We start from the raw sequence: 60,457 nt of genomic DNA, 5'->3' as shown, positions 1-60,457 counted from the left end.
GTGTGTGTGTGTGTGTGTGTGTGTGTGTGTGTGTGTGTGTGTGTGTGTGTGTGCGTGTGTGTGTGTATTTGAGGTGTCTAAAAAAGATGAGAATTGGATCTCTACATATTTTATTATGTAAAGATGTGTTCCTAATCAATTTTTTCTATTGACATGTGTGCTTGCTTTTGTGTTCAGAAAACATTTATACCCAACACGTCGTCGTCCACTTCTTCTGATCTTGTCTGAATGTATTTTGAGAGCATGATAACGTTTCTATCTTGATAAGACTTGCCTAACTCTAGTTGTTAGCAGCTGTTTTCAAAGTAAGAATTCACTTATGTTGTTTTAAGCTGTCTGTAGCTGCGTTCCCATTGACCATAAGATGCAAAAACAGAAGTTCAGAAAAATAAATCTGCTTATTGGAAACATGCCAGTTTTAGTAGAGGTGTGTTATTTATTAATTTTTTTTGCCATATCGAAATAGATGTGTTTCATGAAACGGCAATGAAAACAAATTTTTTGGCATCGCGTGATCAACAGCAGGACGTTACTACAGGCAAAAACGGCGAAAAAGACGACAGGGAGCAGTAGGAGGATGACGTGGCTCCAGCAGAGCTCTAACAGCATCACAAGGCTCATAAAAAGTTGTCATTTGAACATGTTGAATCCGGAGCTCTTCCATAAAATCGCACAAAGTAATTCCCCCAAATCGGGGGATCTGCTCCCAAGTATAAGGGGCTCGTCGCATCAATGACTGAATAACAAAAATATCTCTTGTAAATGTTTACATCATTCGCAACCATAACTTCTAATGACTTATTGTGTCAACAAGCTTGTCCATGTGTGATTTTAATTTTATTTCTTATTTAATGGAGTCACTGCAATTGCAAAATTGTATTTTTTCAACATCAACAGAATGGCAGCAAAGATTAGTGCACATTCGTAACGGAAACACAGCTTGGGATGCAGAAGTGTAAAAGCTCCATGCTCAGTCGAGGTGAGGCAGCTATAAAGTGGCTCATTGACTCAACGTATCGATACACATAGCATAGTTTAATGTAAATAAGTCACAACTGGAATCTAACCTGGCATGACAAAAATAACATTTGATAGTGAGTAAGGTAATAAACCCATGACATTAACCAGCAGTGCCTCCAACAGACATGTTCAGATGAATAAGTGAATGAAATCTAATGAATATGCTAATGAATAAATGTTAGGGAATTTGATATTGTGGTCCTGACTGAAATGCATATCATCAGATTATCATATGAATAATTACAGTTATCCATTTTGGTTCATTACACAGTGCAGGCTAGTTCTGCAGAATATTAATCACAGTGAAATATGTAAAGATCCAATTCTCATCCTTTTTAGACACCTCAAATACACACACACACACGCCCACACACACACACACACACGCCCACACGCGCACACGCACACAAATATGCCACAACTCAATCTCTTTTCAAACAATCACAGACACTCACCGTAGAAACATTCCTCTCTCTCTCTCTCTCTCTCTCTCTCTCTCTCTCCCTCTCTCTCTCTCGCTCTTTTTTTGCTTAGATTGAGTTGAAATGAGTTGAAATCAAACCCTTGATGTAAACTTGTCTGAAGAAACTTCTTTTCCAAAGCATACATGGAGCCTAATATGGTGGTTAAATTGTTAATTGATTTTATCTCTGACATTTTGATAAGGAAATAGTTTTATTTTACCCTCATCAATAGTTTTTTTTCACCTGTCACCACTGAACCCTGTCCAGTGTCATATTATGAATACTCCCATGATCTCATTTATTGCACTTTCTACTTTTATTCTAAGAGGAACTTACCTCTTACTTACAGTTTTTTTAACAGTTGCTGAGATTGTGGTTTTGACTGAAGTACTCCATTTTGCAAATAAGCTAAAGTGTAGTGCTAATTGTTTAAAGTGAAACTGAAAACTATTTTCAAAATTTTGCTTGAGCAAAAACTGTAAAACTTCTAACCAGCAAGCAGTTGTACCACAAGAGAGGAAACTCAGAAAAGGAGTCAGATGTGTTGGAGTGTGAACCTCCTGCTGTAAATGGACTTCCCTTTGATTTTTAATAAAATATTCCAGTTTCAGAGCGAGCTTGATGCTCGCAAATCTGTGATTCAGAGAACTCCAGCGGGCCTCGGAGAAACCTAAAGTGCTTTTCAGATATGGGATACAGAACAGTGGGCGTATGCACAAGTCGTTACAGAAATAATTACATTAGTCTGACCAAAAAGAGAATTATTTTTGCCTGACTCCATTTCTACTAAATCAAATTTCCTCAAAATTGAAGCAATCACCCCCTATACTGAGACTGTGAGATCAATTTGTCCTACAAACTTGCCATCAAGTAACCAAAGCTACAAGGGGCATATTGTGGATCCTAAATCATAGCAGAAACAGAAATATTTATGTCAATCAATTGATTCTTCTGCCATATAGAAAAACATACTGGAAGAAAATGTAATCAATCTGCTAAAACAGTTGAGTCTTTCCAGTCCTCACTGTTTACTCTTTCGCATTAAGCTGTGAAGCATTATGGATCGTCCAGCTGCACTCCTAACCTACGCTTTGTGTGATTATCCCAAGACTAGGGAGCTTAAGCAATATTATGCTGCATAAATAAATTGAATAAACTTCAATTATACCAATATGATATTAGCTACTTAATAAATTAGCTACTTAAGTGAAACTGTAGTTTAAAAACCATGCTACATTGGTAAGAGTGGACGAGTGGCACTTCTTTAGCTTTAGAAATATTTCTAAGCAGCTGACTTTATGTCCCTTGTAGATGAGGGAACAGTGTAATGTCTTCCTAGATACAGCAACATGTGGGGGTGGGGTAGGGCTTTCCCTTCCATTTTATTTATGATTACTTTTGCCGTTTTTAAAAACCGTTTTAAAGTGTGACACCAATAAACAACTTGTGCCTCCCTTGCGCTAACCTGCTGACCAGTGTGACACGTGAAATTATGCTTCGTTTAACAAGATCCCACAAACCAAACGGCTGCTTGGGAAGTGGCTCCTGGCGGTTTCCCGTGCCAAAACCTTTAAATGTTAAGTTGTTATACTCGCCTGTAGTTGAATGTCTCTAATGATTGATGCCGTTCAAGCTGTTTTCCTCTGCCCTTTTAAAGTAATTAATAATTCTCCTTCTCTCATTGTGTCTTTCAGACCTGTTCACAATGACAGCCAGGAAGGGGTGTTCAGCCTAAAGGTCACGATGTGGACTTTCAAGGGCACTGCTGAGCAGAGTAAACATGAATCAAAAGAAAGCTAAAAGAATGTTTTTTATAAAGCCTTACTGCTGTAAAGATGTGGAGATTGGCGACATATTCCAAGTTCCTGTCCTGGTCTTCTGTATGAACATCACGCCCTACTTCCTGTGTATTTTCCAACACCCACACGGAGACAAGGGTGTTGCCTGGAAAAAAAATACTCTGATACACTGTGATGTCAAATGAATATTCAAGCTAAATTCACGCTAATTCATCATTTTGCAAGATATTCCTGAGAAACTGGTGTTAATCACATAAAATGTAACTTTGTACTAGCAAGCTAGCTTAGCTTGCTAGGTTGTTCTAGAATAAATTTATCTTAAGAATAAATTTATTTTTAAGATATTCCTGAGAAACTGGTGTTAATCACAAAATGTAGCTTTGTACCAATGCAACAGTGTAAGCTAGCTTAGCTTGCTAGCTACCCTTGTTAAGATGAAAGCCTGCCTTCCTTTTTCTGTTAAAAACAAATAATTCTGCCTGGACTATCTGTAGTTTTATAAATGTGTGTTTTGAAAACTATCTAATGGACTCCATTTAACTACATAACACTTCTCATGTTTTATTGACCACTCAGAGCTGCATTCATCCTTGGAAGCTGACATTTATACAACTCTCCTTTCAGTTTCTCACCCACCACCGTGTGCTTCTCCTCACTGCAAATTGAAAATCGATGAGAAAATCAGAAATGAAGATGTGCTCAGCGCTTTGCCCTGAAACCCTTTAAGAGTTGAGAGTTGAATTGTTATCCTCCTCTCCTCGGCTCCTCTCATGATTGAAGAAAGGGGTCAAACTTTCATAGTCACACTGAAAAGTTTGTGGCAGTGCTTTTAGAACTTGGTCTGGCAACACTCTTCGTACAACAAATAACAATTTATTGGGACAGACTTCAATCATACCCCCAATAAAACCCAGTGGTAGGAATATAAATGCATCCATTTCTCTGTAATGTATTATGATGTGTTAAATGTCCAAGTTTCAACTATCTGACTCAAGCTATTCCTCTAAAATTAATTATTATTTATTAGTCTCAAGCCTGACATAAACTTGAACATGCTGAAACACTTCCCTTTTTCCACAGACAAACTACGATACCCAGTCACTGAGAGGATGCTGACCCAAAGACTGACCCCTCCTGCAGCCTGGACACCTTCAAACCTGAGGCCAATTAGCAACTGTCCCCACGGAAAAGGCTAAGCGCTTTATGGAAAAAAGATTTCAGATGGAACAATTTAGCCAAAATGACGAGAAGTATGTTTAAAAAAGCAAAGATTACGTTGACAAACCAAATAACTCTGAACCAACTGTTGAGCACAGCATCACATTGTGGGCCTGCTCTGGTACCAGAAAAGTTGGTGTGCTGCAGAAGGTTGATGGGATGATGAAGAAGAAAGACTAGCTTCAAACTTTTGAAAGTTGGACCTCGTCGGGTGTGACAGGACAGTGATTCTATTTGTACGATGGTGTTTCAGGGCCATTGTAGATTGGGAAAAGAAAAAATGAGAAGTACATTTCAAACAAAAAAACGTAGATTTTTTTAGGGTAATCTCAGAAATGTGCTAGAAAAGTAAGTACAATTTCTGAGTTTGAAAAGTTGAAAATTTGCAAGAAAAAAACTCAGAAATATTGAGATTAGTATTAAAATTTATGAGTGAAAAACTTGTAAATCTCTGAGTTTAGGAAGTCGAAAATTTGGGACTATTGAAAATTCTCTGAGTTTCAAAAGTTGAAAATGTTCAACTTCTAAAGCTCGGAAATGTCCATGCTTTTTTTATTATAAAGTTTCTCAGGAGTTTTTGACAGAACAATTTTTTCTGAGAAGAGCGGCCAAATGCTCAGCCAGAGTTTTACCCGTATTAATGGCCACAACAACCTGATCGAACTGATCAAATGCGTCCTTAAATGGCCAGACGTTTTGCAGTTGAGTCACTTGTTTACCTTTCATTCTAATATCTGTAAAGTTTTAGTGTTTTTCGGGCTGCAGCAACTCGTTCTTTCAAGTAACAGATCCGTGACAACATGAGGTTTCTCTCTGCCTCACTTTCCCCAACATTCAGGCTTCATCAGGCAGCAGAAAACACAGAGCCATCAATAAATAAGCAGGAAAGCAGGTGGGTCTGAGGCGACGTCCATCTACTCTGCTGGGCGACTATTTTTGGATGCTAAGTACTTAGTATTCAAACTGCCCACTTGCACATGGCAAAAGGAGGGCTGGTGGAGTAACAACACAGCTGCAGATAAGAAAAATAATCCACTGGAATTAAAATCAACTGTGATTCATTTTAGAAGAACAGATATTTTTAGTAAAAAAGCAAATAACTACCTCTATGATGTCTGTACACAGGCCCCTGATGATGAAATGGCAGATTTTAGATTCACTGGATTAAACATAAACTTGATGCTTCAGAACTTTTTATGACATTTTTATTATTATTATTTTGAAGACGGTTTTAAATAGAAGCTTCAAAATCCAACCTGAGAAATGTTTTCATAGCATCGAAAGCCTTTCTGCTATGATTGAAGTGTATTATTTAATACACTTCAGTAATAAGTACTATGTTGTTCCACGTTACTTCATATAATTTATGAATCAATACATTTTTTTGTGCTTGTATTTTCGTTTTACTCAGGTTGCTGCCAACATCAGGTGTGAATTTCACATAAACATAAAAAGATCCAGTTAGAACTTTTTTTCCATGAGAAATTATGTTGATGTTTTCAAGACATATTCTATTCCAGTGGCACATATATCAGCTAAAAGTTCAAATGATTTGAGGTAGTCAAGAGAACCACCACTCATCAATCAGCACCACTGCTGGTTACCATGGAGACTGAACACAGCTGGTGGCTAGACATTGCTGATCATACCAATTTCTCTGGCAACATCTGCTGATGTTGCTGCTTTATACATTTTAATATAGTTGAAATGAGGAATACATAACACTCTGCTTACTGTTTTATATAGCCTAATACTCCACTATTTAAATTGAACATATATCTTTGTGTCTGTCTTTTTGCCAACATCTTTTATTTCTAAGAAAAGCATTGAAAGTCTTGAAGAAACAAAACATATGGCTTGTGGACTTTGAAGATTATTCGTGGATCACCTCCTCATATGTAACATTTAGGATTAAAAAGGGGGATTACCAGTGTTTTTGCACTAACTGTTCCATCCATATGCTTCCCATTTCTCTGAAAGGAAGGTTGAGCACTTCAGGAAAACGACTCCAGCTGCTGCGGAAAGCAATGTTAGAAACAAACAGCATCTAATCACATGAGAGGAGGCAATCAAAATCTGATTTAATTGCTGAGTTGATATAATTTCGTACCACGCAGCGCATTCAAGGTAATTATTAATCCACCCTTGTCATGTTGGCTCTCCACTTTGCTTGCAAAATCTGCACGATACCACATTTTGGCGGTGAAGTATCTGTTTGCAGGGGTGGAGGAGTAAAAACATCCTGTTTTTATTGAATAGAGAGGATGATGACGGCCGACACGTTCTTTTATAAGAACATAAATCATAAATTGTTTTTTGCGATTGAAGATACCAGGTGTTGTGAATCAAAAAGTGTTGTGTACTTGTGTGTTTACGTGCGCCATGGATGCCCCAGTGTGCATACGTTCCTGCTGGTCTACAGCATTTCTATCCCGCCCTGTTATTGTGGCGAGGTCAGCCGGGTAGGCAACAGAGAAAAAACTCATTTACAGCTTCTCAACTGACTCAGAACTGCAGGTCAGGGAAATATAAAGATCCACATTAGTTTGGATCCTGAATAGATTTCTCGCTTCCTTTCAGAGACTCTGACTTCTCAGATGCATTACCTTAGCAGAGTGAAGCTGTGTGTGATGAGCAACACGTTAGCTAAAGGCTATCACTAAAATACATCAGTGCATCTCAGGGGAAATAAAGCCATTAACCGGCGAACGGATTTCAGACTGCTATCATGTGTGGTTWKKKTGTGTGYGTGTGTGTGTGTGTGTGTGTGTGTGTGTGTGTGTGTGTGTGTGTGTGTGTGTGTGTGTGTGTGTGTGCGTGCGTGCGCGTRMRWRWGTGTGTGTGTGACKSWATARRWKGAKGMAAKGMKKKWKGAAGTCCCAGTCAAAGAGGATTGTGATGAATGAAGCAAGAAATCTAAACTTTGGCCAAGAAAAAAAAGGAAAGTTTCCTCAGGAGAAAGAACGCTGTCTGTGGATGAGTTTTTCAATAAAATGAGGAAAATATCTTCAGAAATATCTAAATCTTTCTGTAATCCTTAAGTTTTCTACACCTGTATTTTTATGTTTTGACATAAGTTGTTATATCATGACTGTGGTTTGTATGTTTAGGTTTATCAACTCGTTGGAAGGTCAACCTTCACTCAGCCTTCAGCCTTTAATTTTTTTTCAGTATTCAAGGTTGATCTGATATTTTGTTTTTTATCAACTGTAGCTAGTACCCTGTTCCTGCTAAAGGAAAGCATCCACACAGCATGATGCTGCCACTACCGTGTTTCACCATGAAAATGGTGTGTTTTCTAGGTCATTTCTACTGCTTGTTTTCAACAACACATAGGCCAAGTTTAATTTTGCTCTTATTTGATAAGCGTACTTTCGTACTTTCTTTTGTAGGCTATTTTGTAGCCTACAAAATATTTTTAGAAAACTACAAAACTAGATTTTTTTTTTTACTTTATTCCAATAGTGTTTTTCTCTGTCCATAAAGTACAGATTTATGGAGAGCACCACTAACAGTTGTCCTTTTGCCATATTCTTCCACCTCAGTGTTGATTTCTGCAGCTCCTCCAGAGCCTCTACCTTCTTGTTAAACTTTGAAACAGTCAAAGGTTAGGGTATAGTTCTGTTATCTGCTTAAAACATCTGTAATCATCAAGCACTCAACAATTAGAGTCTTGTTTGTGCAAATCTGTCACATAAAATACCCAAAAGTACATGTCACAATATGTGAAATAGGTTAGGAGGTAATAATAATACATTAGGGATACACTTTAAACATCACTGCAATTAAGTATGCTACAATTCAAATAATGGAGGAATTTTTTGTGTGTGTTTTTCAGTTTCAGTAAATTCTAAACATTTGACTGAACAGGAGACTGCAGCCGTTACAACCCAGAGAGCCGTTTTACGCTTAGCGCCTCTACATAAAAGTTCTTTGGAACTACAAATGTTCTTTTACTTTTTGAAAAAGGCAGCTTATTTTTTTTTGATAAATAGGGAATTTATAGTCAGTCTTTAAAGAATCATCATATTATTTCTATTTTCAAGTTTTAAAATAAAAGGAAAAGTATCTTGCAAAATTTTCTTCTATGTGAAGTTTGTAAACTTCTTGAAAAAACAACTGGTTTCCTACTCTGGCAGTAAAAGAAGATAAAATATAATACTTTTAGTGTCACTCAGTTGTGGAAATTCAGTACTATTATTCCACAGGAAAGAAAAATAACTACCCAAATTTTTACTTATTACATTAACTTATAAACATTATTTAGTTCATAATTTTTAGCTAAAGTTATTAAAGAGCCATTGTGGAAAGTAAAGAGACACTTGAGGCTCCAGAGCCACATGTTGTAAACCCTTTTACTTTTTTTTTAATTTTTTTTTACATATATTAAACAGTTGTTTACTATAATGTAGCTGTTGTTTGTAATAGAAACTTCCAGTTTCATTGCGCTGAAGAAAATACTATTGAAAGTGTGGACGAAAGAAAGCAGAAATCCCAGGACTCATGCTGATTAGCCTGTGAAGATATCCAAGCGGCGGGTTAATGTTACTTTTTCTGCAAACTATTGGTTGGCGTTTGGTTTGTGTCCCTCATTGGAGGAAAATAGTCTGGGTCGCAATGTTCTCTCGTCTAATTGGCCAAAGCAGCGAGCGGGAGCTGCTTGCTCAAAATTCAAATTTTTAAACAAGGTCCAATTTGCTTACGGTAGGGTTTAGTTCGGAGTTTCACTCATTTAAAAGTTGCTTCTCCAGGTTTAGACGTATTTTATTTAGATTGTTGGAAGCACAAAGCGCCAGAAGAATGGCTCAACCACTGAAGGTAACGTTAATGTCACATGTTCTACTTGTAACTTTTAGTTGCGAGCTTACTGCTACTGAGTGGTTAAAGTTAGCAACCTAGCAACGTGTGTAATTGTTAACGACCATAGCAAGACTTTAGCTCGCAAACTAAAAAGCTACAAATACAAATCATGGAGGGTAGAGGAAAAAAACAGGTAATTTTATTGTTCCTATAGTTTGTGTCCAAGCACATAACATGCACAAAATAACAAGATATCCTTTCTTTCCTATTGAAAATGTTGCAAACAAGTATTTATTTAGCTAACCGTGCTACTTTTATACCGGTTGTGTAAAATTTGTTAGCATGCATTCGTGTAACATTAATTTACTGTTATGAAAGTTGTTAAACTTTTAAATGTAAAGAGCAGATAAACATCAAGATAAATATGCTTGACTCGTTTTTATGAAATTAATGCTACCATTTTTGCAACTTTTTGATGCATCACAGCTTTTGAAAGAAATACACAACACAGAACAGGACAACAAAAGGGAAAACGAGAGTTTAACAAAACGAGTAAACCTGTATTTTCAGCACAAAACATTGAATTATGCAAATAATTCACAATAAACGGCGTTTAATTGCACTTTGCAAGACATATTTGGTGTACAGACACATGTAAACAGTCCAGTCACATTATATTACATTCTAGTTCATTTATACTTATATATATATATATATATATATATATATATATATATATATACACACATTAGCTATTCATTTTAAAGTTACAAAACACATAGGGTTGAAGCAAAATATCGTTTTCGGCCAGACAGAAAAGAAAAAAAATTGTCGAAGGAAGCCAATCAGATTGAATCAAGTCAGACTTGGAGTTGATTGAATAGTTATTAATTGTGTGGATATAATCAACTTAGTCAAACTTTATGGCGTGTCCTGCAGGCCTTTTTGGAAAATAAGCCGCTGGAAAAGACAAAGAAGGATCCGAAGCGACTGTCGGTGGAGAGGATCTACCAGAAGAAGACGCAGCTGGAGCACATTCTGCTCAGGCCAGACACCTACATAGGCTCTGTAGAGCCTGTCAGCCAAGTAAGAAATCACCTCACTGTTTTCCAAGATTTTGTGTGTTGTCACTTTTGGCGCTGCAGGAGGTTGATTGAGAGCGCCTAACGTAGTGCGCGTGCGCATCGCTGTAATCGCTAATTGGCATCTTTCCCCAGCAAATGTGGGTGTATGATGAGGGCGTAGGACTGAACTGCCGCGACGTGACGTTTGTTCCTGGGCTCTACAAGATTTTTGATGAGATACTCGGTGAGTGATTAATATTTACGACTTTAAAAAGAAGAGCAACGTCAATCATCCCGTGTTGTGTTCCCTTTTCTTTTATTAAAAGTTTTTTTTCTTCTTCTGATAGTAAATGCAGCCGACAATAAGCAAAGGGACAAGAGCATGTCCTGCATCCGAGTCAACATCGACGTGTGAGTCATCTCTGCTCATCAATTTACACTGCAGCTCATTGTTCCTCACAGAGAAATTGGACGGTAACGAGCATTTCTTTGTAGGGAGAACAACACCATCAGCGTGTGGAATAACGGGAAGGGGATCCCAGTAGTGGAGCACAAGGTGGAGAAGGTCTACGTGCCTGCGCTCATCTTTGGGCAGCTCCTCACGTCCAGTAACTATGACGACGAGGAGAAGAAGGTCACGGGTGAGGCTGATTGTGTTGTGTTTATTGTTTTTGATTAGGCCAGCAAACTTTGCTGGATGATAAGTTGTCCCAGAAAGTATTGCGATAAATAATATTATTGTTTTGAGACCATTTCCAAATTATATGATGGCCTAATACTGCAGCTACGCAACTTTAATTTCCAATGCACATGTAACCCTGGAACAGTAAGATATTTTAAATATCCAAAATAAATAAACCAAACACCCAAAATGACTAATAAAATAAATACTGAAATCTGCACATAAAAGTTTTCTTAAAATATTTAACTAGTTGAGACCAAATCACCAAACTGAAGACTTGTGTCATCCATGTTTTGGTAGAAAGAGAGAAATGTACACGGAGTTTATCCGACTCGTTTTAATTTATTGTGCGATTAATTGATTTATTTCCAACATCAAGTTTAAAAAAAAAAAAATAATGCTGGAAAATAATTTCCTCCTTGTTTTCATGTAGGTGGCCGTAACGGATACGGCGCCAAACTTTGCAATATCTTCAGTACAAAGTTCACCGTGGAGACGGCTTGTAAGGAGTCCAAGAAGGTTTTCAAGAAGGTGGGAGGAGCTATGAGTTATATTGATCTGTTTATTTGTTTTCTAAAAGGAGAAAATTCAGTTTAACATCAGTACTCTGTTACCACAGACCTGGTACGACAACATGGGCAGAGCGGGAGACGCCAGCATCAAACCTTTTGAAGGAGAGGAGTACACTTGCATCACCTTCATGCCGGACCTGGCCAAGTTTAAGATGAGCATCCTGGACAAAGACACGGTGGCTCTGATGACCAGGAGAGCGTACGACATCGCTGGCTCCTCCAAGGGAGTCAAAGTGTTCTTCAACAACAAGAGGCTGCCTGTAAGTCCCTGCTGGTTCAGGTTCCCCCCTGCAGGGTGTTTAATTTGACTAGTTTCAGGTCAGAATTTAGGAGGATTTTGACTTGAATTTAAAAACAACTAGCTTTTGTGCATCTTCCTGCGGACTGTCTCCTCAAAAGCCAACTTTAACTTAGGTTAACTGATGTTAAAATATATCAGGTTAAAACGAAATCAACATTTCTTGTTTTGTAGATTTCCTGCCTAATCTTTAATTCTGTATATAGCTACAGGCTTCCTACAGTCTTCACTCTAGAATTACTCTGCCTCATAATAACTTCGGTCAAAACTACTAGAGAATTTAACAGTATTTTAAAATGTAAAGGTAATCATGCTATGAATGCTATCTTTAACAATTTTTCTTGGGTGTTTTTGTGCAATATATTCATAAGATTTCCCCAAAGAATAACATTAATAGTGTAAGTATGACAAACTTTTCTTTCTTTTTTTTGCACTGAAGTTCAAAAGTTTACAAAAATTTAACACCTCATTGACAAAATTGTTTATTAAATTCCAGAACAAAATGTATTACACCACGGATTATTAGGATATTGCTAAGATGATAAAATAACAAAAATACAGTCAAAATATTAAGAGAATAAAGTTGGAATCCTACAAAAATAGTCTTGTTTTGATTTTATTCTTGTAGGATTTTGACTTTATTCTTCTTGAGATTTGATGTTTTTATCCTTGTAATTTACATTTTTCCTTAGTATAGTCCTAATATTCCATCATAGTAATAAACCCAAAAATGAAATGGTTTAAAAATCTGAACAAATATCCTATAGCAGGTCTTATAGAGACAAGCTTTTTCTCATTGATGAGTCATGTTGCTTTTGTGTCTCTAAACAAATGCTGTTGAGCTGGAAAGAAGGCAAACATGGCACTTAGTTATTGATGAAGTTTCTGACCCATGGTCTAGAATATTGGATTTGATTAGACCATTTTTAAAGTCTGAATAGGGAGGAAAAAAGGAAACCTAGAGTTGTAGAGTTGAATTTCTTCAAAACACGGTCCTTTGTATATTCCTTTAATATCAGACTGCGTCCATTATCTTTGATATGAGGCAATGTATCTTGAGTTTTTGTCAGTAGTTGCAGGATAAATACAAAATCATAAATAAATAAAAAATCTTTCTCTCTGCCATATTTGGCCTCTAGATGCCCTTGGATCAAAGCTTTTAAACTATCCTGCTGTTCCGCCCCAGGTGTCAGGTTTTCGCAGCTATGTGGACATGTATGTGAAGGACAAGGTGGACGAGCTGGGCAGTCCCCTCTCTGTGGTCCATGAGGTGGTCAATGAGCGCTGGGAGGTCTGTCTCACCATGAGCGAGAAAGGCTTCCAGCAAGTCAGCTTCGTCAACAGCATTGCTACCACAAAGGTATTACCTCATATTCATAACTTCATCATCAGCTGTAAGATTGTTGACGTTCTTTGTTTTTGTAAGAATGTACAGCTGAACTGACTGGCTGTGTTTTGGTAGCTAAGTTCAGATCTGGCTGCTCTCCAGAACTCTGTCATTTCTGACTGAAAACGTTTCTTATGTTAATGAGATGTGCTGATTGTTTCCTTTGGCTCTCAGGGAGGCAGACACACAGACTATGTGGCTGACCAGGTGGTTGGAAAGCTCATCGAAGTGGTGAAGAAGAAGAACAAAGCCGGCGTGACTGTCAAGCCTTTCCAGGTATTTCGATTTACATTTTCTGTTCTAATATTTTTCTTGTAAAAATGACAAGTTTTCCATGGACTCACGTTGTTTCAAATTTTAGCTTGTACTTTAAATCCAGTTCTTCCTGTTTCTCCTTCTTTTCTATATATAAAATCAAACATGTTGATGAAGGGCTGGACAATTAATCAGTAACAATATACATTGCTATGGACACGTGATCATATCAATAGATGATACTTTGTACATCTGATAGAATGTCCAATGTTTTTTTTGCTGAACTCCAATCAAGACCCACACAGCATTCTGGGGGATGTAGGCAGAGGAAAGGCGTTAGCAGCTCAACCTCTAGGCCCGCTATGCAAGGCTGGTGGCATCAACTCACTCACTCTTTGGTTACCTAGCAACAACCTGTTGAGTAACTTGCTGCAGCAGCAGTTTAAGGTTTTGCCATCCTGCCTGATAACTGCTTAAAAAAAAAAAAACCTGGATAAACCAGGAAGAGGACTGTCACCAGTTTGGCGGATATCTGATATCTGAAGTACCCTAACCCGTATTTCAGATATTTAAAATAAAAAAAAAACTAATCAATAATTATAAATATAAACTGATGTGAAACGCTTGTATCATGATACATGTTTTTTTTAGGCCTTTATTGTTAAAAATATTTTTTCTTTAGTTGCAAATGCATCCACTGCTACAAATAATCAAATTTACCATAAACAAATGCTGATTTATTTTAGGCAATAAAGTGCTTATTTAAAAAAAAAAAAGATAATTTTTTTTTTTGTATTTCTAACCTTGTATATAATAAGATCATGATTGAGATTTTTATTGTGCCAATTTTATTTGCTTAGAATAATTGATAGCCATCAGTTGCTAAAATAATCATTAGCTGCAGCCTCATTTCCTACATGTCTTTGTCTTTCTAGGTGAAAAACCACATGTGGCTGTTTGTCAACTGCCTGATCGAAAACCCCACTTTTGACTCTCAGACGAAAGAGAATATGACTCTACTGCAGAAGAAGTTTGGCTCCACTTGTCCACTGGGTGACAAATTCATAAAACAGGTGCTGGTTTAACAAAGCAGTTTGTGTAGAACTCTGATATCCATCCGTCTGTCTCTAAACGCTCCTTGTTCATTCGTCCTTGTAGGCCACAGGATGTGGGATCGTGGAAAGCATCATGAACTGGGTGAAGTTCAAAGCTCAGTCTCAGCTCAACAAGAAATGCTCAGCGGTGAAGCACACCAAGATCAAAGGAGTCCCGAAACTGGACGACGCCAACGATGCAGGTAATGTCTCTCACCTCTGTTATCATTTAAAAAGAAACAAAACTGAAACTGCAGCCATTCAGTGTTAACCGTTTTCTGACAGGTGGGAAAAACTCCATTGGCTGCACATTGATCCTCACTGAGGGAGACTCAGCCAAGACGCTGGCTGTGTCTGGGCTGGGAGTGGTTGGACGGGACCGCTTCGGTGTGTTCCCCCTCAGGGGAAAGATGCTCAACGTCCGGGAGGCTTCTCACAAACAGGTGGCGCTTCACAGCAGGAAGTTCAGACCAGAGGTGGTAGAGAGTCAAAGGGGGGCAGTGTTATATAAAATCCACTTTTCTTTTCAACTTTGCATCCCCAATCAAAAACATGCCTTTAATCTCCTGTGGCAACCACTCGGCTGTGAAAAACGGCTGGGTGGACCTAGTGCCTCCTTCAAGGCAAAGCTGCAGTTTCCAAGCTTTTGAGCTTCTCTCTCCTTCAACCCCCCCATTCTGCTCCTTCAGACTAGCTAGCAGCAATTAGCAAACACCTGGTGGAACTGTTCATTTGCTGAGATCATTATAGGAGCTGCTTCTCAGTGCAACGCTAGTAAAAACGTTGTTAAAGGGTTTATAGAGGAGTGCTGCTATGATGACTTCCTGTAGGTAGAGCATGGGTTTTTTTAAAGAAACAGATGCCCAATTTCAAGCCGTTTAAATTACAAAGTCATTTTTAATGTATAGCATTTTTATAACAACTGAAGGTGCCATTTTATAGCATAATCAATTAACTATGTGCCTTTAAAGCACATAATGCTGCCCCTTTAAAGGTTTTTGCTGAATTACGTTTGTGGCATTCAAAGCTTGAACACATTGACTGGTTTCATCAGAAAACCAAGTCTAGCATGGAGAACTGAGGATAACTTTTTTGTCGTTTTCTTTCTCAGATTATGGAAAATGCTGAAATCAACAATATCATCAAGATCCTCGGTCTTCAGTACAAGAAAAACTACAGTGACCCAGAATCCCTGAAGACGCTACGTTACGGGAAGATCATGATCATGACAGATCAGGTGACCTAGCATCTTATTCTTTTTTTTTTTATGTTCAGAATTGCCTGGCTCATGTCAGCATAATAAAAATCTTTTCATTCATTTACCTTTGTATTTGTCCATCTATTCTTTAATGAATCTGTCTGTCATTCCCTTTGTCCGTCCTGTATTTACTCCATCTGTCTGTGGTGTAAGCCATGAACTGCCAACTGATGCCCAATAGAAGCAACAATATGTAGACGCATTGTAAGCACAGAGAGCTTTGGTCCGATGACCCTTACTGTTTACACCAACATTAACAGGACTGTAAAATTTAAAAGCTATGAAAAGTTTTGCAGAACCATTGACATCAGTTTCCACATATCTTTACAATGAGACTGAATTGTGTTGTTTTGACAGGATCAAGATGGATCCCACATTAAGGGCTTGTTGATCAACTTCATCCATCACAACTGGCCGTCGCTGCTTCGCCACAACTTTCTAGAAGAGTTCATCACACCCATCATCAAGGTAAATGGACTCAAGATTAGGGCTGTAGCGATTAATCGTGATGAGTCGATTATCAAAAATAATCCTCAATGTATGTATCAATTAATTGTTTGCTGTAGTATACAGACTAAAAAAATGGCTGAAAATATGACAGTAAGCAAAAACTGTACAAAAATTTTTAATGTTTTGCATTTAACAGAAAAAACTGTCTGTAAATGCATTTTACCCAGAACTCATCAAATGGCAGTTTTAACTTCACCTGGTTCAAATTCTGTATTAAAAAAAAAAAAAATCTCCTATTAATCACTTTTTCTGTTCAGTTATTAATCTATCAACAGGTTAGCCCTGTGCTATGTTGATGTCAAGTCCAACAGAAAGGCCTGAGCTTTTCACATGTTGTTGAAAATATATTTTCTTTATCTGTACAAATGAGCCAGCACTCACTAAAGGAATGCTGTTGTTGAATTTTAGGGAATAAAAATATTTTATTGTTTAAAAACAGAGGGGCCTAAATGAAAAATCTGACTAATGTTCCTATTTTTGTATCCAGTTAGTTGTCAAAAATAATAAATGACTAAAATGATCATTACTTACAGACCCACACACGTAATTGTTACAGTTTTAGTTGTTTTAAGTTGAATAACTCAGCTGAAGCTCACAATTTTGAGTTTCAGTGGAGTTTATCAAACCACATGGAACAAGGATTTCATAAGGCCCACCATGTTTATAACAGCACTGCCCCCTAGTGTCAAAAACGGTATAGAATACATTTTTTGGTAACATTTGTTTTTCCATTTTCTACTTTTGTCCAGTTTTCCTGTACAGAATCATTTTTTCCATTCCTTTAGGTATCTTTCAAGAAAAGCCAGCTGTCCTTCTACAGCATCCCTGAATTCAACGCATGGAAGGAGGGCCAGCCTAACCACAGATCCTGGAAAATCAAATACTACAAAGGTTTGTTCCAAACCCCTGTGTGGTAGTAGAACACAGACAAGTAAGCAGCGCAGTTATTGTCAAGAATACAGTTTCTGGCTGTTGATTCTGTTTTATTTCTATAACTTCTTTTATTGTGCTGCACAATCCCTCCAGGTTTGGGAACCAGCACATCACAGGAAGCCAAGGAGTACTTCTTGGATATGCAGAGACATCGTATCCCCTTTAAGTATTCTGGCCCTGCAGATGACGAAGCTATCACCCTTGTAAGATCTTCCTAATCTGTCTCTGACATGCTGATGGATATAACTAATAGTTTGTCTCACATTTGATGGATTGACATTGTTTGATAGGCCTTTAGCAAGAAGAAGGTGGATGAGAGGAAAGAATGGCTCACCAACTTCATGAACAACAGGCGCCAGCGCAGGGAGCACAACCTTCCAGAGGTAAAGGCCCAATGGTTTAATAAACTTACTGCTTTATAGTATTTTAAATGAAACATCACACGTCTACCTGGTTTCCAGGACTACCTGTATGGTCAGTCAACAAAGTCCTTGTCTTACAATGACTTCGTCAACAAGGAGCTCGTTCTTTTCTCCAACTCTGACAATGAGAGGTCCATTCCTTGCTTGGTGGATGGTAAGTGGAATTATTTCTGTGCTTTAAAAACAAACCTGACTTCAGTCCAGTAGGTTGGTGTAACATGCTGGTGTTCTGCGTGTTAAAGGGTTGAAACCAGGACAGAGGAAGGTGCTGTACTGCTGTTTTAAGAGGAATGATAAACGGGAGGTGAAGGTGGCCCAGCTGGCCGGCTCAGTGGCTGAGATGTCAGCCTACCACCATGGGGAGGTGAGAGACTGTAAATCAGATTACCCATGTTAAACGGACTGCGGAGTCTGGCGACGACAGGCGCTTAAATTCCGTAACAAAAGTATGTTTTTATCTTCTTTTTTTTTTTTTTCAATAATCTTTCTCTTTCTTACTGTTTATTCAATGTCACATGCTGTTTTTGTTTTTTCTTTAATTATGAAAAGTACCTTGAAATGCCTTGCTGCTGAAATGTGCTATAAAAATAAAATTTGATTACAATAAATCAATTTTACCAATTAATCACATTTAAGGTTTAAGATTTCATTTTTGGAAAATATGGAAAGTTGGGTTTCTATAGTCCAAAGTGATGGCTGACATCTTTTTTTTGACAAACGTTTTAAAACTTCTATTTATTTGAAATTTAAAATTACAAATTTGTCATTTGTAATTTTGATTTTTAGAAAAGAAAGTGAGAAAAAAGTAGATTAAAATCGGATCTGGTATGAAAATAAATCTGCAATTTTTATTTTTAAGCCTTATCGCCCTGACCTCCATTATCAAATATTATTTGGGTTAAAGAATAATACTTTAAAAAAGTCATTGATCATAGTTATTAATTCATTATTTTCAGCTTGAAATAGATTTTTATTTTACCTGCTTTACATTGTGATCAGTTCTGATTTTAATTAAAAGTTGATTCTTAATTCCCAGGTATCTCTGATGATGACCATCGTCGGTTTAGCCCAGAACTTTGTGGGCAGCAACAACATGAACCTTCTGCAGCCTCTGGGACAGTTTGGAACCAGGCTGCACGGCGGCAAGGACTCAGCCAGCCCTCGATACATCTTCACCATGCTCAGGTCCCAACACGCTTTCACCGGCTCCAAGTCGAAGACGCTCCGGGTCGTTATTTACAACGCAACGCTAATGTCTGGTCTTTTTTCTGCTTTTAGCCCTTTGGCTCGCCTCGTTTTCCCAGCAGTGGACGACAACCTGCTCAAGTACAACTATGACGATAATCAGCGCGTTGAGCCCGAGTGGTACATTCCCATCATCCCCACTGTGCTGATTAATGGTTCTGAAGGTATCGGGACCGGCTGGGCCAGCAAGATTACCAACTACGACATCCGGGAGATCATCAGCAACATTCACCGGATGCTCAATGGCCAGGAACCGTTGCCCATGGTGAGAAGATGATGCAGGGGAAAATATATATAAGGAATTTGGTACAGTATGGAAACTTATAGAATAAGTTTTAAATAAATGTTCTGCATTTACATTGTCTTTTCCTTGTCAGTAACATAATTTAAGCAAAATCTCTAGACTGTTTTGAATAGAAAAATTGGTTTCTGAATTGAAAATAATTTCCGAATCAAATTGAATTGCTAGACACTGAAAGGCATATCTAAATGTCACACGTAGAGTTCAAAACCGATGAATAAATTATTATTTCTCTCCCCTAGCTTCCAAACTACAAGAACTTCAGAGGCACGATCGAGCAGGTGATGGATAACCAGTACATGAACAGTGGCGAGGTGGCCATCATTGATTCCACCACCATTGAGATCTCTGAGTTACCCGTCAAAACCTGGACCCAGGTCTGTCGTTTTAAGCCCAGACACGTTAAAGACCCGCTTAGTGGAAGTGTTCTTTCCTCGGAATGTCGAGTTTGTTTTACTGAACGTTGTGCGTCATGCGTTAGGCCTACAAGGAGAACGTTCTGGAGCCGATGTTGAACGGAACAGAGAAGGTTCCTCCTCTGATCACTGACTATAAGGAGTACCACACGGACACCACAGTCCGCTTCGTCATCAAGATGTCTGAGGAGAAGCTGAGGGAGGCGGAGGCTGCCGGCCTCCACAAAGTCTTCAAGCTGCAGAGCCCGCTCACCTGCAACTCCATGGTAACGGCTGCAGCTTAGGGTCACGCACCTACAAATACAAATACTTAAATTAATTTTGCGTATATCACCCATTTTAGGTTCTGTTTGACCATGTGGGCAGCTTGAAGAAGTACGAGTCTGTTCAGGATATCCTCAAAGATTTTTTTGAGTTAAGGATGAAATACTATGTCCTGAGGAAGGACTGGCTGGCCGGGATGCTCGGAGCAGAAAGCGCCAAACTGTCAAACCAGGCCCGTTTCATCCTGGAGAAAATTCAGGGCACCTTGGTCATTGGTAAGTTGCATGTTTGACATTTAAAGGGGCAGCATTATGTAAAAATAAACTTTTTTGAGCTTTACACAATGTCATTATGTTATTCTCTCATCAAAAACATCTGGCATTTAAATATAAATTCTTACTTTGTAGCAGTGGAAGTCCAAACAGATGTGAAGGATGATCAATACCATTGATTTTCACAAGAAAACAAATAACTAAAACCAGAGATGCAAGGTTTTAATTGTTTGTATTTCAGTTAACAGTAAAAAAAATTTAGCAGGTTATTAGTAATTCTCCTTTTATCTTCAGGGTGACACACTCAAAATATCTTAAATTTTATATACCTAATGTTAATATTAAAGGCCTTAAAATATCTTGAATTCAGTGAACAAGCTGACCTTAAATGAATAAATCACAGCTCTTAAATTATGTTGTGGCAGAACTATTTAGTCTTATTCTAATGTAGATTTTCTTTCTTGTGGAACTTTAACGTTACGCAAAACTTTGAATGGCGCGCAGACAACATTGCTTCTGTGACTCAAGGCAGTTTCAGCTAACTGTAAATAGCTGCTAATATACCCCTGCTTGCTAGCTACTTAGCTTTTTTCATTCATTATGGAGGAGTGCAAATTTAACATCAGTTGGCTGGACGATGTTCGTTTTCCCATTGGTTCACTTCTGTTACCAACCCATACTATTTATTTATTTGTGATTTTTCTTTTTTACATTTCTGCTGTGGTACAGGTCTTAAATTAAATTCATAATGGCCTCAAGACATTTTACATTTCATTTGGTGAACCCTGAACTCATTCTGATTCCCTCTCATCTTGTAGAAAACAAGCCTAAAAAGGAACTGATTCGCATGCTTCAGAAAATGGGCTACGACTCGGACCCAGTTAAAGCTTGGAAACGGGCTCAGGAAAAGGTAGGAGCCTTTCTAAAGAAATATTTAGCTGACGCAACAAGACCGTCAAACCTACACTGTACTATCTTTATTCTATTTGGGGGTTTTTTTTAGAATGAGGAGGAGTTGGAGGACGAAGATGAGGAAGGAGCAGAAAAAGAGGATGACAGTGGACCCGACTACAACTACCTGCTGAGCATGCCCATGTGGTTCCTCACCAAGGAGAAGAAGGAGGAGCTGTGCCGACAGAGGGATGCTAAGGTGACTACATTACTAAGCTCATTAACATGGGTGTCCCACACGGCTGGATTCTTGGACCATTGCTGTTTGCAGGCAGCCAGTATGCAGTGATGTGGACATGATGTGACCAGTGTAGCTGATAAATTAACTGGTGTCATGGTAAACATATTTGGACTCAATAGCCAGTTTTTGAAGGACAGTTTTGTTGACAGAGATCTCATTCATTTTTTTGTTGTTTCTGTTGTCTTTGTTTAATTATTTTGGATATTTAAAATGTCTTCCAGTTTCAGTGTTAAATGTTCCTTAGAGTTTAAAGTTTACTGATTTTTGAGAACGTGTTCTTCCATTACCATTAAATTACTTGAAAATTCTCTCAAAACAACAATATTGTAGTTTACTGGCAGTAACCTGGGACAATTTATCATCCACCAAAATTTATACTGACAGACCTATTTATATTGTTATAATCTCATGACTATACAGTGATCGTATATCGGTTTTGATATTCGACTGTTTTAAAACTCACCTGCTAACGGATGGAAACTAGCTTCAGCTAAATCTGGTGCAAAACAAAGTGTTTTCAGCACAGTGTCCCCGTTTTAAATGAAATTTGATCTTCATGATGGAATCCTGTAAAAACTGACTGAAACCTAGAAGACTGTATTGGTTGGTTTAGCTAAGTTTAGATTGTGTCCCACACAGATGACTGAGCTGAACACCCTGAAGAAAAAGAGCCCAGAAGACCTGTGGAGGGAGGACCTGGCTGTGTTCTCAGAGGAGCTGGAGGTATTTCTGCCTGCTCCTCCACATGAATAGTTTTCAGTTTGGTTTAGTAACTCTGGTTTTACTCGTTGCTTAGCGCATTGAGGCCAAAGAGAAGGAGAGCGACGGCGTCCCAGTGAAGGGGGCCGGCAAAGGCAAAGCTGTGAAGGTGAAGAAGGAGACGCTGCCCACACCGCAGGGCCGGCGGGTCGTTCCCCGCATCACCAGCACGATGAAGGCCGAGGCCAACAGGAAGGCTGACCTGAAGAAAGGAGAGGGCAGGAGAGGCAGGAAAGTCAAGGTTAGCCACTGCTGCTACATGCTCTGGTGGTTATTACAGCTACTGGAGTCCAACTCATTTCGTTCTTCCTTCGTCTTGGTGACAGACCGAAGACGTGGTGATGCAGATGGAATTTGATGAGGAGGTGGAGAACGTGGAGCCAGAGGAAATGGGCTTGGCGTCACGGCTGGCCAAGAAAGCCAAACCAGAACCCAAACAGAGAGGTAAGGAGAACTCTGTTCACTTTACTAACAGAGATCCACTGAACCAGCTTTCTTGGAGGTCTCACTTGTTGCTTCCATTTTTAAACATGTAATTAAACGTATATTAGTTTACTTTATCAAAGTAGTATGTTTAATTTCAAGTTAAACAAAAATCTTTATTTGCACACATATTGAATTCATCAAAACTATAGATGGACAATAAATCAACAATATATATCATGATACAGGTATATATTGTCATGAAATGGAAAAAATGTATTGAATTCATGAAAGGCTGAATATGATGCAAAGTCTTAGTTTTGACTCCTTTAGTTGACAGGATACTTGACATTTTGACCTGATTGAACATATGGATCTTAGAAAAAACTAAGTAGCTCTGATAATCTATGATTAATCTATTTTCACATCTGTTTATCAATATATATGTAATTTAACGCTGTGCAATAAAATATCAAAACTAGGCCTGTCACGATAACAAATTTTGCTGGACGATTAATTGTCTAAAAAATTATTGCGATAAACGATAATATTGTTTCAAGACCTTTTGACACTGATTTAATGGAAATGACTAATAATACATGCGATTTCCTGATAGATGCACCTTATTTTCAAAAGAACATGTAACACTGGAACTGATAAACTAAATAAAACAACCAAAAATAAAATGGATTCTCAGTCTCCATCAACAAAAAATGTACTTGAATAAAAACTAGACAACATAAAGCCAAAGTGGAAATAAATACTACATTCAACAAAAGAGTGCAGATTAACTGAAGGGTATACTATATTGCCCTTCAGTAATCACTTGATTTAAATAGAGAAAACGGGCACATCTGACTACCTAATGCAATAGTTCACACTACACAATTTTTTGCCCCTATTTTCCCCTTACGACAATCTTAGATCGTTGGCCGATCTAACCGATCATCCTGCAGTGTGGTGTGTTACGGTAGATTGTCGTGGCCGCTCCAATCTAAATCAGGGGTTTTCCCTGACTGGGAGCTTTATGCAGCCCGTTGAATGTGACAGGTAGCCAATCAGAAAGAGCGGATTCTCCTCCTGCTTTCTGAGGGGAAATTACTACGGGAATCCAAAACAGCTGACACGGCGCAACCCGAAGTCCAGAGGACATTGGAGATGATTTGTGGTATCATTAATGTTTATTCAACATTTTGTGCAAAGAATATAGAAATGAAAAGGGGAGGAGTTGGAGCCAAATTGCTACCTCAGTTGATAAACCCGGTAAGTTTTCAGCTGTTCTTTGTTAACGTGACATAAATAGGCTATAATGATTTTCATTCAGTCAGGACTTTACGCTGACTCTAGCCACATGCATCACAGGTAGATTCTAGTAAAGCATTGATTAATGCCKGATTTTAAAATTAGTTAACTGGACTTGTAGCCATTATTTTGTGCCCATGTGGCTGGACACCACACGGCACGACGAACCCGATGGAACCGTTATACCTAAGATTTCTGTCAGCTAATGTGTCTGTCAGGTTTTGAAAATGGGCCGATAACTCGTGTCATGTGCGCTGGACATTAGACTAAGGAAATGAGGAAGGGAGGGTCAGTGGAGAGCACCGGAGCTGAGCCTTTTTTCATTCAGTGTCGAGAGAAAGAAAAAAGGCTGGCAGAGACGATAAAGACGATAATTAAAATGAGGTCGATAGGTTTAATTTATCATCCGATTAATTGATTTATCGTTTATCGCGACAGGCCTAATCAAAACAGATATAACACATTACAAGTAGATTTCAACACAATGCGTGCCACTTCTCATTTTAACTGTATTCAGTGTTTTCTAAATGGTGAAACTAGAGAAGAAAAAAACCCAGGATCATCTGTAAAGTTTCCAAACATTTGGTGTTGAGAGCAAACCAATGATTTTGTTGATTTTTCTATTTTATACTGCAACCATGGATACACACGTGTCTGAGAACTCCAACCTTCTGTTTACAAGTTAATCAGACATGTTTATAAATAACAACTTCCATGATAATTACTGGGATATGTAGTTGTGGCTACATCGTCCTATTATGACAGTTTCATGCTTCAACAAGGTTCCCAGAGCATTTAAGAGAAAAAAACAGCATCCATCCTGCTTGGGAGGGTTTTTTTTATTTAAAGGAATAAATGGGTTGAAGTCGACCCACAAATGTTACTCCTCTCTTTCATCTTGTGATATAGCAACAAACTCGTAAGTGTTGTGGAACTGGTGATCCAGGACTGTTGAAATATGATCCTCCAGTGTCTGACCTGAGAAATACTCTGCTCAGTAGAATCACATGCTGATGAAACCAGTCAGCGACATTCAGACCTGCCACTAACAGTTGTCTTCAGGCACCATCAACATGAAAACAGTTTTCTTCGTGTATGAAGTTATAAAATAAAACTTCTAAAGAAAATGAACTCAGCCAGCTACTGTGATGAATCTCAGCTATGTTGGTCTGTGGAATAATATCAAAGCTCAAATGATTTAAAGTGTCTGCAGGGCTTCAGGAACTTTTGTTTACGTCGTGTTGATTGTCTCTCTGAAGTGGCTGTCTGTGTGTTTGCATGTTAATCAGGCAGCTGAGATCTGGTTACCCTGGAGGATTCTGGGTGCCAAGTTTGAATTGTAGTTGAACTTCCAATGGGATCAGCAACATGCACACGTTTATATTCATTGGATCAAAGCTCACGGTTCTAATAAAGTTTATCAGCAACCAGTTGGAAATACAATGTCATCTGTTTATGGTGAAAAGAAATTAGTCAGTATTATGTAAAATTGATTTATCTTTGCTTTTAATACAATTCCCTCGTCCAAAACGCATACCTAGAGAGGTGCCTTGATGCTGTGATGCATGTTTGAGAAATCCTTTCATCTCCATGGCAACTATTTAAATGTTCAAACGCCTGGGTGGACCTAGTTCTGCCTTTGAGGAGAACTTCCTCCTCAGAGCAGCAGTTTTCAAGCTTCTGCCTCACACAGCAACCTTTCCCTGTTTGTCTCCCACTCAGCTCCTTCAGACTAGTCGGCAGCGATTAGCAAACACCTGGTGGAACGGTGCATTTGCTGAGCTCGTTATAGGAGCTACTTCTCAGAGCATCACTGATGAAAACATTAAAGGGTTAATAGAGGAGCCATGTTGTGATGACTTCCTCAAGGCGGAGTTTCAGAAAGAGCAGGAGCTTCTTAAAGAGACAGAGACCCAATTTCCACGTGTTAAGTTACAAATACAACTTTCTTGTCATATTTGATATAAACAGTATTTGTTTTATAACACCTGAAGTTGACACAGCTACTTAATTGTGCTATAAAATGGTGACTGGAAAATGCACAATTATAATATTAATAAACTTTATTGTCATAGAAACCATGCAATAAAATTACATGGATTATAACAAAGTACTGCCCTTTAAAGGATTGGTTTGGGTTTTTGTTTGTTTTTTTTGTTTTTTATTTATTTTCACCCCACTTCCTACTGAAGAAATTCAAAGCTAGATTTTCTTTTTTTTTTTTTCAGGTTTGAGGTTTATTTTAAGGCTTTCACATCTGGACCAGGAACACTAACAGATGTCTGTTTCTTGAGGAAACGTGTCATCACACCTGTTCTGTTGATCACTTTGTCTTGAGCCCTTTGTTTTTATTTGCATGTAAAGCAGGTAGCTGTGACATGTCATCCATTTATAATGCCTGGTTTTATCTTTCTTATTGAGGTGTACTTTAAGTAGAGTTGCACAATATGCTCATCAAAACTGGTTCCCAACGGCTCCTTACTGTGATGAGCATTTTTACTCTTCGTTGCTACAGAAGTGCCCTGAAGGATGGTTACGCAAAAACCATTTGAAGCTACAGCTGTGCTTGAAGGGTTATTCTGAGCCAACAGAACTGGTTATCTTAAGGAACTATCGTTTAGTCGGTTCTTATGTTGAACCAAAAACTGAACCTACAGACTTCCTGTGTGGACCACAGATCAACATCAGAAATACTCCGTAAATGTCTCCTGACCAAAACCTAACAGCAAACATTTCCAAAGGTAAAAAGTAACAAGTAAGACTTTAAATGGGTCACTATGAATACGCTTTCATACGCAAACAGAAACGGAGAACACGAGGAAATGATTGATCATATGACTTCTGGCATAGGGATACGTGATGCAACACTTCTAACTACATCTATATGTGTTTATTAAAATGTAAAACAAATCTTCTTCCAGCCACATCAAAAGTTGCTAAGCAGACCACTCTTCAGTTCAAGCCCGTCGCCAAGAAGCCAAAGAAGAATCCGTGGTCGGACGATGAGTCTGAAGGCTCGTCAGGAAGTGACATGGAGGCAGAGGAAGCGGCGGCCCCCAGGGAGCGCATGCAACGCAAAACTAAAGGTGAATCTCCTTCATTATGTTTCCCAGCATCCCTCACTGAGAGCTTAGCCCCTCTAGATCCCAATCGCCCCAAGAATGTAGTCAGTGTTCACTCTTATCTCCAACCGCCTGCAGCAGAGGCTGTTCCTAACCTTCACAGTCATTTCTAAATCTTGTTTAGAATATTTCTGTAAATGAGTGCGTTTCTAAACTCTCCCCCTCCTCTGTTGCGTAACGCTCCAGCCCCGGTGAAGTACAGCCTGTCGGACAGCGAAGATGAATTTGATGACTGGGGAAAGAAGAGTTCCCCAAAGAGGAAGTCTGTTATCAGTGATGAGGATTCGAGCTTCGCCCTGGGGCCCAGCACCGCGTCGGACAGCGACGTCTACTCCCCACCCCCCCCTCCCAAAGCTCCAGAGCCAGCGTATGCAGGAAGAACCAGCTGAAACTTTCACACGCACACAGTTTTAGCCCTGCTATCTCACCTGCAGTCCTGTCTCCTTTTTTTTTTTATGTTTAGGAAGAAGACGGTAAAGAGCAAAACGACGGTTAAAAAGACAGAAACCAAGTCATCTGGTAAGAACTTGTCGGCTACTTTTGGCTGGTGTTGAGCTAAAGATGTGAAGGTGAATTGTTTCCTCCTGGTTGGGTTTCAGTTTCCTCTGATGATGAGGCTCCAGCATCCAAACCTCCAGCTCAACAGAAACCCAAAGAGACGGCAGCCAAAAAAGCTCCAGCCAAGAAACCCACCGCCTCCAAGAAGAAGACATCAGGTACAGCAGAGAACGTTCAGTTTATACATCCCACCATTATGTCACTACAGATACAAGTTATTGATTAATGAGTATTGTTTACATTCCTTATTCCCACCTATTGAACTTGACATTTTGTCACATTACAACCACCAAATCCTTTTTATTTTTTTTACTGGGATTTTATGCAGTGAACTGTTTTAAATTCGGAAATTTAATCCTCATCCGTTGATCAGTTTAAACGTCACAATTTCCTTTTTTCCCTCCAGATGAAAAGCAGCCTTCTATTCTAGATGCTCTCTCCAAACCCAAAGCTTCCTCCAAGACCGCTCCCAAAAAGATTCCCACTTTTGGCTCCAGCGACTCGGAGGATACAGGGAGCATTCCAGCAAAAAAGCAAAGCAAAGCCGCTGTGAAGCGGAAGCAGGTGATCAGCGACGAGTCGGACAGCAGCTCAGGCGACCTCATGTCGCGTCTCAAGGCTAAACCTCAGGCTGCCGTAAAGGTTGGTCTCTTAACAAAAAGCTCTTGATTTCTACTTCAACTCATTATTGCAAAAAGTTAACCATCTAAGTATTTTTTGTAGAAATCAAAGAAGTGGATGGAAGATGACAACTTCCAGATTTCAGACCAAGAGGAAGAGGCTCTTGTTGCCGTGGCACCTCGGGATAAACCCTCCCGTGCTCGGAAACCCGTCACCTACAATATGGACTCGGACTCCGATGAAGACTTTTAAAACATTTTTAAGATTTATTTTGATATAACACACAGCTTAGGTAAACATTTCATGCTTTTGCGCACTGCTTGAGAAACTCAGATCTCATCTCTAAGTGACTGTAGTTTATAAAGAGTTAAAGTTTTTATAAATGTGTTTTTTTCTGCAGAACTTCTAGTTTTGAAGTTACTAAAATTGTTCGACTGTTTTACAATTTGTGCTGTTATGTCTTGTAAATATTTCAGTGGTTACTCATAATTGTTGTAAAAATAAAGACAGTTTGTACTGAGTTTTGAAATCGCGTGCCAGGACTTTGTGTTTGAGCTGCAAATCTGGTTCCAAGCAGTGAGAGAGGGCGGGGCTTAAGATACAGACGGTTAGAAACTAATTACAGGAACAACGAACCTTTGATGAGAGCGCGGCTTCGGAGAAATTCTGACGGGATGAAGCCCTTCAAAAATGTCAAACATGTATAACGTGACCTACTTCCCAGGGCTCTGACGCGGTCCGCGGAAGAGTAAAAACAAAAGTTTCACGTATGGAAAAATGAAATCTGAAAAATGAAGTTAATTTTCAGATATTTTTTACAAATACACGTCAATTTGAATATAAAATAATTCGATATTTTCTGTCACTTATTTCAGAAAGAGAAGCTTCTATATAGGTTTCTTACACAATAATTCTAGCTTTTGATGACTGGCTGACAGATTATGAAAACCCAAATTAAAATATTGTGAAGAGATTGAATAAAGACAGTTAATTGCATCTGTCTTACAAATAACTTTATTGCAAGCTAATCAGCTAATTGGCTCGAAACAACTGCAGTGGTTTCCTGAGTGCCTGATTAAATCAAATAAAAACGCGGTAAATCAGACCAACCTCTTGTTTTAGGTCCGTTAGAATGATCACAATTAGGTCTGTTTCATATGTCAAACATTTCTCAGATATTTTTTTTTAACCAAAATCTTAGTTTTCAGTTAATTATTCCCGATACATACCAAATGTATGTAAACTTCTGAATTCAACGAAAAGAACTACAACAACAAAAAAAAAGTCTAAAGATGTTTTCGCTGACAAATAATTTTGCCAACTTTAACTGACATAAAACAAAAGAATTTTGATCTGGTTTAGTTTCAAACAGTAAGAAAAAAATGTCGATTTGGTGCCGGTAGATATTTAGTTTAATTTCTGCTATTGTAAATTCACAACAAATATCAAAAGTAATCCTTCAAATCTGATATAAAAGTTCAGATCAATATGATTCCGATTATACATAAAGATTTACAAGTATGAAATGAATAGATTTCCCAGCTATGACACAATGCAGGTAATTTCGGTTTATAGGGATAGTTGGTAATAAATTGTCACCTCATCGTATCATGTAATTGATTTTGCAGCAATACCTCGTAAACATGTGGCTACAGTCATCTGTTTGCACCAGTTGCTGCTTTTCCATTACAAATGTCAGCAAAACTTTGTTGCTACTCCACTAGTGTCAAAAAAATTGTTTGCAATTGCGATGTTTACATTAAATAAATGTAGTTAAAATGTCACGTGAGTAAGTTTATGCGATAATTCATAAAAAAAATGCGGCGCCAAGAACCTCCTCCGACTTCCTGTCATTGTCTTCGTCTTTTCCATCAGTAGTAAAATCAGGCTGTTCATCATGTGACTTTTGATGCGATAAATGTTTCCATTGCAGTTTTGTAAAGAAACACCTTCAACCTAACAAAGAACTTATCAAAAACGTTTTTTTTTTTATTGGCATGTTTCCATTAAGCAAATTTTAAGGCCAATAGAAACACAGCGAGTGCATATGTTTGTGACGTGACCTGCCTGTGACTGACAATCAAGTTTTATTTGTATAGCACGTTTCAGCAGCAAGGCATTTCAAGGTGCTTTACATAATAATAAATAAATAAAAAACAGCATGTGACATTGAATAAACAGTAAGAAAGAGAAAGATTTTGAAAAAAAAAAGATAAAATGATAAAGAGGACTGAGAGAGCAAAGCTGTGATATTTTACAACAAACATTTTCACAAGGACTTAACCTCAAAACCTTTACATACATTGGTTCTGGTAACTTGAACACAGCAATTGCTGAAATCAAAGTGTTCTGTATTCACTAAGTGATTTCTGGTTCAGAAACTTTTGTCACTGAGCACAACAAACCGTGAACTTTTAACCACCAGCTGTAAATATTTTGCTATTCATTATTGTGCTTGTGATTTCCAGCTGTTTCTATAATTAATTTTATTTATGATTCTCCCACTGTACATCATGTGTTTTCGTGTGTTTCCCCTTGTGATCAGGGAAACTGGTGGTACAACATGAAACAAATCCTTCCTGCCATTTAGGAAGCGCTTTGAAATGTTCATCAAGAGTTGCCTTTCTTGGGTAAACATCGTCTCTTGCCTGGGACTCTGGATGCAGATTAGGGCGTAGAAGGAATTTCCTTAAAAGCGTTGCCGCCCGCTCAATTATAAGTCATGACAAACCTCATACTCAAGCCATTTGGAGAGACCGGCCGAAGCCTGGCCGAAGCCTGGCCTGTGCGGCATTAGCGACCGGCATGCTTTTGCAATGCCTCCGGGTTTATCCCGCAATCTTTAAGCCATTGAGGCACCTTAGAGAAAATCTTTCATGTCGAAACAAGTATGTGGACAGATCAGACCGGACCTGTTTTGTCGTCTTGTAGCTCGCAGGAGGTACTGTAAATGACATGGCATTTCATCTCTACAGGCAGTCGGTGTGTTTTAGAAGCAGCAGGTGGTTGAGGACTACATCATTTTTAAAAGAAGATTCCGATTTGAAGAGGGAATACGTAGATTTTTTTGTTTGTTTCTTGGCAGAAAAGAACTGGACAAAGAGAAGCTGTAAGTAATGTCATAATGGGTTCTACTTTAATTTGAGATGAAATTTGAGCAAAATTACTATTGGATTTTGAGTCTGTAACAATCTCAGAATATTTCCTTCACGGTAAATCAAAGTAATGAACAGAAAGTTGACTGAAAGTCAGTCTTTATTATCTTACATCTGTGAATTATAAATTTTCTAATCTATGGTTTTGTTTTTGGTTTCAGATCAATTAACAACACAATGAACCCTGAAGTAACCTTTGAACCAGACTTTCAGCCCTGAGCAGGATATATTACTGTTCCCTTCAGTTTCTTTTTAAGCCAGAGACACTTTTCACTGTGCGAGGCACAGATCCCTGACCACTGCAGCCATGGGTGAATGGGGGTTCCTCGGGACCGTCTTCGAAGGCCTCCAGGACCACGCTCCGATGCTTGGACGCTTCTGGCTCTTCCTCATGCTCGTGTTTCGGATCGTGATCCTGGGGACTGTGGCCAGCGACCTGTTTGAGGATGAACAATTGGAGTTTTCCTGCAACACCCTCCAGCCGGGCTGTAAACAGGTGTGCTACGACAAGGCGTTCCCCATCTCACAGTACAGATTTTGGGTGTTTCACATAGTTCTGATTGCAACGCCGTCCTTAGTTTTCGTCATGTACGCCACACATCATAACAGCAAAAAAGCCAAGCAGCCCAAGTCAAAGCGCAGCATCCTTCAGAACTACATAGAAGATCGCCGTTTGAGGAGACTGTACATCGTAAACGTCATCTTTCGAATCGCAGCAGAGGTGGGCTTCTTGGTGGGACAGTGCAAGCTGTACAGCTTCGAGGTGCCAGCCCAGTACCCCTGCAATCGCTTTCCCTGCCCCTACACCGTTGACTGCTTCACCTCCCGCCCTATGGAGAAAACGATCTTCCTCTACTTCTACTTTGGCGTGGGGGTCCTATCTGCCTTTTCTAGCATTGTGGAGCTGTTCTATAGCTCCGTAAAGTGGTTCTGCTGCAACCTGGAAAACTTTGATCTGGATGACAGCACTTGCGAGAATCTCCAGAACTTAAGGCAAGATTTGTCTGGCAAGAAGACGACATCAGACAGTGCATCCAGCAACGTGCAGTTAAAGAAAGGATCGGTGAGGAGCAGCAAGACGATCTCCACCAAGGGCAAGAGAGGCAAATATGTGAGCACCAAGACATGCGTGGTGTGACAGGCCGCCACCATTTCCTGCTCGAAAAATGTTGTTTTTTGGGGGGAGCGGGGGTTTCTAACGGTGTACGTCATTTTATCTTAAAATGCCATGTATGTATGTGTGACAGAGTTTCCCTGATGGGAGACATAATAAGGAAGCTCTTGAAGCGAGGTCAGGAAATGAGTGTAAAGACAAGGCCTGGTTGACCTGCCAGGATCGTGAATCACGCCAGACTCTAAACACTTGAGAGAGAAAAAAATCTGACAGCAAACTCTTGTTGGACCTGTTTAACGCTTTTTTGTTTGCTGCAGAGCTCACTCTGACACTCCCATCTTAGTGAAAAAATCCACCCTCAAGTGTGCTTTTATGAAGCGTTTCTATCTATCACGGAAAGTGTCTGAAATGAAACGATTTCCAAGCCAAAATAGAAAGAAAACGTTGACATCAGAAAAAATATGCTTATGTTATTTTGTTTTTTAATGAGTTAGCTGCTCAGCTTAGGCTTTGCTAAATTTGAGCCAATTCAAAAGCAATGCTGCATTTGAATTTATGTGAAAGTTTTTGGTAACACTTTATTTGAAGGGGGTGAATAAGACTGACATGATACTGTCATAAACATGAATGACAGTTTCATGTTTATGACAGTATCATAAACATGATACTGTTTTATCATGTTTATGATAGTCATAAATAACAGTCATAAATATGACTGTTGTCATAAAGCGTCATTCAGTAAATGATGACCCTTTTAATACAAAGTTGACATTATTCAAAATGTCTTTGTTATGACAACTTGACATTAACCAAGAAATCATTACTGATATAAATTTGTTATAAAAGTATTACTGATTGCACTTTAAAAATTAGGTAACTTTTTGTTATTAAAGGTAAAGTTAAAACAGTAATGATTTCTTGGTTAATGTCAAGTTGTCATAACAAAGACATTTTGAATAATGTGAACTTTGTATTAAAAGGGTCATAATTTACCGAATGATGCTTTATGACAACAGTCATAAATATTCATGAAGATTTATTCATGTTCATGACAGGCGTTATGTTATGTTCATGACAGTGTCATGACAGTCTTATTCACCCCCATTCAAATAAAGTGTTACCAGGTTTTCTACTTACTGACAGGTTGTTTTATTTTTATTTTATTTTTTTACATTTGTAAGTGTGTTGGTCATGTGTAAGGCAGCAACTTCTGAAATAGAATTTTTCAGTTTCCTACTTGGAAATAAAAGTTAAAAATGTAGTTTACGTCTGCTGGCATAAATTTGTTTGGAGTGGTTGGAATTTGAAAAAAGACCATTTTATTTCTTTTGAATTTTATAAAACAGTACTATTGTCTACATTATACTTTAAATCCATAATAAACATAAATGTAATTTGTTTTGGAAATAAGGCATCAATTTTAGACCGAAGTAAATACCAAATGTGAGCAACACACATTATCCAATATTTTAGCTGATTTCTTTTTCCAACTGGTTCATACACATTTCTATATCAGTGGTGGGTCATTACAGCCTGCATGCAGTATCAGAATGCCTTCCATTTACTACCTAACTTATTTTTTGTTCAATTAAATTGTATTAATTCACTTCAACGAGTCTATTCTCTTTTCTTCTATAACGTCTCTCTTGGCTGCGCTGCTTCCTGTCCAATCAGATTTCAGTGTCAATGTGTTGCAGACGTAGCCCAGGGTCGTAAATAGAAACATTGAGCGATATCGCTAATTTGAACTTCAGCTTCCGTGTTCGGGGAAAAGCGGCTCGGTCGCTTCCGGTCTATTAAAAATGGCATTTTACACTAGGTACTTGCAGGGCTTGGCCAAGGTAACGTACATTGATCCGAAGCCCCAACAAGTACGCTGGAGAAAGGTTTTAAGATGTACACCTGGTAATACATTCACAGATACGAAGGTGAGTTTGACTTTCTTTAAACTTTGGACTTTCTTTAAACTTTTTGACTAACTTTAGCTTATGCTAGTAGGCAATATTCTCTGAAAATTTTCTTGTAAAAAATTTGCTATTTAAATAGCTAAACATTTTAATTCATTCTAATGGACAGTGTATTTTCCTTATTTTGTTCTTATTTTCAAGTATATTATGTGTGTTTATTGTTGTTAGTGTCAAACAGAGACTACGTAATGGGGGAGATTACAGTTCGGGCTTTTTGCTTCCAAGGCATGAAGAAGCACAACAAGCCCCATAACTTAACAGTAGAGCAGCTCTGGTGTCAGAGTTTGAGTTCAGCTGACTGTTCAGGTTCAAAGTTGTTGCTTTTAGAAAAAGCAACAATTCATGTTATAACTAAATAACATGTGTTATTTAGTTATAACATGAATTGTTGCTTTTTGCATGTTTCTTACAGCAGTATGTACAGGCGGATCAGTTGCTCGGCTGTCTGGCTCTGGTCTGCTCACTCGTTCCCAAACACTCGCTCTTTCAGGCTGAAGGGAACGCTCCTTTATTTACCATCCGTCAAGAATTCACTTTGACTAGACATAATTTAATTGTATATGTCTGAAATATGTGTTTCAGATCATCAGCTCCATGCAACTCAATGGTAAATCTGACATCATTTCTACTAGTCATTTCTCTAATTAGAGATATCTCAAATTGGTGTGTTGTCTAGTCAAAATATCTCTACAGAAATCTTAATTTAAAAATGTGCCGTAGTCAAAATCCGATTTCAGATATTTCGAATGTAAGTGCGCTAAAACCAAATTTGTGTGAAAATAGCTTGCCATACTACGTTCAGCAAGTGATGTAGCAGAGAAATGGTTCTTTTAACCAATCAGCTATCAGATTTGCTGATTACAGATTTTTATTTCTGATTATTTTTCTGATAATCTGTTTAGAGATTCACAACGCCTGCTCGAAGGCATACAGTGGCGTCAGATGTTTTCCGCTCTGTGATTGGATGGTCAGGGTGAACCTCTCACCCCAAAGTTTTGCTAGCAAAACACATTGCCAGCAATCTGTGCTGCTCATGTTAATATGTGAATTTATTTGTATTTTATAAGCAGCAGCTATCGCAGATGGAGAAACTGATCTGGTCTCAGAAAAAAAAAAAAAGTTTTCATGGTGGACTTTTTTGAAACAACTAAGACATTGTGAAAACCGGGGAGTCTCACCTGTGAGCGGTATCACTACAAAGCCTCTACAGCAATGCAGATTAAATGGCTGGGATTTTCCAAGAATACAACAAAGAACAGGCCATAGAGAAGGCCTGGTTGATTGTACTGAAACAACGTCAGGTCTCTGGCTTCACTGATGTTTTCCTGTGTAAAGAGAGGAAGATAGATTCTGTCTATAAAGAAATCGAGTGAGTATTATGGTCTTTATTTTATTTTTTATTTTTTGCACAGTTGGCTGTAGTGTAGAAGTTCGGAGTTGTCCTATTTGGACTTCTTGTTTGAACAACAATAGTATTCACTCTCAACTGCTTGTTAGGCTAGTTGAAAAACAACGCTGCGTAAATTATGAAGGATTCCCCACCTTTCTCTGTCACTTCACAATCATCTCATAAACATCCTGTTGCTGTATAAAGGCGACCATAAAAAAATATCAGAGAGAAATCCCCATTATGAGATCTTAGCTGTCTACTCTCTGTTTATCTGGAAAAATGTGTGTGAATTTTCTGGCTGTTTTTTCTGAGATTCTTAATGTAATTGAATTTACTACACTGTAGCATGAATAGATAAAGTTTGATTTTGCCACGATAATAGACTTTCCATTTCAGGTAACGTATAGTAAAGGATCTGGGGTCAATTTGCTGCTTTACAATTTTGCACCTGTTTATGGCCACTTAAACCATGATGTCTGAGTTTATTTCCTATTATTAAGTATTTTCATAAATTATAGAGATTAAAACCCTAGAATTTAAAGATACCCTTCTGGTGGATATGAATTTGCACAAAGTCAGTATGAAGCATCCAGTGGCAGAAGACTCAATTTCATACCTGTAAAAATCAGGTATGAAAAAAACAAAACGACAAAGACACAAAATAGCAACAGGCAGTAATGACCAGCATCCATTCTGAAAGCTTGGTGACTGTATTTGTTGTTTCACAGCGAGTCTCATTTTTTTAATTTACTGAATGATAAACTCTGAATTGAGAACATAATCAGGAAAAGATGAACAACTGGATTCATTTGTCTAATATTAAAGTCGGGCTTTATTACAAGTAGTGGCTCAAGGTTGACTTTGTATGTGGTATTTATTTTCAGAAGTGCACTATGACATAGATCGAAGGATATGCCCTTTGAACAGCCATTTCCAACACGCATGCTTCACTTTCTAGACAGAGAATGTTAGCTGTTTGAATGTGTGCCCTGAACAAGCTCAATGACATTTCTCTGAGTCTTGTTGCCTTCTCTGCAATATCGACTGAAACTCAACATAAACTGCCTTGTTCCAGCTGTCTGGAATATTTTTTTCTCTCCTTATTTGTCAGTAGTTTGACCTTAAACCGTCTTGGACTTTGTAACTGCAAAGTTGCCTCTGCAGTTTCATTCTTACTTGGCCTGAAGAAACGCAGTCCATCACAAGAAGGCAAAACTGATACGTTATCTTTCCACATAGGTTTCCAAGCATGACTCATATTCTTATCTCAATAAATATTCTTATCACACTGATTTCTACAGCCTTAAGTCTTATGTACAGATTATGTTAAGCTAACATGGGTGGTACAAATCCATGTTAAATCTCAAGCTGATTTTAAAATGCTAGCTGGAAATAAAGTTAGTTTTAAATTTTCACATAAAATATTTCTCCATGTTTACTTATGGAAGCCCTATTATCTTCTGTGTGGTAGATATTCTTCTTCTTGGGGTCCACACTATAAACATTACCATAAATTATACTTTTACAAACATTACAAAAAAATAAAATAAAAAATACATAATGGAATACCTTAAGACAAAACAAAATCAAAATGTAAATTTCAAACAAAAAAATCCTAAACAGTTTTAACATTTTACAAAAGGACTTCACAAAATAAATTAAAACACAAAAACAAAATTAAAACACAAAATTTCAGCAATTTCAAGGATAAATTAAAAACAACAATAATAATCTTCACTTCTAGCATAAATTCACACATTCAATCAAGTCGATATAATTTCATTTTCTATTATAGATATTTTTAAGGTTCCTTTTAAAATTTTCTTGATCATCAATTAATGTAATTACAGAAGGCAACATATTCTAGTCACGAATGAGGGAAGAAGGGAGCGGGAGATCGACAGGCGGATTGGGGCAGCGTCTGCCGTGAAACGGGTTCTGTACCGGTCCGTTGTGGTGAAGAGAGCTGAGTCAAAAAGCGAAGCTCTCGATTTACCGGTCTATATGTTCCCACCCTCATCTATGGTCATGAGCTTTGGGTCATGACCGAAAGAACGAGATCACGGATACAAGCGGCCGAAATGGGTTTCCTCCGCAGGGTGGCTGGGCTCTCCCTTAGAGATAGGGTGAGAAGCACGGTCATCCGGGAGGGACTCAGAGTAGAGCCGCTGCTCCTCCACGTCGAGAGGAGCCAGTTGAGGTGGCTCGGGCATCTGGTCAGGATGCCTCCTGGACGGCTCCCTGGTGAGGTGTTCCGGGCACGTCCCACTGTGGAGGCCTCGGGGAAGACCCAGGACACGCTGGGTCTTCCCCAGGTCAGCTGAACCCCAAGGCGTTCAGCTGGCCTGGGAACGCCTTGGGGTTCCCCCGGAGGAGTTGGAAGAAGTGACTGGGGAGAGGGAAGTCTGGGCCTCCATTCTGAACCTGCTGCCCCCGCGACCCGACCCCTGATAAGTGGAAGAAAATGGATGGATGGATGGATGGATGGATGGATGGATGGATGGATGGATGGATGGATGGATGGATGGATGGATGGATGGATGGATGGATGGATGGATGGATGGATGGATGGATGGATGGATGGATGGATGGATGGATGGATGGATGGATGGATGGATGGATGGATGGATGGATGGATGGACGGACGGATTCTAGTAGGAACTAGTTCTATACACTAATTTTTTGTTTTTGTACTCATTAATTTAAGCATTATATAAAGCCATAAGAAAGAAGAAAAGCTCAATCCAAATGTATGTCTAAGGAAAAACAAATATTGCCACTGCATAGCAAAGTGTTTTGGTCAGGACTCTGACTGGCCACCCCACAATGTTAATCTGACTTCCAGTAAGAACAGACGTGTTGGTAAAATTAAAGGAATACTTTAAACTTTTGATCTATCGATTCAGAATAGAAGTAGTTGTAAAAGTACTAAGTACGTTAGTAAAACTGAGTGTCTTTATTCAGAGGCTTTTATAAATGTGCTGTAATACAGACTGCTACAGTAGACCTTTCCTGCCCACAGCCACCACCATCTACAACACTTTGACTTAATGGCTTACAACAATGTAATTTCCCTTTAGGATCAATAAAGTATTTTTGAATTGAATTGAATTAAATGTGACAGTATCAGATTTTTGGTTTGTGGGATAATTTATTAGTATTTTATTTTTTTACATACAGTATGACCAGCTTTCTTTGAATAATTTTATTTCTCTTATAAATTAAATCAATTGAAAACCTAGTTTGCATTTACTTAAGTTATTTGTCTTATGCGTAATGGTTTTGTGATCAGAAATATTTAAATATGGCAAAAATCAAAACCAATCTGCTAGTTCTTTTTAATAACCCCGTAGATGGTAGTAAAAGAAAATGTACCCAAAACATCCCAAAACTGCAGCCTGATGTAAGATGAAAAATAAATGGAGTCCATGGGGATCTTCTGCCTCATTTCAGAAGGAAGTGCGTGATTCCACACTCACAAACAAATGTGACCTGCTTGGGCAGCATGCCAGGAAAAACGTCCCATCGCTTCCATAAATACATTCAAAAGAAACAAAAAGCATTTTTCCGTGACTTGTGTGGCCTCAATGACGACAAACACAAACAGAAGCCGTCTCTTTGGGAAAGTAACCTAAGATCGATTGACACGGCCAGAGAGAAATGTTATTATGGTTTGTGACTGCTTTACTTCGTCTGGAACTTGGTTAGAGTTCAAGCTGCCGTGAGTTCAAGGACCAGAGTTTTAATCTTATCTTAATGAATCACAGCCTAGAAAATATATTTATACCCCTTAAGGCTTTAGTTAATCGACATCCACTAATTCCAAAGTATTTTTTAATACAAAATAGTGCCTAAAATAAAAAATAAAATAAATATAAAAAAGAAACACTTCCACAGCATGATGCCACCACTGTCATTCTTTAACCTTAAAGTTGCAGTATATAACTTTTAAAAAATATGTTTTTTTTTTTTTTTTTTAACATTTGTTGAAAGTTTAGCTGAGATCATGAGGTGATTGATACTGCTAGGCCCCTCCTCTTGACTCTGGTTGTTTCTGGTTGGGAGTGTTGTAGTAGTAGCTCAGGGAGGAAGTGGAAGAGTTTTTTTCTCCCCTACAGATTACGTCTCATAAACTGTCACAACATGGTGACAGTTTTAACAAATATGCAAAAAGGTTTGCACAATAAATTCCATGAGGGTGAAGTTTTATGGATGATACTCTGATGTCCCATTCTCCTGAAGGCAGCACAGAGCTGCACCACCAGAAACAGACAGAAACACTGAAGAGAAGAAGAGTTATGATTAATGTAGTTACAGTTCTATCCATGTTTTAATGTTGCAGAGCTCAGTCGTTTGCAATTAAATCAAAGTTTAAACTGGCATGTTGTACATCTTTTATCTGGTTATTTTGTATTATATTTAACAACTAGAAAATGGCAAAGCATAATAATATTTTTCCACTCTGATTGGCTGCTGTTAGGCCTACCAATTTTAACTTGAATGTTCATTGCATTTTTCGTAGACACCAGTGAAAATAATTTCTATTCCCATGACTTTTTTGTTCTCTGGGAAATTATTTTTGATGATAAATACAGAAACAAGCATAAAAATCAAAACATCTACAATAGTGATAGTAATATTAATGATAAAATAATGGTCAATGCAAAGTAGCCTGCAAATTCTTTGGTGGGGGCGGTGAGGGACCTGGATAAAGGCTGGGGGGGCGCTGGCCCAAAAAAGGTTGAGAAACACTGCCATAAACAGTTTACCTTGCACATTGTTCTGTCAAATAAAGTCGTACTAAAATGAACTGTGTGTGTGTACGTCTAAATTCACGATGAGAAAAGTAACCTTTTAGAATCTCATCCTCTTCAATATTATAACATGGTTATAATAATTTTTAAAAAAAATATAATTAAGTCAGTAAGTAATATGTTTAAGGAAACTGGGATAAGGAGTAAACATTAAACAAGAGTTAACTTCCTCCTACTCCGTTTCAAACAGAAAAGCAGTGGTAAACAAATGATTTTGTTCTTGGTTACGTCTGTGCATGTTTTCTTGCTTTTAAAAATCAGTTTGAAATAAATAATTAAATAAAGTCAAATCAAAAATCCTGATTCTAAAATGATTTCAATGTTTAGTTCAAAAACACCCTAAAACACTTCGGTTGATTTTTTTTTTTTTTTTTTTCAGTCATTAGCATTTGATACACACTTTTCACATGAGTGCATAAACAGATTCAGGAGAGGGGAAAACCAAATTAGGCAGCTGAGCAGAGTGTTCCGGCTTACGCTGCCGTTGGAGTCTTTATGTAATTTTGATTGCATTCAGTTTTAGTAAATATTTTCTCAGTTGGTAGGTTGACTTAGACGGGGTGTTGCATACTTTGACCAGCAGGTGGCAGCAGTGGTCCAATTAAAAACAAGCAGCTGAGTTGCGTTATGAAGCCCTAATCCTCTGAGATGACTTAATTTGCTGCCATATTATTCCAGTGACAGACTGTCTCCACACTTTCTCATCGCCCAAACGTCTTATTTCCCACAGAAACAATATGTAATGAACGCATCTCAACAGGAAGTAGCATCGCTTTAACACTTTGCACCCGCACGACTGCATAAACTGACACTCTTCTTCTTTTTTCAGTCATTTCTGCAGGGTTTGGTGTCCTGATTAAACAAAAGAAAAAAGAAAAAAAAGGATTGTCTTCTGAGGACTTAAGCAGTCACAGATCCAAGTGGCTCTGAGTAATCTAAATACTCTCCAAAGAAGCTTATTTTAGACTCCAAAATTTCCTGTAAGACACACACACACACACACACACACACACACACACACACACACACACACACACACACACACACACACACACACACACACACACACACACANACACACACACACACACACACACACACACACACACACACACACACACACACACACACACACACACACACACACACACACACACACACACACAGAGTCCTCCTGCAGCTCCCTGGACGCATCATATATGCAGATTGCAAAGCGGTGCAGGCTCTTTGATGTGCATAGAACAGAATTCTAGATGTGCTTTATATAACCACTGGAGAGGAAAGGAAGGAAGAGTCGAGGAGGATTACCGTCAAAACTTTTCCCTGTTTCCTTTTGTCTGCCTGCCTTTTTCTTTCTACCTTTTCATGTCTGCCTTGTCGAGATGGATGCGTGGCTGTTCCTGTCGCTGTGGATCTGCACCGTGCGCGTCATCCCTCTCCCACTTTTCCATGCCTTCTCCATACTCGTCCTTAATGCAGCGAGGCTCCTGCTGCTGGAAGCCTCTCTCTCTTTATAAAATGTAGGTCATCCGTTTTTTGTTTTTTTTTCTGCAGCTCCCTTCACACCAACGTCGAGGAGGAGATGGAAGTGATAACATCTTTTTTTTGTCTTTCTTTCTGTGTTTCTTCCTCTCCACCTCCTCGTTGCTTTTGCATGCTCTTTGAGTGAGACACTTCAGGGCCCCCCTGTGCTCCACCTGTGTCCCCCGTGTGTCTGCCTCTGTACACACGGCGCTGAGTGACAGACAGCTCTATTTGGAGCGTCTCTGCCGTAGCGCAGGTGTTGCCCTGTCATGTAGGGGCGAAGTCTTTGCCGAGATGCCTTCATTTCGAATGGGGGTTTATTTTTAAAACATCTTCGTTTCACTTGTTCCCCGTCCTCCAAATGTAGCATCGACGTTGACTTGGCTTCCATTTGGTTCATTCCGGATCAAATTCCAGTCAAATTAAATGGATTTGTTCCCTAGACTTACTTCTTAAAGAGGCAGTATTATGTGTTTTCCTGGCACATAGTGCAATTCTGTAACTATCATAGTTGTGAAGTCAAAATGCAATATATTAAGTAAGACTTAAAATAAAATGTATCTTGTATTTTAGCGCCTTGAAATTGGTCCTCTGTCTCTTTAAAAACTCCTACTCTTTCTGAAACTTCACCTCAAGGAAGTCATCACAACATGGCTCCTTTATTAACCCTTTAACAATGTTTAAAGGGTTAAACATTGAACCCTTTGAACAGATGAACGAATCCACCAGGTGTTTGCTAATTGCTGCTGTCTAGTCTGAAGGAGCCGACCTGCTCTGAGAGGTGGAAGCTCTGAAGTTTGGAAACTGCAGCTCAGAGATGGAGCTGCACCTTGAAGGTGGTGCTAGGTTGCCCATGGCAACCGGCTCAAAGGTTGCCAAGGGAGATTAAAGGATTTTTCAAACATGCATGAAAGAATCAAGTCAACTCTCCAAGTATGTTTTTGATGAAGGAATAACATTACAAGATGATCTAAAACTAAAGCTAAAAATTAGTCGATTTTACATAATACTACCCCGTTAAATTTTATTACAATATTCAGGATCCGACCTTTTCATTTGTGTTAAACAGAAATGTAACTTTGTTACTTTAGGCTTTTTTATGATACATTTTCATTGAGACACTAAAAGAGGCAAATTGATCAAAGATCTGGTAAATACATTAACATGAATTTGTCTTTACATTTAGAAAAATCCAGCCTTTAATTTGAGTTCATTCATTCAGTTTAAAACAAAATGAATTCCCTGTTTCTTCAGTAGGACAGCTCTAAGTCTTTTCCTACAACATTTCACAAAGTACCAGCTTACAGATACAGATGTTTGACTGTAGCTCTTTGTACTTTATAACTATGTCAAAGGTCAGTATCTTGCAGATATATATTTTTGCCTTCAGTCCTGGAGAGAAACATTAATTTGGAGCCACTTGAGATGTTCAGTGGCTAAAAATTAAAAATGAAATTTTTCTGTAATTATCTCATTTTAGATATTTGTTTTCATTTTGCTTATTAAATTGGCACCACTTAATTTCCATTATGGGTTTTAAAATACAGTTTATATTCTAAGATCAAGACTGTATGTAGAATGAATACATTTCTTCAGCAAATCATTCATATTTGTGACAAATAGTCAGAAATGTACACAATGTGTCATAAAAAAACACAGCTTTATGTTAATCTGCGGCGGAAATTTTGTCACAATATTACATTAAAACACAAACATTAAAAATAGCCTTTATTAATAACTTTTATATTTGCAAACATTGCTGAATTGTTTGAATATTTGGCCAAAATTATGAAATCTCAAATGTGAAAAAGTCAATAACATTTACAGTTTTTTCTAAAAGATGTCTGAGATGAATCTCAAAATTTCAGAATTTTTTGGTGTAAATTTACTCCATTATTCTTTTTTTCTGCCTACAACCGTCAGAACCAACTGTCTGCATGTATCACAATGTATTCCCAATCTGGATGTATGAACCTTTCCATTTCTGTAAGACGCTGTTCACTGTTGATATTCTTTATTTTCAGGCAGATTGCATTGAAGTCAGAAAAATGATCCTATCAGTCTTACTTCTAACCAACACAGATGGGATGGTAATTAAAAAGCTAAACCTAAATAATGCAGTAAGTATCTCTGACTAAGCCTGATAAAAGCTCACAAAACTGGAACGAACTTATGCAGCTGAAGAATAAATGTGCCTTGACAGCAAATACACTCCAAGATTCCCAGAGGGCGTTTTCTTTTTCTTACCCACTTAACCCTAACCTATAAATAATCCAAGCATAACTAATGTGTCTACATGTAAGCGACATCTGAGGGGGGGAAGAAAACTTATTTAAAAATCTTTCTTTCGTATCTGTTGGCTTCTCGGCTCGTTGCTGGTTATTCATCTAATCTATTAAAATGTCTTGTTTGTATCTACAGTAACACACATGACCTTTGAACCACCAGAGGGATTCCCAGATGTTAAAAATGGCAACTGTTTGTCGTTTAGTTTGTTTTATAATGGAGCAAAACAACTGAATGAATGTTAGCATGCAAATATGTGAGGTTATAAACAAGCACTACCTCTATAGTCGCATAGGCAGATTGGTTTAAAAGACATAGAGCAATCACAGCAAACATAAAAAATAAAATAAAATAAGCAGATCCAATATAAAAACCCATCAAAGTTAAATATAATCCTATTTTCTGTGGCCATATGTGGAACAAATTTCCAGAAAAATCCAAAACAGCTGAAACACTAATTTCCTTCAAACCAAACCTGTTTTGAATAATAATAAGTGGAACATTGATAAATATTTTTTTATGTTTTTGATTTGACTTGATGTACATTTGTTTGATGATTTTGACGACATTTGGCAAAACGTAATATTCATTTCTTGTTTCATAATTGGTTATTGTTTTTATAATGACACTGACTCGTTTTCTGTTTCTCAGGATCTGATGGATTTTATTGTTTTTGCTCTCAGATTATTTCTGAACAGGATATTTCTGATTGAAAAATAAATACATGTAGCTGGATTTAAATTTAGGTTGTGTTTTAGGTAAAGTGCATTGAGATGACTTTATATTCTTACTTCCCACTTTATTTTCATACCATGCCCACAATAACACATAGTGGAGGTCACATCATGCTGTGGGGATGCTTTTCTTAAATAGAGAAAATGGTGACTAATTTTGAGGATGGGTGGAGTTGTTAGAAACTAGATCCGGTAAGACGTGAGACCGGGTTGGACGTTCATCTTCCAGCAGTGAAGGTGAACATGCAGCTTCATGTCATAAAATGGCCTAGTTGAAGTTTAAACCTAAATCCAACTGAGAATCTGTTGGTCTGAATTATTCTTGCAAAGAAGAATTGAATATTTATGCACCACTTTTTTCTCTCATCAAATCCCAATTAACCCCTCCTGACCCCACTAGGGACAAGGGTGTTAGAAAATGGATGGATGGATGGAAAATCCCAATTAAACACACTGGGATCAAACAACACCCCTAGTTTTTGTGTAATGATGCAAAAGGTGAAAAGGTTTGAGAGTATGAATACTTTCTAGATGTACTATAGTAATAAATCCCTTATTTTCTGTGTTTTTATGTTTTATGATCTCAATATGATCAGATTCAAGAATTGGACAGTGAATTAGTACAGACAGAAACATGATGGATGGATTCACTAGATCCAGATCTTCATTTCAAGACACGTAAGGCTGCGTTCAAGGACTCTGGTGTAATCGGACACATCAACATCATCACTGTTTGATCTGAAACTCTGGGAGAAACGATCAGCCAACTCCATGGAGCACACAGACTCCAAAAAAATATAGCTATAATCTTCCTTTTCCACCTTAGTAACTCCTGGGATGTTCTGGGTCAGTGTTCATGTTCGCCAAGAAGTGTGAGTCACTCAGCTTTCCTCCGTTTGGCTGATTATAGGAAATCAATACATCCTGATGCTCTTTAGAAGTCACACACCTCCTTCTCTCTGCTGTCACATCATCAATAAAACATTAATGACCCGGCGCCATGAGAAGCCCGGGGTGCCTCTCCTATCTGTGGAACTGACGATGCTTTGAATTGTCAACCTTTTCAAACGCTCCCTGGAGTTTTTCCTTCTCATCATCCTTGTAAAGGTTCACTTCCATTTTGATCAGCTTCCATATTATTCCCATGTTATCTTTTCCGTAAGGTCATTTGTCCGTTGTTGAACTGGTTCACGTTGTAGAGTGTTGGTGGATTTCTTCTCCTTCTGTTTTGCCATTGTGAAAAGGGATTTGTCTATGTTGTTAAGACATGACTTAACTGTGATTAACCACATATTTTGATGAGCGGATTTCATTTTGACAAGCCACGCCCAGGTTGGATTACCTCTGGAATCAAGAAATCACTTAGGGTGTGTTCACACCAGCCCTGTTTAGTCCGCTTTAATCAAACTCTGGTCTGTTTGCGTAGAATGTCCGGTTCGTTTGGGGAATGTGAGAGCAGGCAGCACAATACGGGCTATTCATGGGAAAATAATAATACGGGAGCACAGCAGGAAAAGGGGGTAAGAAACTGTAGTTTCCCAAAACGGGAGAATTGACAGATATGAAGAGTCTTCTTCAGAGGTTTTTGTGTTGTTTCCTTCAGTGGGTCATGCTGTAGCGCCACCACAGGTGAGGAAAGGAATAGGTTTTCAAAGAGTTGCTTCATTTGACACAGTCCAGCGTGAAGCCGAACTACACCAGATGAAAATGTAACAAATATTGTGTACCAGTCTACCAGGTGAAACTGGTAGACTGCGAAAAGTTCTCAAAAAGAAATTCATCATATCCAGATTTAAAGAAATTCAGCAACATGAAAGAAGTCACTCACATGTAGCTCTAAAAAGCGTTACAGAGCCATTAGCCAAGGTTTTGGGATTCCAGAAATATACTGAGAGCCTATTAAGTGAGGTCATCTAGCATGGCTGACCTCACTTACCTCAGATAAGGTCAGAGTTCATGTGGTAAAAATATTGTGTTAAAGGAATACCCTGAGTGATGTAAAGACTCGTTAGTTATTGTACACACCTTAGGGCAGATGTTTCACAGGGTCTGGCAGGTATGGATAACTTTTCTATTAATAAATGATATTATCCTTGGAAGACAACTTTTTACATTTGCTCAGCTTATTTTTGGTCTGATAAAATTTCTATGATGATCTGAAACATTTAACTGTGACTAAAAAGCAAAAGCAGAATAAGGGAAACAAAGACTTCCCGACTGCAGGAGTCCTGATACTCCCAGCTCTACGGAATGCTGCGGCTCCGTTGTGCAACTGTAAATACAGTGCTGACGCTGCCTCTGCAGTGGTGCACGCACTGGCTGACCTTTAACCCTCCACATGCTTGGCCACAGAGCTGATGGCGCTCAGTGCTATCTCTCTCTTTTTCTCTCTCTCTCTGCGTGGCTCGGGGCGTCTGTCTTCATGGTTTCACCCAGCAGTTTGGGTCACAGCACATCACACCTCACCAGTCCTCTTCCTCCATCCATCCAGCTGCTACCCCTCCACCCACATCCCCAGTCCCTCTACCCCACATTGCAATGTGATTGCAGCTTTTTAAATGTTCTCTAGCCTATTTTTCCTTTCTTTCATCTCTCCCTCCATCTGCTATCTTCATCTTCTTGCTGATTTCTCAGCCTGAAAATATTGTGTAAATGCCTTTGGGCTCTTGGCCATGGAGTCCCATTGGACACAGTGACCAGCAGAGTGGATGAGCTGACTGCTCTCCCCCCCATTAACCCTCTCACCCCCCCGCTGACAGAATAGGTTTGCTAGATGAAGACGATGCTTCTTGGCCGCCTCTCTTCTCTCTGAGCGCGCTGCTTGATGACGGTAAATTGCCGCGGTTCGTTCAGAGCAGCGAACACATCTGGGTTTGAAGAGTTTCATTTCCACACCAGGACGTTGTCTGGACACTGAGGCCGGAGAGCCAGGCTGAGGGGTTTGAACCCAGAGGCGGGCAAAAATGTTTGGGGTGGGGGCAGGAGAGGGGGTGGTGAGGTGCTCAAGCTGTGTGACAATCATGAAACCACCAGCTGGCTGCCTCATAGGGTGGGTTTTTTTGGGGGGGGCGGGGGGGTTTTACAGGTGAAATTACACTGTAAAAAAAATTTAGAAGGTCCTTATCTAGTTTCCTGTGTAAATATCTTAGTACACTTGCAATAAGACAAATCTAACTTAGAAGTAACTTTTCATCAATTAATAGGAGCTTGTTTTAGGTAAATAATTCCTTAATATTGATGAAAACCACTAGTTCCACTGGCAGATGATTTCACTTATAACAAGACATTTTACCATGTTATAAGAGAAATCACTACTGTAGTACTACCTTGGATCATAAGTATATTTCTATTCTGATAGCTGCAGTTTTCATGTTGTGATCATGATGGATGGATGGATGGATGGATGGATGGATGGATGGATGGATGGATGGATGGATGGATGGATGGATGGATGGATGGATGGATGGATGGATGGATNGATGGATGGATGGATGGATGGATGGATGGATGGATGGATGGATGGATGGATGGATGGATGGATGGATGGATGGATGGATGGATGGATGGATGGATATGAAGTCAGTTTGTTGAATTCTCCAGGTTTCTGTTGACTTATATTCAATGTCCTTGTGAACCTCGCGGGAGACCAATGTGTGTGTTTGCGTCCAAGTGCAGATATTGTGTCCTTGCGAATCTAAACTTGTGTGTGGCGTGTGTGTGTGTGTGTGTGTGTGTGTGTGTGTGTGTGTGTGTGCGTGCGCCTGTGTGTGTTGGGCAGATCTGACCAGAGTGGTGTGCTCAGCAGCCGTGCTCGGCTGCACACTAACTGGATGTGACAGGGCAGAAATACCAGTACCCACCACGCTCTCGCCCACCCACCGTCACACACAGCATCTCCACCCGCCACATCCACCCTACCCCCCTCTCCCCACCCCGCCTTCCTCTCCGTGGTGCGCCCACACGCCATTGGCTGTCTCCTTCCGTCACTCCATGTCTTCTGCTCGGAGACAGAACCGTCCCCCCACCCCTCCCCGTTGTCTCCAGCATTGTACCTCCACCCTCCACAACTAAAAACATCCACCCAACCCAGTTTGTTTATACTGTCTCTGTAAAGTAAAATTGGTGCACATTACGTAAGGTGCCATTACGCAGTGCCACATTTTGATATGTTCACCCAACCATTAATCAGAGATGAATTATTCTCTCTGCTGTACTTTTAAAACCCCACCGCCACGCCCCCCTACCCGTCTTTTACACGGTTTGCTCCCTGAACGCTGAGTCAAGGTGACAGTCACAGTAGGGGACATGTCGTTTGACATTTGCAGCCATGCCGGTTTGAACCCTGACCTCTGTTCACTCAGCAGCTGGCGGGCGCTCGCCGATAGGACGGAAATTTAAATACCGCACCATCTTCTCATCATAACACAAACTCAGAGACAGCTTTCCGTTTAACCTCCGGCTACGGTATCAAGGGGGGGAAGCAGATTTATCATGCAGCACCTTGCTTCATATTTAGACCATTACACTGTTTCACGCCTGGATGCTGCTGGAGAAAAGGCCAATCTTCAGCTCCTCCGCCGGAGCGTTTCACTCTCCTCATGCTCGGCTCCAGGACATTTTTTATTTTATTTTTTTACACTTGTTGAGTGAAAAGAGTTGAATTTGTAACATGCAGGACACATGTTTGATACGCTTCAAAAATAGAAACCGGAGCGTTTCATATTATAAGAGATCGGGTTTTGGGGATGAATTAATGATCATGTTTCATATGTGGTGGAGCAGAGAATGTTGAGAAACTATCACATTTAACTTCGTATATTTTTGTGAAGCAAAATCATTAAGAAAACTATACTGAAAGAAAAAAGAAACCTAGTAGATTTTTTTTTAAATATCATAAATAATTACAATTCTTCAGGGCTGAAGCAATTAATCTGATTAATTGTGATGAATGATCATTAACCAGAGTAGACAGTTTCTAACTCAGGCCATTTGCTGAAAGAACAAGATGTTAAGAGCAGTAATTAAGCCAAAACTGTACAATAAGTATATGCATTTTTACATTTAAGATAAAAAAAACTTTGTTTATAAATCTGTTCTACTTAGAACCTATTTAGAAAACTTTAACAATGTGTTAATTTGCAAATGTTATGTATTTTTATTGCTCCAAAAATTAAGCTTAAGTGGTCAACAGAAAAATCAGCAGAATGTGCCGACTTCATATCAGATTAATCAATTCATCGAATAAACGTCAGAATAATTGATAGAATCTTCGATTAGTAAAATAATTTTCAGCTACAGCCCTAAAAGTTTTTACTGTGCCTTTAAGCGAGTCAGCAGCTTATTGACCAGATGATTTCACAATTAAACGTTTCGAAAATACATTATCTTAATTGATTCGAAAAAACTCTCATTCTTTGATTAAAAAGTTTTGCCGCTTTAGGATGAGGTGATTTATTGGTTTATTTAGCAAAACTACAATAATAAAAATAAATGTCCATAATATGTTAGTTTCAGATGTACTCTGAGTGTAAATATCCATCCCAGCAAATATGACCGGAGTGTTTCTCTTTTCTGGGACAGATTTGTTCTACAGCAGAGGAAAACAGAAATGTTTCCCCTGTTGCATAACTGTTTGGGGTTTTTTCTCTCTTCTCTCTGTTGATCACATTTAATTCAGGCAACTATTTAGACTGGCAACAACAAAGACAGAAATATAACCCAGCGGGAGAGGAAAAGAAGAATGGGGATCAGGAAAACAACACTGACAAAAACAAACCAGATTTTTTTCCCACATCATGCCAAACCAAAATAAACTCAGGAACTCATCAGTCTGAAAATGGTTACATTTCCACAACCGATCCAACGATGGAGACAACGTGAAATATTAGTGAACTTTCCCAAATGGTCACGAAGGAACATTAAACCACTGCTGACGAAAAGAAACACAAACTCTCATCTCATATATATAAAAAAAGTACTTGCTGGCTAAACACATTGTTTAAAAACTAAAATAAAGTTTTCTTGAAATTTTTTTTTACCTACTCAGCAGTAAACTTGGCCTGAAATATTTTAATTAAACAAATAAAATAGTCCGATCTTTTGCAGGAATAGAATGTGTGAATCTTTCTTTATCCAACATTTCAAAATGGTTTTGCATAATTTTCCCAATTTAACAATAAAAGGCAGCCACTTTACTAATTTATTTTGGGCTTGATTGAAGAAAACTAAAAAGGATTTAACGTATTCTTTCAATAAAAACATGAATTAGCTCATTATGTCTTTGAAAATTCTTGCTGCCAAGTTTTAATAAAGTACTTAAAAGCAGATTTGGGTTGTTTAACTCCATCCTTTTTTATCTTTCTTGAGATGGTTCTACTCCTTCATTGGAGTCCAGCTGTGTTTAATTAAACCGATTGGACTTCATTAGAAAAGGCACACACCTTTCCTGATATCACAGCTCACAAAGTATTATATCAATCAATCAATCAAATTTTATTTGTATAGCACATTTCAGCAGCAAGGCATTTCAAAGTGCTTTACATAATTAAAATAAAAACAGAAATAAACAGTGAGAAAGAGAGAAATTTAAAAAATAAATAAAAATAAAAAAAACAAACTCTTATATAGCTACAATAGCTGTTTGAATAAGGTTTCCAGCAAAAAAAACCGAAAAAACATGAAAATCTGTTTAGTAGTTAACAAGCACATTTATTAATTAAATTAAATTAACTTCATTACGTCTGCCAAACATTTAACACTGAGTGGAGCGGTCGACCGCTCCAAGATGGCGGCCCTATGTCACGTCAGCAACAACAGGCAAGAGCGGCCCAAGAGGCGTCTGTTCTGTATTCACGTCTAAACGGAGAACAGCTGAGCAGACGCAAAGCCGAACTCCGTGTAAACACGGTACGGGAGCTGCAGCAGCAAAAACATTACTGAAGCTACTGTATATCATTCCCTTATTGCAGATGTCAGCTAATTCTGTGAAAGTCAGTCCAGACTGTAAACCAGCTGACCAGCTTCATCTTTGTTTTTATGGCGGTTCAGCCATGTCTGCCTTCACCTTTACAACTTTAAGTCCTACATGGATGAGGAGGGAGGGGTGACGTCTCTAGCTATGAAATTAGCATATAATGTTTTATTGTTTTTTGTTGTTTTTTTTAACCGATATTCTCGTGAATGATTTGATGTGGCACAGTCGTAATTGCAGTCACACTTATAATCACGTTGCAGTGTGTTGTCACACGTAGCATCTTGATCCTGCTCTTTGTCTCTAGAGGGCAAAATGCTGCTTGCTGACGATGAGTACCATTGATACCATTGGTGTGATATAGAAAAGAAAAAGGGACGCAGTGTTTTACTAATAGTCAACACAACAATAACTAGATAACAAGGTCAGGAAAAGTTTTAATTCAGAAAAAAAAATAGGCGAGGAAGAGGAAAGTAGTTATGCTAGCTTGATTTTGTCAACCTTACCATGTAGATGTGACATGGAATGAATTTTATTCAGTTAAGCTAAACAAAAAGGCGATAGATCTTCAGTAGAACAGGTTTTTAAATGAGCTAAACAGCCATCAGTATAGCAGGTTAGCTGATAGCAGCGCTAGCTAATCCACAGTGAACAATTATTAATAATGGCATTAACATCAAGCCTGAAAACATAAAACTGTAACGGACTGAATGTTCAGTTCTTTGTTGGTGAAATGTTTGCGTGTTTTTTTTGGTGCTCAATCTGGATACATTAGCGTTGTTGTCAGTTGCTACGGCAACAGGTCTGTCTGAAGAATACGAGTGGTTTCAGTGGTTTTTCTGCATTATTTTCCCCTTTACTGTGGCACTAAATTAATAATACCTACCTCTCCAGGTTTCATTTTGCTAACAGAACTATTCTACTGCAGTTATCAACGGGATGTAAATGAATTGTCTTTTCGCCCTCCATCTCCATCAAGACAACATCATGTTTACATCTGAATGTAAACAATAACCTGCAACGTGTCTGTACATGCATGAGTGTAAACACATACGTAAAAATGTGTTTGAATTAAAACAACTATGTGAGATAAATGGAACAAAATTCCTCTAAATCAGTATCAACTTGCTTGAACATTGTGACTGAAAGTGTCACCACCAGCTGTTAGTTAGGGGTCAATTATCTCTTCATACAGAACCAGGCTGCTTTATTAAGGTAAGATATTAAGGTAAGGTAAGATATTAAGGTAAAATATTGGCTACACATAGGCCTTGTTGTTTTTTACACAACTCTTTACTTCTAATGAACACCTGTCTCCATGTCCCTCTCCTTCCCACCCATCTTCCTCCTTACAGACTCTGTCTCCCTCTTCTTCTTCACCCTCTCTCTCCTCCCTCTCTCCTTCCATCTTGTGTATTTCTCTGTCCTCAGGGAGGCAGCTGCGTACAGCAGCATTGTGGATCACTGAGCTTTAAGTCACCGTCTCTAAAAATTGCTCCATTTTTCTGCAGAGCCCTGTTTTTATTTTTTTTATTTATTTTTGTCCCAAAGAGTGCCTGAGCGGGACAAGCAGCCTGATATGATGCTGGCCACTTTCCTCCTGGAATCCGCCGTATAAATGAGGGTTTCAATACATTATGGATGCGCCGTGTTTCTTTTTGTCCTTGTCACAGCTTATTAAGTCATATTTGTGGCTTTAAAGCATGTTTCAAATCGGCACATCATTTGATGGGAATGTTTTCAAACATAAATCTGCTGTAATGTGTAATAATCAAGCCCCCCCCCACCCCCGCTGGGTGCAGAGCTGCCCTCCTCCTGATTTAATCTATGGCAGTGTAGGTTTCACAGCAGCACAGCCCTGGAGGCATCCATCTTGGATCGTCTCCAGTCCAGGGGAGGCATGGTGATGGTGAGGGGGGGAGGTGGGGGAGTGCACAGTGGAAAATACATCTTGGCTCCCTTCCAGTCCAGTGGATATGAAGCAGGCCTCAGAGGCTCCCTGGATTTCCCTGAACACACCATCCCACTCTGCTCTCCATTAACCAATTAGAGGAGAGGATCAGCTTAACTGGACGCAGAAAAGGCGGCGGGGCTGTGGGCAAAAAAAAATTCAGAAAGAAATGGAGAAAGAAAAACACACAATGGATAGTAAGAATGAGAGAAAAGAGCCAATTAGAATAACTGAAAATATTGCAGCATAACCACTCTCTCTCTCTCACACACACACACACACACACACGCACGCACGCGCACACACACACACACACACTTCCTCCTCCCTCTGCTCCTCCGCCGCTTCTGATTCATCTCTCAAACATTTCTCCCTCAGATGGGCAGGCCTGTGATAGATGTTTATGAGCTAATGTCAATTTTCTTCTGTGAATTTACTGTCAGGACATGATGAATGCACTCAATATCACTAGTTATTCATCTCATCCGTTCCTGGCAATGGCTCCCGTCGGCATGGCGACGTCTCACCAATAGGTGTCATCATTGGTCAGCTTGTCTGAGGGGGGCCACACTGACAAGTTTTTTTTTTTTTTTTTTTTTTTTTTAATGTCATGTTCAGGGAGCTCACATACTGTACGAAGTTCAGTGTTTAATGAAATAATGACTTATTTTATTTTATTTTTATTTATGTTTTTTTCCAAAAGATGATCCAGGTAAACAAAAAAGTACATTTTCTGCCTAATTTTTTTTTTTTTTTTTTTTTTTTTTTTTTTTTTAAAAAAAAAAAAAAAAAAAAAGTGAATTGAATCTTTTTTGCCACTCTTGGCAAATATGACTTAGGCCATTATTTTAGGAAGGTGATAATATGAGAGATAAATTCATACATCCAGGTTGTACGAATTTTTTGTGCTGCTTTTATAGCATAAAAAGGTAAAAGCTGGTTGCAGCTTTTATATTATCAATCAATTGATCAGCTCTATTTATTCCATTAGGTAGATTTGGTTACAGCAATGTGAGTCAGCTTTCTTAACAGACTTGGAAACCTTATTGGCACACAATGAATATAGACATAACATGATTCAAAACATTAAAAAACAAATTTGACTTCGTAATTTAACACCTTAAAATTGGGCGTCTGTCTCTTTAAGAAACTCCTGCTCTTTCTGACACTCCACCTTCAGGAAGTCATCACAACATGGCTCCTCTATTAACCCTTTAACAATGATTTTACCAGCATTGCTCTGAGATGTAGATCCTATAGTGAGATACACAGTTCCACCAGATGTTTGCTAATTGCTGCTGGCTAGTCTGAAGGAGCCAAGTGGGAGAGTCACTGAGGAGGGGGAAGCTTGGAAACTGCAGCTCCGAGGAGGCGGAGCTAGGTCCACCCAGGCGTTTAGCACAACTGAATGGTTACCACGGAGATCAGATTATTTCTCAAACATGCATGAAAGAATCAAGGTAACACTCCAGGTATGTTTTTGAAGGGAGAATAACATTATATCATGATGTGAAGTTCAAAAAATCCAATTTGACATAACACTGCCCATTTTACATTTTGAAAACAAATTTTAAAATGTCTTATACCGTATCCTCATTAGGACAAGACTAGAAAAACAAAACAAGATGATATTAAAACTAAGCTAAGTCTAATTTTGCAAGTTGTTATAGCAACAGGAGCCAAACTCTCCAGTTCACCTTTACCTGTGTGTGTCGTCGTCCTTGTGAAAATCCAGGGGACTCACAGGCATTCGGAGGGGCCTCTGCCCTTTTCCCAGTGCTGCCTGAGAAATGTGATGTGACAAGTGGGATGAGTAAGATGGAGCGAGGGGGGAGGAGAGGTGGAGGGAGGAAGGAGGATAGGTGAGGTTGTTGGAGGTAGATTCAAGGGGACATTTCAAAACACAGAGAGATGCACCAGACCAGTTTACAAACCCAGAACACACACCTGGTGCAGCGGATGGATGCGCTGTGGAACGCCCGGGAGAGAGACGGGATTAAAAATATACTTTCTGGATCATTTCTGCTGGGAACTTATACAGAAAGTAGGAAGTATCCAGACTTCTTTAGAGATTGTCTTTGACTTTAATGGTTTGGCTGAAACTGAAATTTGCTGCATCGCCTATAAGTAGGAAACAGGAACTGTGCCAAGTTTTTAAGAAGTGCTTCAAAAAAACGAATCCATACATCCGACTGAATTTAAAGCTACAGCGTCACTGTTATTTTATACCAATGGATACATCAGTATTTTGAATTTCCTGACTTAATTTTATTAATACTTTACTAAATTGTATGGTTATTAATTTTTCCTAATTTCTAATGAATGTGGTTATCTTATATGATGATAGTCACTAGCTGCTGAAAATTGACAAAAACATCTTGGATGCAGAAAGTAATTCTTGGTTTTAGTAAAAATCTGAATGAGATGTTTCTGAAGCCTGAAGCTAACAGACCAAAGTGGACTTTTACCATCGTAAAACATAAAAAATCTTGGAAAAAAATAAAGACAGTGTGTGGAAATGTTCGTTTATGAACCTTGGCATTTTTGTCATTTTTGCATTGAATGGTTGCTCACACTGGAACTGATGCATTCATCTAATCAAGAAATATGTCTTGATGATGCACTCTTTTGGTTCCATAAACCCAAAGCTACATAAACCGTAGTGTGTTTCACACCATACTTTTTTCTTCCACTCAACATTCTACGAATATGCTATAACTTTTTCACTATATTCAAATTTTCTGACACAGTAAGTTTTGGGTTTTAATGTAAATTTGTGTGAGGCACAACTTGCAAAATGACACAAAAAAGTCTTGGAGTATTTTGATCTCTGTGTGTAATGAGTATGAGTTTTGCTTTCTGATAAAATTGTGCTCAAAAATTGAGAGGTACATGTTATATATTTTGACCGGTTTAATGTGAATCGCAGCATATTTGTGGGTAAACAGTGGGAACAGAGTCAGATATTCCTGTAAGACATTCTGCTCAATCGTTTCAAACTCACCATCAGGTTGACAGCAAATTACTGCAAAATATACGAATGCAACAAGACATCCAGTCACCACGTTCAGACAAAGATGTTCATAGCACTTCTTTTTAGAGGTCAAAATTCTTCTAATCAGCTAAAACGGCAGTATGTACCTTTTTACAAAAATATGTTGTTTTATTTCATATTTGACCATGTTGTGACACTATAACACAGACAATCCGTGAAGAGATGGAATTCCTTCACCTCCTCCATGAGCTACTATTATAGACTACAGAAATGCGCCGCTCCCGACCAAAAACAACCAATCAGAGTCCAGAGAAGGGGCTTAGAGCTGCCAATCAACCTTCTGAACCTGCTGATAAATGTGTGAATGGCAGAGAAACAAATTGCTGTTACAGGAAAACCGTTTGTCCACTGCCGTTGGTGGCTATGCTAACTAGCCTTGGCGTTCATGGCAAGCCAAGTTGTGACGAACTAACTGTAGCGTAGCAGAGAGAAAGGTGGAAGATGAGAGTAACACGTACATGAGGATGATTGACAGCGCCAAGACTCTCCTCCTGGCTCTGATTGGTTGTTTCTTGCGGCGCAGCAGATCCTTACGGAGAAGCAGAAGAGCTCAATCTCTTTTTCACAGATTGCCTATCTCACATTACACTGTCACAGTGACGGTTTCAACAAATAGGTTAAAAACATATTTTTTCAAATAAAAGTTATGCACTGTCATGTCTAATAATTCTGCAAACATACAAATGTAATTTATTTTTCCTTTCAAGACTTAGATTGTAATATATTAAAGCGACCAAGAGCATGCAGAGCGTCCAGTCACCATCGTGCTTGTGTTAACTAAAAGATTAGCAGAAGGGAAAGACGGTAAGGAAGAAGATGAGAGACAGAGGAGAAATCTTTTACTGTGACAAGACGCCTATAAAGCCAGAGACCTCTGGGGACACACTCCAAGTGCTTAGTGCTAAAATAAAAGACAGAAGGAGGCTAGTGGAATGGATACAAGGAGACACATGTGACTAAATATAAAGGGAGCGGAAGGAGCCAAAATGTCAGCCGTGTATGTAAACACAGAGCCTTCAGAAATCTAACTTCCGGCCCCCCGAAAAGCAAATGTAGTGTTTTAGAGAGAGTGTGAATGCATATGCTCAGAGACTGATCACTTCTGTTATACACCGATCGATGTATGGGGGGCATGTGTTCTCCCCTCCCCGCCCTCCGACTTCTGAGTGCTACCAGGATGAGTGTGTTCCAGATGTATGTCAGCTCCGATCACTCAGAGGAGACGGGGGGGAAGGAGGGCGAGGCGGGGTGGATGTGGTGGGGGGCAGCAGCCGACATCGACATCAGTCTGGGATGTCGATGGGGACTGCATCTCAGACAAGAGAGGTGAGGAAAAACAAGGGCTGCAGAGTTTCAGAAAGGAGGTGACAGACGACAGCGGAGGAAGGAGTTCGCTGGGGAGGGAGGGAAAGAATTATCGGAGCTGCTGGCTAATATTCATCCATCTCTTTTTACAGTGCAAAAGAATTCATACCCCTTGTCCAATTGGGATTTCATGTGACAAAGTAGAGCAACTCTGTGTGTAAGTAAAACAATACATGATTCTCAGATTTTTATGCATCTAAAAATCTGAAAATTGTGCATCATCGACCCATAGTCTGATACCTACAAATAAAATCACCAATGAAAAGACATCAATAAAATACCACTATCTGCCTTCAGAGGGTCTCCAACCTTTCTCGCACTGTTATCACCTTTATTAAGGACTAACCATAAAAATAATATAACGTGTAAAGTAAGATACATATAAAAGAAAGAGGTACGGCCAAATAAGTTCATACTTCTGCCCTGCTCCTTTTTAAACGGAGTTATCAAAATATTTATCATCTTATTTGAATGTGAATATGTTTGAAAATCTAAGCTAAACAATAACTAAGCAAAGCTAAATTAATATACTATCATCTAAGCTAAACTAAATTAAGCTAAATGAATCTAAGCTACATTGATGTAATCTCATCTAAGATAAACTAAACTAAACTAAACTAAACTAAACTAAACTAAGCTTTATAGACTGACTGCAGAGTCAGACTCTCACCGGTTCCATTTTTTGCTTCCCGTTGTGTATTATGGAAAGCCATTTTGCACATAAGTTGTGCGCATCTCTGTGTATACCTGATGTCAAATTAAGAAACATAACCCAGTGATTCTTCAATTTACTGGCTTTGCACCGTACTATATGATAAAAACATATGATGAAAAATGATGACTATGAATAAAAGTATTCATTTATTTTTCCTCTCCTGCCATGTTGTTGTACTAGCTAAAGGACCAGTACCAACTTCACTCCCATGAACAGTAAGCAGAGTCAGCCCCCTGCAAGTGTTCCATGAGAAACATGGAAGTGGTAGTATCACAGGGCGAAAAACAGCCGCTTAGAAAACATGTGATAAACCCAAGGCTCCAGGGCCAAATCCGGTCCACCATAATTTGTTTTGTGGCCTTGTGTGGCTTAAATATTTTTTCGCCAATCAAATCATATCAGTTTTTCCTGTATACTGCCAAATCACCTCAATATGAAAATATGTTCCCTATTATCTAATCTTAAGAAGCATTCACTGAATGCAGAGACTGGTATTTATTAATATGTGAACAGTCTGCTAATGGGTTTTATCAATACAACAAGGACATTTATGATCTTGATTTGGCCCAAAGTGAAGATGAGTTTGACTCTCCTGGCTCAGACTGTGGTGAAGGTTCCTCCTCCACCTGGAGGATACAACCACATGTACAAGGACAATGTTCAGATCACAGCATACTGATGAAAGGCAGACTCTTCAGATTTTTTGCTTTTCTTCATAAGCCTGTGCCCTATTGTGTTGTGTATCACTTAAAATCCCAATTATTTACTCACAGGTTTTTGGTTTTAATGTGACAAAATGTTCATGCCGTCTGAATGCCTTTCCGAGGCATGTTATGTATTTTTATTTCCGGCCTCTCCATATTTCTTCCTCTCTATGTCTCTCTCTCTCTCTCTCTCTCTCCCTGCCCCACCCATGTGTACTTTGACACCACACTCCCACTCAGTGTGACGAAGCCCCCCGCCCCTGCCCCCTCCCCCAGCCTCTAACGTCCTAGACCTCAGTCATGTGACATTGACCTGTTATGTTTTACAAGGCCTCAGTGCAGCGAGGGGGCCTCCGAGGAAAAGGGTTGAGTTCACCAGCAGCAGGAAACAAAGCAGAACTTGGAGGGGAGAACTGTCTGTCTGTGTGTGCCTGACTCTGTGTGCGTGTGTGTGTGTGTGTG

General features: G+C 38.8%; 2 protein-coding genes across 3 annotated transcripts; both read left to right on the top strand.

Moving 5' to 3' along the window:
* The first annotated feature begins 9,074 nt into the window (after positions 1-9,074).
* Positions 9,075-28,780, top strand: top2a (DNA topoisomerase II alpha). Of its 2 annotated transcripts, none has more exons than XM_008437861.2 (35): positions 9,075-9,319; positions 10,241-10,387; positions 10,519-10,609; positions 10,713-10,776; positions 10,861-11,006; positions 11,481-11,578; positions 11,667-11,879; positions 13,104-13,277; positions 13,479-13,580; positions 14,495-14,632; positions 14,718-14,856; positions 14,939-15,096; positions 15,765-15,890; positions 16,269-16,379; positions 17,207-17,312; positions 17,448-17,557; positions 17,645-17,737; positions 17,816-17,930; positions 18,019-18,140; positions 18,813-18,961; positions 19,055-19,286; positions 19,565-19,699; positions 19,804-20,004; positions 20,082-20,277; positions 21,093-21,184; positions 21,278-21,424; positions 22,106-22,189; positions 22,263-22,466; positions 22,552-22,669; positions 26,872-27,036; positions 27,259-27,439; positions 27,536-27,591; positions 27,672-27,788; positions 28,037-28,272; positions 28,354-28,780. In XM_008437861.2, the coding sequence occupies exons 1-35, from the start codon at positions 9,302-9,304 to the stop codon at positions 28,501-28,503; spliced, it is 4,734 nt and encodes a 1,577-aa protein (XP_008436083.1). In that variant the 5' UTR covers positions 9,075-9,301; the 3' UTR covers positions 28,504-28,780. The 2 variants fall into 2 exon arrangements, with proteins under 2 accessions (XP_008436083.1, XP_008436082.1); XM_008437860.2 differs by lacking the exon at positions 9,075-9,319 and adding an exon at positions 9,406-9,494.
* Positions 28,781-31,016: 2,236 nt separating this feature from the next.
* LOC103481987 (gap junction delta-3 protein) lies at positions 31,017-33,227 on the top strand. The gene is made up of 2 exons (XM_008437859.1): positions 31,017-31,360; positions 31,568-33,227. Exon 2 carries the CDS (start codon positions 31,714-31,716, stop codon positions 32,542-32,544), a length of 831 nt encoding a protein of 276 aa, XP_008436081.1. The 5' UTR covers positions 31,017-31,360; positions 31,568-31,713; the 3' UTR covers positions 32,545-33,227.
* The last annotated feature ends 27,230 nt before the right edge of the window (positions 33,228-60,457 follow it).

Source organism: Poecilia reticulata, linkage group LG19 (assembly GCF_000633615.1).
Source record: "Poecilia reticulata strain Guanapo linkage group LG19, Guppy_female_1.0+MT, whole genome shotgun sequence".
NCBI lineage: Eukaryota > Metazoa > Chordata > Actinopteri > Cyprinodontiformes > Poeciliidae > Poecilia > Poecilia reticulata.
Note: the sequence above shows the minus strand (reverse complement) of the source record. Positions and strands in the feature narration are given on the sequence as shown.

What these genes read in the sequence shown, in the direction of transcription:
- top2a (XM_008437860.2), top strand. Translation starts at nt 9,471, where the DNA reads ATGGAGGGTAGAGGAAAAAAACAG. An exon ending in TCAGGGCACCTTGGTCATTG is followed by an intron (nt 20,278 to 21,092) that starts GTAAGTTGCATG and finishes CTCATCTTGTAG; the next exon opens with AAAACAAGCCTAAAAAGGAA. An exon ending in CTCCAAGAAGAAGACATCAG is followed by an intron (nt 27,789 to 28,036) that starts GTACAGCAGAGA and finishes TTTTCCCTCCAG; the next exon opens with ATGAAAAGCAGCCTTCTATT.
- LOC103481987 (XM_008437859.1), top strand. Translation starts at nt 31,714, where the DNA reads ATGGGTGAATGGGGGTTCCTCGGGACCGTCTTCGAAGGCCTCCAGGAC.